This window comes from Nerophis ophidion, linkage group LG04 (genome assembly GCF_033978795.1).
Source record: "Nerophis ophidion isolate RoL-2023_Sa linkage group LG04, RoL_Noph_v1.0, whole genome shotgun sequence".
NCBI lineage: Eukaryota > Metazoa > Chordata > Actinopteri > Syngnathiformes > Syngnathidae > Nerophis > Nerophis ophidion.
Window position 1 is genome coordinate 17,584,742 of NC_084614.1, and position 55,068 is coordinate 17,639,809.

Below are 55,068 nucleotides of genomic sequence, written 5' to 3' on the forward strand. Positions count from 1 at the left end.
AATACAATGATTTGCAAATCATTTTCAACTCATAATCAGTTGAATGCACTACAAAGACAAGATATTTGATATTCAAACTCAAACTTTGGTTTTATTTTGCAAATAATAATTAACTTAGAATTTCATGGCTGCAACACGTGCCAAAGTAGTTGGGAAAGGGCATGTTCACCACTGTGTTACATCACCTTTTCTTTTAACAACACTCAATAAACGTTTGGGAACTGAGGAAACTGATTGTGGAAGCTTTGAAAGTGGAATTCTTTCCCATTCTTTTTTTATGTAGAGCTTCAGTCGTTCAACAGTCTGGGGTCTCCCCTGTCGTATTTTACGCTTCATAATGCGCAACACAATTTCGATGGGGGACAGGTCTGGACAGCAGGCGGGCCAGGAAAGTACCCGCACTCTTTTTTTTACGGAGCTACGCTGTTGTAACACGTGCTGAATGTGGCTTGGCATTGTCTTACTGAAATAAGCAGGGGCGTCCATGAAAAAGACGGCGCTTAGATGGCAGCATATGTTGTTCCAAAACCTGTATGTACCTTTCAGCATTAATGGTGCCTTCACAGATGTGTAAGTTACCCATGCCTTGGGCACTAATGCACCCCCATACCATCACAGATGCTGGCTTTTGAACTTTGCGTCGATAACAGTCTGGATTGTTCGCTTCCCCTTTGGTACGGATTACACGATGTCGAATATTTCCAAAAACAATTTGAAATGTGGACTCGTCAGACCAAAGAACACTTTTCCACTTTGCATCAGTCTATCTTAGATGATCTCGGGCCCAGAGAAGCCGGCAGTGTTTCTGGATGTTGTTGATAAATGGCTTTCGCTTTGCACAGTAGAGCTTTAACTTGCACTTACAGATGTAGTGACAAACTGTATTTAGTGACAGTGGATTTCTGAAGTGTTCCTGAGCCCATGTGGTGATATCCTTTAGAGATTCATGTCGATTTTTGATACAGTGCCGTCTGAAGGATCGAAGGTCACGGTCATTCAATGTTGGTTTCCGGCCATGCCGCTTACGTGGAGTGATTTCTCCAGATTCTCTGAACCTTTTGATGATATTATGGACAGTAGATGTTGAAATCCTTAAATTTCTTGCAATTGTACTTTGAGAAACGTTGTTTTTAAACTGTTTGACTATTTGCTCACGCAGTTGTGGACAAAGGGGTGTACCTCGCCTCATCCTTTCTTGTGAAAGACTGAGCATTTTTTGGGAAGCTGTTTTTATACCGAATCATGGCACCCACCTGTTCCCAATTAGCCTGCACACCTGTGGGATTTTCCAAATAAGTGTTTGATGAGCATTCCTCAACTTTATCAGTATTTATTGCCACCTTTCCCAACTTCTTTGTCACGTGTTGCTGGCATCAAATTCTAAAGTTATTGATTTGCACAAAAAAAATGTTAATCAGTTTGAACATCAAATGTTGTCTTTCTAGCATATTCAACTGAATATGTGTTGAAAAGCATTTGCAAATCATTGTATTCCGTTTATATTTACATCTAACACAATTTCCCAACTCATATGGAAACTGGGTTTGTATAAGCAGGCCCATAATTAAGCCATGCTCTCATGTGCACTCGATTGCAGCGGCCGTGCAGAAATTGTCTTTTTTTACAGTTCCAGGACCTTTGTTAGCTACACTTAAACGATTAATCAAAGCAACAGGTCATCAATCAAAGCTATTTTCCCCTAAATCAAATAAATCAATTCATCGCCGCAGCCTGAGTCAGACAACTCGCCTTCGGAATGGTGATGGCGTCAAAGTCCAACGGGCGCACTTTGACCTTCTGGAAGAGGAAGTAGAACTCGGGGCTCCCGGGAGGCGAGTGTCCACCGAAAGTCAGCGTGTCGCCGTCTGAGAGCTCCCATTGGATGCCGGGCTGGAGGCGGACCTCGTTGACCCAGGTGCCTAGGAAAAGCAGAAATGTGGACGGCAGAGCCAGCGTGAAGGACATGTCAGTTGGTGTTTCACTTCTTTTTACACTTGCATAAAAGTTAAAGCTCAAACTTACCCTGTACCTCTTATAAAGAAACAAGTTTTTATGTCTACGTTATTTTTAGAAATGCCTCGATTCTGACCTTAGGATTAGATCAGTGGGGAATGATATTTGCATACAAAAATTGTACTCCGGTCAAAGATTCCTGTGGTGTTGCTACCTTATTTGTCATTATCCCAAGCTGATTTCAAGGTGTAGCAGCAGCAGCTGAACTGAATGTGACAGTCTGTCATAATTATGTTGGTCCGCTGGAACAAAAAAATACTAGAATAATCTTCAGTCCTCATGGACTGACCTAATTAGGAACCGGTACCCAAAAAATGCCAGTATTCAGTATACACCCCTAATCTCTCACTATTATGTTAGATCCACTACGGACTGGACTTTCGCAATATTATGCTAGACCCACTCAATGTCCATTGCACCGGTCTCCCCTAGAGGGAGGGTGTCAGGGGCGGCATAGCTCGGTTGGTAGAGTGGCCGTGCCAGCAACTTGAGGGTTCCAGGTTCAATCCCCGCTTCCGCCATCCCAGTCACTGCCGTTGTGTCCTTGGGCAAAGACACTTTACCCACCTGCTCCCAGTGCCACCCAAACTGGTTTAAATGTAACTTAGATATTGGGTTTCACTATGTAAAGTGCCTTGAGTCACTAGAGAATAGCGCTATATAAATATAATTCACTTCACCTCACATCTGCGGTCCTCTCCGAAGTTTCTCATAGTCATTCACATCGACATCCCACTGGGTTGTGAGTTTTTCCTTGCCCTTATGTGGGCTCTGAACTGAGGATGTCGTGGTGGTTTGTGCAGCCCTTTGAGACACTTGTGATTTAGGGCTATATAAATAAACATTGATTGATTGATTGATAATCTTACATATTATTTTCAATAGAGGAAAATTAAACATGTTTCACACAGAGAAAGAGAATAAAGAACTATACAAAATATTGTCAATTTTGTTAAATAATTATTAACCCTCACCATAAATAAAAATATGTACAGTTAATACAGGCGATTGTTTTTTTTGTTTAGTTATCGTGTAACCACATTATTTTGTAAAAAAAAAAAATTTATTTAGCATTTAATACCACAAATGTCTTCTGATTTAAAATAATACGAGCTAATTTTACATTTCATAGGATAAACTTTATAAAAAAGGGGGTGTTTTTAAGTGTACTTCAGTTACTTGCTATAAAACATTCTATAATCTATTGTCAAAGTTTTGGATCGGGACTCAAGATCGGATCGGGTTCTGAGGCAAAAAATGTCGATCTGGACATCCTTAGTTGTTTACGTCCGACAGGAAAACTTCAAATGTGACAAATCGCAGGTCAACAAGTGTTTCCAAATGAAGAAATTGGGGAAAAATAAAAGGTTGGTAGCAATTTAGCGCCATCGTGTTTGAAGAGCGACGTGTCTCACCGTGAGTGCTCCTGTCCTTGATGTGGACCCTCCATCCCTCCTCCTGAGCCGCGGCCTCGCCCCCGCATGCCTCTCGCTCGGCATGCAGCTCGGCGTGGATGCGGGACACCGTCGAGGAGTCCAGCGTGACATCGCACAGCTCGGCCGCTCGGCCCAGGCGAAACACGGAGGGGCCGAGCGCTGGCCGGAAGGTGTAGAGGTCCCGCGCAGAGTCCTCCGCCGAAGAAGAACCGATGCGGAGCAGCTGGAAGCAAGGGTGCACCCCCGAGAGCATGACTGACAGAACTTTAAGCCCCGCCCCCTCCCCCCCAGGCCCCCCCTACGCTACAGCAGGCTGTGATGCATTCAGGGAGTCGCTCTGGTCGTGGGAAATCATTTCGTGGAAAATAATTTCGTGGAAGGCATCTGCTATAGAGGGCGTCGTCAACCTCGCTGGACAGGACCCTGGAGGTCAGGGGTGCGTGGTGCACAGGCACTGGCCAACAGGTGTTCGCATTAGCGTTTGAGAGAGCGAAGACATAAATCAAAAACGACTCCAGCAGGGGATTTGGGAGTAAACAGGCTTCCTCTTAAAAACAGCAGTTTTTCCTTAATAATTCATCGTGTTTGTTCCTTTTGGGTCTCATCTGGAAGTAAAAACAAGAAAAACATCCATTACACTCACATATAAGTGTTCATAATAATACTAGTTCTGCTGGGCGATAAAGCGATATAAATATACATCGCGATAGAGACGGGATCGATATTACCAAAAAATGTGTTCAATAAAACGACTGATATGAAAACAGAAGTTGCGAAGCAAGGTTGGTTGCATGAACAAAAGCACTCGCTCTTTGGTAACCGAGCAGCAAAAGGAAGTGATCACTGAACAGTGGGAGGGACAAGCAAGCAGCCAATCAGGTAACAGTATTAACGATCAGTTTGGTTGTGCCATCTTGTCATCTGGCAGTTGATTCTTTGCAAGGGAGGGAGATGAGAAAGTAAAAATGAAGGAATTGAGGCTAAAACAGGAAAAGTCACTTTGAAAATATGCTAAGGGTGTGACGGTACTTGTATTTGTATTGAACCGTTTCGGTACGGGGGTTTCGGTTCGGTTTGGAGGTGTACCGAACGAGTTTCCACACGGACATATTAAGTAGTGTACCGCACGTTGTGTAAACAATGCACACCGAGGCACAACACACGGCATGCTAGCAGCGACCGCGGGCTAAGATAGACTGACCATACCTCCTCTTTTCACCGGATATGTCCTCTTTTGCCGGGCTGTCCGGGTGGAGTTTCTTAGATGCCTGAAATGTCCGGCATTTTAAGTTAGGGTTGCGTGTATTTTCAATGTACGTTCAGGGTTAAGAGGGGGTTAAAAACAAAACAAATTGTGCACGCAGCAGCGTTCATGAGAGAGGGGGAGAGACAGACAGAGCGAGAGAGTTATGATAAACGTGCCAGGCTCTGCTTTTTACCCATAGATTTATCAATTTTATTTTTTATTATCTATAGCAGGGGTGTCAAAAGTGTGCTCCGGAAGCCATTTGCTGACCACAGTTAATGTTTTAATGGCCCACGGCACATTCTAAAAATACTATTAAAATAAACAAAAACATAAACACAAGTGAAATAAAAAAGTTTAAAGGCTAAATGTAATTTAAAAAAAGTTGCAACGTTGATTAATAAAACAAAGCGTTTTTTTTTCTTTCAAACTGTCATTGCTCAAAACATAATATTGAATCAACATCAATGTTATTATGAATTATTGACCTATCCAAGGTTCCGATTACTTCACATCAAATATTCCACTAAGGAAAATATTTTTGGTGGAACATTTAGCAAATTTGGTAAATAAAAAAACAAAAAATTTACATTTTGTTATTTTTTTACTGTACCGAAAATGAACCGAACCGTGACCTCTGAACTGAGGTACGTACCGAACTGAAATTTTTGTGTACCGTTACACCCCTACAAAATGCAGATTTTATTTTTATTTTTTTAATGGACCGTAGTCAGACCAAAGTCTGTAAATAATGCCAGGCGCTCGTCTCTGCCAAGACCGGCAATACCACACCACCTCAGCCGTGCTCACCCTTTAGGGCCCAGCTGTGCTCCCTTTGGAGCAAAGCTGTTCTTCCCTGGACCTAAACCTGCAGAAAATATTTTTTCTCAGGTTTCTCTGTTTACATTTTCACACTATTTTGTTTGACTTTATTGGGCATTTCTTACATATTCCTTAGTTTGAAGGCTATTGTTAAGAGTTCTAAGTGATTTTCGAAATTTGGTGTACACTGATTTAATGTGTGCAGGGTTTCCCACACATTCATTTATTTGTGGCGGCCCGCCACGAAAGAATTACGGCCGCCACAAATAAAAAATAAAAATTATTTTTATTTTTTTATTATTTTTTTGGGCTTTTGACTCGCTCGACCGCTCATAAAAGCAATGGGACTCTGTCTGTGAATGGAGCTTGTAGTTACATATTATATAAATATGTAAATATTATATAAATGTGTATATAAATATGTACATAAAGTGTTGTAATTATATTCCAACTCCGCGTTCTTCTTGGTCATCGCCGCCGTTGCTGCCTCTCCCCCCCACCCCGCCCGACCACACCACCACAAATAGATGCCTGACCTGTGGGAAACACTGTGTGTTCCATGATTATGCTGATATTTCCTTTCTTTTCGGCCTTGACTGTTGAGGAAGGCTACATTTTAAATATTTGTATCAAGTGGTCATCAAAAGTATCAATAATTATCAACGTTGACTGCACAATACGAAGGGCCTCGGGATCTTTCTGTATGGAGTTTGCATGTTCTCCCCGTGACTGCGTGGGTTCCCTACGGGTACCTCCCACCTCCAAAGACATACACCTGGGGATAGGTTGAATGGCAATAGGGCTGGGCGATATATCGACATACTCGATATATTGCGGGTTTGTCTCTGTGCGATATAGAAAATGACTATATCGTGATATTCGAGTATACGTTCTCACGCAGTTGCTTTTAGCTGCGGGTATTACATTACAGGCTTTTATCACTCTTTCTTGTCTCTCCTTCTCAAAGAGATTTAAACAAGCGCACCTTCTTACATACGTCACATACTGTCGCGTCATACGACCTCGCTGAGCTGAGAGGTACCAGCATAGGTAACACTAGCTGTAATGCGAGTGGTAATACGAGAGAGAGAAGGTGCAAATCTGGTAAACAATGAAGGAAGAACTCCCAAGAAAAACAGCACAAGGTCCATCGTCTGGCGGTGGTTTGGCTTCAAGCGGTAAGATGTCGAACAGACAAGCGTAGTATGTCAAGCGTTGCTACAAAAAGTAGCATTACTGCTAATTTGTAGCATCATTTGAAAAGTCACCTGCTAGTGAATGAAGAGTGGATACTCTAGATGTCAACATCTCCATTCAATGCCACACCAACAAAATGCCGAGGCAACAATTTCCACATCAACACCGTATGGAAAAAAAATTGTCAACAAATAAAGGAGATAACGTCTGCAGGAACCTACCACATAGTGATTCGATTTACTATTATGCAGCTCATTTTTATGTGACAGTAATTGAAATATCTTGTGTGACATCATGCACTAAAGTGCACTTTATTTGTTTTTAACTGTTTTAGTGGCGCTCTGTACAAAAAGTGCACTTTGATTTAGTGTTGTTTTGATATGTCAACTTAGTGACATCATGCACAAAAGTGCACCCATAGCTTGTTTAAAATGTCTCTGACAATCTTGCACTTTCTGTTTTGGAAATGACATGAATGTGTGTGCCACTGCTTAATAACTGTTTTATAAATATAGTTTTGGTCAATTGACTTAGTTGTGGTTTCCTTCTCTGCATGAAAGTTTAAAATGATTTCCCAGAATTATCCTAGTAAATGTCTCTAAAATCATCGGAATCCGTTCCAATGCAATGGCGTTTTTTTTTTCTAGTCGGTCAGACGTGCCCCGAAAAAAAACAAAAAAAACTGGCCCAAAAATTTAAGACCATTGAGTACCGAATTTAAGACCATTTTAGGAATTTTTAATAAATTTAATACTTTTTAAGGCCTTAAGTTTATATATATGAATTTAAGACTTTTTAAAACTTTTTAAGGATCCGCGGATACCCTGATCGTGGATGTTCTCTACTAAATCCTTTCAGCAAAAATATGGCAATATCGTGAAATGATGAAGTATGACACATAGAATGGACCTGCTATCCCTGTTTAAATAAGAACATCTCATTTCAGTAGGCCTTTAAGCGCTGTGAGTCACTAAAGAAAAGCGCTATATAAATATAATTCACTTCAATTCGCCAAAATGAGTTTCCTCCGCCGGGGCTCTCCCATAGAGATAGGGTGAGAAGCTGAAAGTAAAGCCGTTGCTCCTCCACATCGACAGGAGCCAGAAGAGTCTGCGGGCCATAGAACGTTTTCCATTCAGAGTCCAGTGTTCCAGAGTACTGGAATACTACCTCAGTAGAAGCATTTAAGTTCAACTTTAAAACTCATTTGTATACTCTAGCCTTTAAATAGACCCCCTTTTTAGACCAGTTGATGTGCCGCTTCTTCTCTTTTTCTCCTATGTCCCTCCCTCACTTGTGGAGGGGGTCTGGTCCGGTGGCCATGGCTGAATAACTGGCTGTCGAGAGTCGGCACCCAGGATGGACCGCTCGCCTGTGTATCGGTTGGGGACATCTCTGGGCTGCTGATCCGCCTCCTCTTGGGATCGTTTCCTACTGGTTCCACTTTGGACGAGACTCTCGCTACTATATTGGATCCACTTTGGACTGGATTCTTACGGTTATGTTAGATCCACTATGGATTGGACTTTCACAATATCATGTTAGATCCGCTCAACATCCATTGCTTTCGGTCCCCTGGGGATACCTCTCCAAGGTTTCTCATAGTCATCATTGTCGACGTCCCACTGGGGTGACTTTTTCCTTGCCCTTATGTGGGCTCTACAGAGGATGTCGTTGTGGTTTGTGCAGCCCTTTGAGACACTTGGACTTAGGGCTGTATAAATAAACATTGATTGATTGATTAATTGAAGAGATGGTTCGGGCATCTGGTCAGGATGCCACCCAAACGCCTCCCTAGGGAGATGTTTAGGGCACGTCCGACCGGTACGAGGCCACGTGGAAGATCCAGGACATGTTGGGAAGGCGTGGCCTGTGAACGCCTCGGGATCCCCCGGGAAAAGCTGGACGAAGTGGCTGGGGAGAGGAACATCTGGGCTTCCCTGCTTAGGCCGCTGCCCCCGCGACCTGACCTCGGAAAAGCGGAAGAAAATGGATGGATGGCATTAATTTGCCAAAAAATTGTGTTTATTAAAATGATAAGAGCTGGACGAAGTGGCTGGGGAGAGGGAAGCCTGGGCTTCGCTGCTTAGGCTGCTGCCCCCGCGACCCGACCTCGGATAAGCGGAAGAAAAAAGATGTATGGCATTAAATTGCAAAAAATTGTGTTTATTAAAATGATAAGAGCTGGACGAAGTGGCTGGGGAGAGGAACATCTGGGATTCGCTGCTTAGGCCGCTGCCCCTGCGACCTGACCTCGGAAAAGCGGAAGAAAATGGATGGATGGCATTAATTTGCCAAAAAATTGTGTTTATTAAAATGATAAGAGCTGGACGAAGTGGCTGGGGAGAGGGAAGTCTGGGCTTCGCTGCTTAGGCTGCTGCCCCCGCGACCCGACCTCGGATAAGCGGAAGAAAAAAGATGGATGGTATTAAATTGCAAAAAATTGTGTTTATTAAAATTATAAGCTTCTCACGCAAGACATTATATTTAAAAAAAAAAGATATGATGTGTTTAAAAGGTGATAAAAATGTAAATATCACAGTTGACGCGTTAAGCTGTCACTTTTAAGGGCCAGCATGCCGAGCACCGACAAGCTGCAATAAAGGACACTAAAGCTTCCGGAAACGCAAGAAGTAGGTTACATTTGTTGGAATACTACTTAATCACTTGGTAAACTTTGACCATTTATACTTTTCCGAGTGTTTTGACCGGATGGACGTAAATAAAGTCAGCCCTCGCCTAGCTAGCAGCCCGAACACGACAACAAGCTAGCAGGACGTCGCCTCCTCGCGGGACACACTAGCCTCCAAATAAAAACGACACTTACGGCAACGGAAGCATTTTGACCTGGCTTCTGTCCTCCACGACGATTGTCGAGCTTCGGGGGAAGTTTTGTTTTTGTTGTTGTTTAATCGAGTCCCTTCCGTCGGTGTTTGGACAAAAGTCCTTGGCTTTCTTTTTCCTCCCGGGAGGAAGTGCTTTGAAATTTGGCGCGTCCGGCCACCAGCTTCCTTGCGCTATCAGTGACGTAGTTTCCGGCTCCTCCCCGATTGGCTGGCGGTCAGAGCGCTTTTAGTAAGAATACGCCCCCTCAAGACCTACTTATTACACAGATAGTACATTTACGAGATCATTAAAGTATTTTTGCCTTTAATTTATTAATCATGATTAAATCACATAGATATATATTACATTAAAGGCCTACTGAAACCCACTACTACCCACCACGCAGTTTGATAGTTTAAATATCAATGATGAAATATTAACATTGCAACACATGCCAATACGGCCTTTTTAGTTTACTAAATTGCAATTTTAAATTTCCTGCGAAGTGTCGAGTTGAAAACGTAACGGGATGATGACGCGTGCGTTTGACGTCTCAGGTTGTAGCGGACATTATTTTCCAGCCCGATCCAAGCTATAAGTAGTCTGCTTTAATCGCATAAATTACACAGTATTTTGGACATCCGTGTTGCTGAATCTTTTGCAATTTGTTCAATTAATAATGGAAAAGTCACAGTAGAAAGATGGAGTTGGGAAGCTTTAGCCACACAAACACACGGTGATTCTTTGTTTAAAATTACCGAAGGTGAAGCTTTACTATGGATCAGAGCGGTCAAGCAAACATGGAACCCGACTACATGTCAACCGGCAGTTTTATGTGAGAAAATTGTGGTAATACGTCGCCTTTTACCGGAGACATCAGCGGAACTTCCGTCCTGCTGCAGCTTCGTGACTTCCCTCAGAGACACTGGGTCACCACACCCCTCCGACTTTCAGGTACTATTTAATCTCACTAAAACACTAGCAACACAATAGGCAGATAAGGGATTTCCCAGAATTATCCTAGTAAATGTGTCTAATAACATCTGAATCGCTCCCACTGCAATTGCCTTTTTTTAATTTATAGTCCTTCACTCTAAATTTCCACATCCACGAATCTTTCATCCTCGCTAAAATTAATGGGGAAGTCATCGCTTTCTTGGTCCGAATCCCTCTTGCTGCTGGTGGCCATGATTATAAACAATGTTCAGATGTGAGGAGCTCTACAACCCGTGACGTCACGCGCACATCGTCTGCTACTTCCGGTACAGGCAAAGCTTTTTTATTAGCGACCAAAAGTTGCGAGCTTTATCGTCAATGTTCTCTACTAAATCCTTTCAGCAGAAATATGGCAATATCACGAAATGATCAAGTATGACACATAGAATGGACCTGCTATCCCCGTTTAAATAAGAAAATCTCATTTCAGTAGGCCTTTAAATCACATAGATATAAATTACATTGATATTTTTTGTAAATTTATGCATTTTTCGGGTTAAAAATGCTTTTAATTTAGGCCAAAAATAATAGTGTGCTTTAAAAATGGAAGCCATGCACAAGGTGGCAAGGGACGACATATTATCTTACCGTGAATTGATTAACGTGGAGCCCAACTTAAACAAGTTGAAAAACTTATTCGGGTGTTACCATTTAGTGGTCTATTGTGCGTAAGATGTACTGTACTGTGCAATTTGCCGATAAAAGTTTCAATCAATCAATCAAAAAGACAGTATTCATAAATAAATAATTAATCATTATTAAATAATAGTGAATAGTGATGTATGATAGACTGTATTCATGTTATTCACGTGAATAATGCTGTATGATACTGTAGTTATGTTATTCACATGTGAATAATGCTGTATAATAGACTGTATTTATGTTATTCACTAATTAATAACTGTATACTACATTGTATTTATTCTATTCACACGTAAATAATGCTGTATGACAGACTGTATTTATATTATTCACATGTGACTGATTGCTGTATAATAGAATGTATTTATGTTATTCACATGTGAAAAATGCTGTATAACAGACTGTATTTATATTATTCACATGTGAATAATACTGTATAATAGACTGTATTTATATTATTCACATGTGAATAATGCTGTATAATAGACTGTATTTGTATTATTCACATGTGACTAATTGCTGTACAATAGACTATATGTTATTCACATGTGAATAATCCTGTATAACAGACTGTGTTTATATTATTCACATGTGAATAATGCTGTATGATAGACTGTATTTATGTTATTCACATGTGAATAATGCTGTATAATAGACTGTATTCATATTATTCACATGTGAATAATGCTGTATAATAATGCTGTTTATTGTGAGCAAACTGTGGTGCTGAATTTCCCCCAGGGATCAATAAAGTACTTTCTATTTTATTCTAGTCTATTCTATTCTATTATTAAATACGATATACATAAATATGTATTTATTATTTATAATTAATTATTGTTCTGTATTAATATTTATTCATAAATACAGTTGTCTCTCGCAACATGGTGCATTGCTTAATTTTTTAAGGTACATTTTATGTATTTATTAATTAATATTATTTCAGATGAAATATAAATATTTATAAATAAATTCCATCCATCCATTTTCTACCGCTTATTCCCTTTCGGGGTTGCGGGGGGCGCTGGCGCCTATCTCAGCTACAATCGGGCGGAAGGCGGGGTACACCCTGGACAAGTCGCCACCTCATCGCAGTTATAAATAAATTATAATTTAAAAATGTTCTATCAAAAATTATATCAAATATTATTGCTTTTTAAAAAATAACACATTATTAAACTAGAGCATTTATCATGAATTAATCTATTTATAAATACAGACTCTTTTTCAAAAAAATGTAAGCATATTTTAAATATTTCTGGCCTAACTTAAGCATATTAAATTGACTAAAAAATATCTGAATCACAGTAGTATTTTCCACTAGACGAGACCAAACCAATTAGAGCACATTGTTCAGTATCGTGGCCCTTGATTGGCTCAGCCTCAACAGCATTACTCAATGGAATTAAACAAGTGTAAAAGTGACTATGTGGGTGTTGTTTCTCGTCTGATGGGCTCTCATGTTAAAAAAAATAATAATAATAATAATTTAGGAGGCCATGAACAGGTTGTTAATGTCTATAAAAATATTCGATTTACAGTCAAACAAAAAAAGAAAATTTACTACAATGAAAATAAATAAAAACAATTCAAGGTTGATGTAAACCAAAAATACTTTTTTTGATTAACAAACGTTTTTTTGCATATCATCACTAATTTGTGAACAATTTAATATATAAATTATGTAAAACAAATAAAAATAGAAAATAATAAAAAATATATTTTTATTATAACATTTGTATAATATTAAATAAAAATATCAATCTAACGTTTGAATTGATCCAGTACTGATACTACAATTGGTATTTATAATATTTGGACTGATCTGCCTTCCCCTTCTCCGGATTTCTTTCAATTAGGAGTCGGGACATTCTAATTTGTCCCTTTTTGACTTTTTAAACCAGTCAGTCCCTCAATCAAGAATCCTCGTCTTTGTTAAACCAGTTATAAAATAGTTTCATAATCAGTAATCCAAACTTCAATTTGTATAACAGTGACTGCAAAAACTAGGACGTCACTCTTTAGTGCATTGAAAAGGTGAGAAAGAACACACCTGTTGTATTCTGCTGAAAATCCATTTAATTGGAGTGAATCATTAGCATAAATACAGAAAAAGAGAAGCAATAAAAAGCTTCGCAGGATGCAAAAAGTCGTATTCGGTATCTAAATATTATTAACAGTGAGTCATCCCTGGAGCTGACGTTAAGTTTGTGACTGTACAGCAAAGCGCTAACATCAGGGAGTATATTTTACGAAACATCTATGGAAGTGATTTGTCACAGCATGCACACAAAGCGGTGATCAGCGTTATTTTTCAACAAATGAAAATCACTTTATGAATGTTGCGCACTCACTAACTAGGAAGGTGTTTAATGGAGCGTGAAATAAGCTGCCTTCTTTTTTTTTTTTAAGTCCCGAATCAACTCCCTTAAAGGGGAACATTATCACAATTTCTGAAGGGTTAAAACCAATAAAAATCAGTTCCCAGTGGCTTATTTTATTTTTCGAAGTTTTCCGCAAAATTTTACCCATCACGCAATATCCCGAAAAACGGCTTCAAAGTGCCTGATTTACACCATCGCTACATCCACCCGTCTATTGTCCTGTGACCTCACTGCGTGAAACCACGAGAAACAAACATGGCGGATAGTACAGAAAGGTATAGCATAGTAGCTCGGATTCAGACTGGGATTTAAGCGGGGCAAGCGATTCAACAGATTACGCATGTATTAAAACGGATGGTTGGAGTGTGGAGGCAGGTATCGAAAACGAAATGAAAGAAGAAACAGAAGCTATTGAGCCATATCACGACAGACAGCGGCACGGGAGGAAGCGCGGACGAATTCGGCGATCGCCTTCTAACCAACGATTGGTATGTGTTTGTTTGGCATTAAATGTGGGTGGAGGGAAAGGCTGTATGCAAATGTAGCTACAAATGAGACATAACGATGCAATATGTACATACAGCTAGCCTAAATTGCATGTTAGCATCGATTAGCTTGCAGTCATGCCGTGACCAAATATGTCTGATTAGCACACTCCACATAAGTCAATAACATCAACAAAACTCACCTTTGTGATTTCGTTGACTGTTATTCTGTGCCATGTCTGTCGAAGCATAACTGTCGTCGGTACAGTGTGCGGAACAAACGAAGGACTTTCGCATCTTTTGACCACTGGTGCAACTTGAAACCGTCTCTGTTCGTGTTGTTACACCCTCCGACAACACACCAGCGAGGCATGATGTCTCCAAGGTACCGGAAAACAGTCGAAAAAACGGAAAATAACAGAGCTGATTTGACTTGGTGTGTGTGATGTGTTTGAGAAAATGGCGGGTCGCTTCACAACGTGACGTCACGGGTGAAAGGTCATCGCTCGACAGGCGAACAATTGAAAGGCGTTTAAATCGCCAAATTCACCCTTTTAGAGTTCGGAAATCGGTTAAAAAACATGTGGTCTTTTTTCTGCAACATCAAGGTACAATGGGGCAAAAACGTATTTAGTCAGCCACCGATTGTGCAAGTTCTCCCACTTAAAATGATGACAGAGGTCTGTAATTTTCATCATAGGTACACTTCAACTGTGAGAGACAGAATGTGAAAAAAAACTCCAGGAATTCACATTGTAGGATTTTAATGAATTTATTTGTAAATTATGTTGAAAAATAAGTATTTGGTCAACCATTCTAAGCTCTCACTGATGGAAAGAGGTTTTGGCTCAAAATCGCACGATACATGGCCCCATTCATTCTTTCCTTAACACGGATCAATCGTCCTGTCCCCTTAGCAGAAAAACAGCCCCTAAGCATGATGTTTCCACCCCCATGCTTCACAGTAGGTGTGGTGTTCTTGGGATGCAACTCAGTATTCTTCTTCCTCCAAACATTAATAGTTTAGTTTACACCAAGAAGTTATATTTTGGTTTCATCTGACCACATGACATTCTCCCCATCTGCTGCTGTATCATCCATGTATCCATTTTGGTATAAACTCAACTTGTCGTGTTTGGAGGAAGAAGAATACTGAGTTGCATCCCAAGAACACCACACCTACTGTGAAGCATGGGGGTGGAAACATCATGCTTTGGGGCTGTTTTTCTGCTAAGGGGACCGAACGATTGATCCGTGTTAAGGAAAGAATGAATGGGGCCATGTATCGTGAGATTCTGAGGCAAAACCTCCTTCCATCAGTGAGAGCTTTGAATGGTTGACCAAATACTTATTTTCCACCATAATTTCCAAATAAATTATTTAAAATTCCTACAATGTGAATTCCTGGATTTTTTTCTCACATTCGGTCTCTCACAGTTGAAGTGTACCTATGATGAAAATTACAGACCTCTGTCATTATTTTAAGTGGGAGAACTTGCACAATCGGTGGCTGACTAAATACTTTTTGCCCCACTGTAAGTATTGACGCTTACATAGGTCTGGTGATAATGTTCCCCTTTAATCACATTGGATTGCATTTGACTCCAATACTTCGATTGTGTCTTTTTTTTTTTACGTTTCAATGCTGTCAGTTAAAGTAAACACATCCAGCGGTGCATCTTCTATATAATCTTTCAAAAAAACGTGAAAAGGGCATTGCAGCCATGCATATTTAGTATAGTACAGACATGCCCTGACCAATATGGCGGCAACTTTGGCGTTAAAAAACGAAGGCGGCTTGAGTGTTTACAGCTTTATTAATACTAAACCTACCAAAATTACTAAGATTTATAATACTTGCATTCAGTATGTGCACTCAATAGTTAGTAAATACTACCAAAACACACATTTCTCTGAGCTTAGCATTATAAGACGCTATGCTAAGTCCTGTTATTTTTAAAATGGTGATTTTTGAAGGACTTTACAGCTGCAATCGGGTTCCTAGTTATCCCTTTTAAGTGGAATATAATACGCAAGTGTTTATTTTTATTTACGTAATAAAACATGCAGATTAGATAGATGTAAATAAAATAGTCAGAAAAACGTCATGTTTTAAAAAAAACATTTCTGCCTCAAACCCAGCGTTTTTATAATGGATATTGCTTATATTAGTCAAGCTCGAGCGGTGTGGTTTTATATTTAAATAAGAAACATGCCATACGAAAAAATATGCTGAGTCGTGTTTTATGTACATTAGCTGCTACTTATTTGCATGGGAGTTGAAAATGTTGTGCTTTTCCCCCTCCAGCGACCTGACACATGTATTTGTGTTATCACTAATTAGATCACTCACGCACACACACACACACACACACACACACACACACACACACACACACACACACACACACACACACACACACACACACACACACACACACAGGCTGTCATGGGCTGGCGGGTGTGTATGGGATTCCCTGATGGCTGCAAAGCGCTGCAATTAGTGGATTTATGATGTGGATTATTCACTTAGTCTTTGGGTGTCATTCACTTTTCTGCCCACAGGACTGTGGAGAGTAATAAATCCACTTGACGCTTGTTCCATTCACGTTTTGTGGCCTTATAACAGTTTGCTACCCGACAGGACAGGGCGTTGTTTGTGTTTGGCTGTGGGTGCTTGCTTGGATCGTCTCCATGGGCAACGATCAGGGTCCTGTCGCTATGCACATCGTTTATACCAGTGGTTCCCAAATATTTTCTCTTACGCCCCACCTAAGAGACTGAATTTTTTCCACGCACCCCTAAAGTTCATGTTTACTTTTTTAATCAGTATGTGTCAGGAAAGTTCTTTACTAATAGCAAAAATGCTATTATGTCATTGCCGCTCACACCCTTTTCTGCCCTCCAGGGGACAGAATTTTCTCACGCCACCCCCCCTAAAGTGAGTATGTATGTGTCAAAACTTAAGTTTTCGCTCCCGTGCTTCAAGAGTTAAACTAAAAAGATCTAAAACTTTTACATATTCCTGGCAAATATTGCTCCCAAACCTGTGTTGGTGAGCATTTCTTCTTTGCCAAGAATCCGTCCCACCTTACAGGCATGGCACATCGAGATGCTGATCAAACAGTGTGATTATTGCACAGAGAATTTGGCAGTACATCCAACCGGCCTCATAGCCACACCAGCCCAGGACCTCCACACCTTGCAGGTGCACCTCCATGATCGTCTGAGACCAGCTGCCCGGACAGCTGCTGCAACAATTGGTCTGAAGCTCATCTGCATGCCCGTCGATGTGTATCGGGTAAAATGTTTCGATTTTTAGGTTAAGCACGTGAAAAATTGGAGCAAAAACAAAAGTGTTGTGTTTATATTTTTGTCCATTATAAGTAAGTTATTACGCTATTGCGTTTAAAGTCCACCCCTCTCATCGTTCAAGAAGCACTGCATTTTTGGGGCTGCTTCAACAAAGTCCCAGGGGAGAACTTTTCATATAATCTAGTTTTTTGGCTCACATGCAGTCCTTTCCTAGTCTAAACAATCTGTGGTTATGTTAAAACGCATGCATTGCCCGCGTTGTTGTAGTTGTGCTCTATGTGCAAATGCTCGTTGAAAAGCTTCTTCTTGTTGACACTGATGTCCGGCTCCATGATTGTTCTTGTTTTGGATGCGTGTGACCGACCTGACAACCTTTCAGGTGCTCTGAGCCACTTCCTCTTTCCGACTAGCTTCTTCTCCATCCTCAGCCGCTCCCGCTGTTTCTGCGGACCCGGCTCCACCCACCGGAGGAGTCTCGGGCGAAGCCACGGCGAATGAGTGATTGCCAGAGGCAGCAGGGCTGGCAATCGTTGCCGAATCGGGGGTTCGAGCGGCGCTCAGCGTGGCCAGGGTGGCCTCCTGGCTGTCACGGTGACCCGGGGAATAAGCGCTGAGGAGGGGCTTGTGGGAGGCGCAGGTGACGGCGTCCGTGTCGCTGTCCAGAGGGAGGCCGGAGGAAGTGAACTCGACCCCAGAGTCGCTCATCTCCAGGAAGTTAACCTCTGAGGTGAGAGCCTGGTAGCGGCCCGGTTTGGACACCTCCAAGCCCTGCAGGAAGTAACGACGAATGTCATACAAAGCAAGTTTATTTATTTTTACTTGTACAGTTGTGCTCATAAGTTTACAAACCCCGTTTCCATACGAGTTGGGAAATTGTGTTGGATGTAAATATAAATGGAATACAATGATTTGCAAATCCTTTTCAACCCATATTCAGTTGAATATGCTAGAAAGACAACATATTTGATGTTAAAAATGAAAACAACATTTTTATTGCAAATGATAATTAACTTTAGAATTTGATGCCAGCAACACGTGACAAAGAAGTTGGGAAAGGTGGCAATAAATACTGATAAAGTTGAGGAATGCTCATCAAACACTTATTTGGAACATCCCACAGGTGTGAAGGCTAATTGGGAACCGGTGGGTGCCATGATTGGGTATAAAAGCAGCTTCCATGAAATGCTAAGTAATTCACAAACAAGGATGGGGGGAGGGTCATCAATTTGTAAGCAAATTGTCGAACAGTTTTAGAACAACATTTCTCAACAAGCTATTGCAAGGAATTTAGGGATTTTACCATCTACGGTCCGTAAAATCATCAAAAGGTTCAGAGAATCTGGAGAAATCACTGCACGTAAGCGATGATATTACCGACTTTTGATCCCTCGGGCGGTACTGCATCAAAAACCGACATCAGTGTGTAAAGGATATCACCACATGGGCTCAGGAACACTTCATAAAACCACTGTCAGTAACTACAGTTGGTCGCTACATCTGTAAGTGCAAGTTAAAAGTCTACTATGCTAAGCGAAAGCCATTTATCAACAACACCCAAGAACGCCGCCGGCTTTGCTGTGCCCGAGCTAATCTAAGATGGACTGATGCAAAATTGAAAAGTGTTCTGTGGTCTGAAGAGTCAACATTTCAAATTATAATTGGAAACTGTGGACGTGGTGTCTTCCGGAACAAAGAGGAAAATAACCATCCAGATTGTTATAGGCGCAAAGTTCAAAAGCCAGCATCTGTGATGGTATGGGGGTGCATTAGTGCCCAAGGCATAGGTAACTTACACATCTGTGAAGGCACCATTAATGCTGAATGGTCCATACAGGTTTTGGAGCAACACACGCTGTTATCCATCAACGTTATCATGGACGCCTCTGCTTATTTCAGCAAAACAATGCCAAGCCACTTGTTACAACAGCGTGGCTTCGTAGTAAAAGAGTGCGGGTACTTTCCTGGCCCGCCTGCAGTCCAGACATGTCTCCCATCAAAAATGTGTGGCGCATTATGAAGCGTAAAATACGACAGCGGAGACCCCGGACTGTTGAACGACTGAAGCTCTACATAAAAAAAGAATGGGAAAGAATTCCACTTTCAAAGCTTCAACAATTAGTTTCCTCAGTTCCAAAACGTTTATTGAGTGTTGTTAAAAGAAAAGGTGATGAAACACAGTGGTGAACATGCCCTTTCCCAACTACTTTGACACGTGTTGCAGCCATGAAACTTTAAGTTATAAATATTTGCAGAAAAAAAATAAAGTTTATGAGTTTGAACATCAAATATCTTGTCTTTATAGTGCATTCAATTGAATATGGGTTGAAAATGATTTGCAAATCATTGTATTCCGTTTATATTTACATCTAACATAATTTCCCAACTCATATGGAAACGGGGTTTGTACATACCCTGGGAGAATTTATGATTTCTGGGCCATTCTTCAGAGAATATGAATGATAACACAAAAACCTTTCTTCCACTCATGCTTAATGGTTGTTTGAAGCTATTTATTGGCAAACCACTGTGTTTACTGTTTTTAAATCAAAATGACAAAAGAAAGTACCCAAATGACCCTGATCAAAAGTTTACATACCCCAGTGACTGTTACTGGATACAATTTCAATACGCTGCTGCCTTGGAGACTTAGTATATGTTAACTTAAGTTAAAGTACCAGTGATTGTCACACTCACACTAAGTGTGGTGAAATGTGTCCTCTGCATTTGACCCATCCCCTTGTTCACCCTCCGTGAGGTGAGGGGAGCAGTGAGCAGCAGCGGTGCCACGCCTGGGAATCATTTTTGGTGATGTAACCCCCAACTCCAACCTTTGATGCTGAGTGCCAAGCAGGGAGGTAATGGGTCCCATTTTTATAGTCTTTGGTATGACTCAAAACCTACCGAGGGCGGACACTCTAACCACTAGGCCACTGAGATGGACAAATGGAACACACCATAATGTTGGAAAAACACTTCATTTAATTTGTGTTTAATTTTAGTGTTTGTTATATTAAAGTAAACATTTCTGTTAAACATGACACATTATTCCTGTTACTAGGCTATATAAAGAATGTATATGTGTTGCAATCAGTCTAATTCCACTTCCTGTATAATTCCATTTCAACATGCAGCGGGGGTGGAGCCAATTCCGATTTAACTATTCAAAAGAATTAAATTGAAGTTTCAGATTCCGAATTTTGCACAAGCCTGATGATAAATATAATCCCTCACAGGATTTTTTCTAGTGGAAATGGGGGCAAAAAATAGGAGGTTATGAGGGATGAGGTCAGTGAAAAAAACAACATAATAATTAATTTATGAAGACACTTTATGGAGGAACATGCAGTATTTATAGACTCATCCTCAGCTTGCTGGCGGCTCGTTAAACATGCAACGCAACATGAACGCCGCCCTCGTCGCTTTGCGCGCTGACCTTAATGACGACCTCGGTGGCATCTGACGGGTTGTCGCACGCCGACTGCACGGCCGACTCCTCAGTGAACTTGGTGTACGCCTCCTGCACCACCTGCATGCACACACACCGCGTCAGAGCACGCCGCGGTACCAACATGAAAACAACGGCAGGGAAGCTTTTGAAGGGGGCGGGACTTGGGAGGTTGAGCAAAGCTGAAAGTGGGAAGTAGGAGGGGCCTGAGCGAGACAGCACGTAGACGGGCTGCCTTTGGGGATACAATAACGCTGGGTTCTCCAGCTCCGCCTCCACCCGTCCATACACGCATACACACACGCATATGGGTTAGGACATGAAACACAAAACTCCACTGCCACATAGAGTGAAAAATACTGTACATGACCAAAATGAGTACAGCCATTGCACATCGAAAATACCTTCGAAAGTACATACTTTAGAGTAGTCAGTGTGCAGCTTGTGTAAGTTAAATTACCAATGATTGTCACACACACACTAGGTGTGGTGAAATTTGTCCCCTGCATTTGACCCATCCCCTTGTTCACCCCCTGGGAGGTGAGGGGAGCAGTGAGCAGCAGCGGTGCTGCGCCCGGGAATCATTTTTGGTGATTTAACCAAAGACATGCACCTGGGGATAGGTTGATTGGCAACACTAAATTGGCCCTAGTGTGTGAATGTGAGTCTGAATGTTGTCTGTCTATCTGTGTTGGCGCTGCGATGAGGTGGCGACTTGTCCAGGGTGTACCCCGCCTTCCGCCCGATTGTAGCTGAGATAGGCGCCAGCGCCCCCCGTGACCCCAAAAGGGAATAAGCGGTAGAAAATGGATGGATGGAACCTCCAATTCCAACCCTTGATGCTGAGGGCCAAGCAGGGAGGTAATGGGTCCCATTTTTATAGTCTTTGGTATGACTCAGCCAGGGTTTGAACTCACAACCTACCCATCTCAGGGCGAACACTCTAACCCATAGGTGTCAAACTCTGGCCTGCGGGTCAAATTTGGCCCGCCGTGTAATTTAATTTGGCCCTTGAGGCAATATCAAATTAACATTACAGCTGGCCCGCCGTTATTACGCAGCAGCGGTGCCGCTGTAACACCGCAATTTCTCACACTTGCCAATCCTCCCGAAGTTCAGTGCCCCTCCCGATTTCAGTGCCCCTCCCGATTTCCACCCGGACAACAATATTGAGGGCGTGCCTTAAAGGCACTGCCTTTAGCATTCTCTATAACCTGTCGTCACGTCCGCGTTTCCTCCATACAAACAGCGTGCAGGCCCACTTGCATAATATATGCGGCTATTACACACACAAATGAATGCAAGGCATACTTGGTCAACAGCCATACAGGTCACACTGAGGCTAGCCGTATAAACAACTTTAACACTGTTACAAATATGTGCCACACTGTGAACTCACACCAAACAAGAATGACAAACACATTTCGGGAGAACATCTGCGCTGTAACATAACATCAACATAACAGAACAAATACCCAGAATCCCTTGCAGCACTAACTCTTTCGGGACGCTACAATATATTTTGATATTTACCTCAGAAGGCTGCAAATAGAAAAGAGGCATTGAATTTGTATTTAAATTTTATTTGATATGCCATTGATATTTTTTAATTATTATTATTATTATTTGAAACTTAATTTTGCATACATCACTATAAAGTTACTGTATATAAGCCTTGCTTGTTCAATGCAAAACTTGTTTGGGTCCCTATTAAAAGGTTAATTTGTTCAACCTTGGCCCGCGGCTTTGTTCAGTTTTAAATTTTGTATTTGAGTTTGCCGCCTTCCGCCCGATTGTAGCTGAGATAGGCGCCAGCGCCCCCCGCGACCCCGAAAGGGAATAAGCGGTAGAAAATGGATGGGATGGATGGAGTTTGACACCCCTGCTCTAACCACTAGGCTACTGAGTAGGTTAACGATTAACTCCGCACTGAGAATTAGGCTGTGCACAGTTATTATTGTCGACATAGCTGTACATGGCAAGATAGTTTTGTCCTGCCTGAAGTCAAACATGGTAGCGTGCACGAGTGCTGCCAGCCCTGTGGAGCTGTGGTTCACTAGGCCTTTCATTTGGTTTTCTGGGCAAGATGTGAAGTGAAGTAATTTATATTTATAAAGCGCTTTACATAGTGCAACCCAATATCTAAGTTACATTTAAACCAGTGTGGGTGGCACTGGGAGCAGGTGGGTAAAGTGTCTTGCCCAAGGACACAACGGCAGTGACTAGGATGGCGGAGGCGGGAATCGAACCCGGAACCCTGAAGTTGCTGGCACGGCCACTCTACCAACCGAGCAATGCCGCCCCAATACTAGATACGTGTGTCTTCTCCGTAGTCGAGCGCGGTTGTGGTTCTACTGCATGAGCTGCACGAGTGCTGGTGCATCTGCATGGAAACAGGAATTCTAGCAGGTGTCGTGTTTAATAAGACACAACGGAATTAAACGGAATCCTCGTAGGAAAACATTGAAGTAGCTGCACATCAAACACACTTGGTTACCAAATCATTGCGACCTAAATTGTCATTGGTGATCAAACTAGCAACTTTTTCTAAGCCCTGGAGTTTACAGTTACGGTGGCACAATTAGTCCCGAACGGGCTAACACCACGACTAACTTGTTACACGTCCGATTCGCCCAGCGACTCTCTGTTGGAGTATCAGCGCCGGGGTCCAGTGCACCACGGTTTTGTATAGTCGCTCGGTCCTTCGGCGGAGTGCTTCGGAAGCTATCGGGCCGCTCTTCTCCCCCGGCGCTGGGAGAGCGAGCAGGCGGGCAAGCGTTGGAGGGAGGGAGGGAGTAAGAGCGCGTGCGGGTCGAGTGGAAAAGCAGCAAAACGTTTCTCTGCTTGCATCAGGCAGGTGACGTCAATGTTCGGCCCTCCAGAGCCACACACCACACCGCGATTGGTAGATTCCTTCAGCTCCGCACACAACGCTGTCAAGCGCCGTTCATATAAAACTTGCGGGCCGCACTATTAAGGTGAAGGCCGCAAAATAACATCTCGCGGGCCGCAATTGGTGGCCCTCTAGGCGCAGTCAAGGCGTTGAGGGGATCTGGTTTGGTGGCTGCAGGATTTGGTCTCTCAGATGATGTGGTTCTGATGGCTTCATCTGGCCAGGATCTTCAGCTCTACCTGGATCGGTTCGCAGCCGAGTGCGAAGCGACTGGGGTGAGAACCAGCACCTCCAAGTCAGGGGCGTCACTAGACCTAATACTGTACTGGGGCACACCTGGGGCACAAATAATTCATTTGAGCTTGCAAAGCGCGCAAACAAAAACATTTTTAGCACTTATTTATCATAAAAAATACATAAATAGTGCGTTAAACTATGAAATCATATCAGATGATGTTGTATGGATCTTTGATTAACCACCTGAAATTAACTAATGCATTTGACCTACTTGTGCACTTTTTTACTCCAGACTTCTAAACTGCTACTGGTAAAAGCAAAAAGGAAGAGCAATGAATCTTTTTGAAATATATATTTTAGTAATCATCTGCAAATTTAACATCTACAAAAGTAAAACAAAAAATAAAGCACCTCTACATCTCTGGGTTTTTTTATATTATTTAATTTCCATTTATGGCAATGTGGCTAATCCTATTTCAGATACACAAAACTATCAAATATACACAAAACAATAAAGCCACAGTAGTAGAATAAATGAACAACTGTTGTGTGTCTGTTCAGGGAATCATTTTCTGAGAAGTAAACTGTAACGTCTCGTGTTCATTTTTGCAAAGGGGTCAATCACTCTGGACAGACATGGAAATATTACAGTAACTGTTATACAGTTGACTAGTGGTTCTCAACTGCTGGGTCGTGACATAAAAGTGGATTGTGTGTCATTTTCAGTGAGTCGCAGTCAGATGTGTGCATGAAAAAAAAAGTTTAGGGAGAAAAAAATCAAATTGTGGCAACAAAACCAGATTATTTTAGCCTTTTTTCTAGTGACCATTAGTGAGTATTTTAGCAAAAGGCAAACCGACTAACAAGTTGGAGGAGGACTCAGGACAGACATGGAAATATATTTTAAAAAAATCTAAATGGGGCAACAAAACCCGATATTTTCAGCCATCTTTCTGAAAACAAATACAGAAATGTTACTATTTTTACTGGAAACAAAACCAGATGCTTTAGCTGTAGCCATTTTTCTGGTGACAAAACGATTATTTTAGTCAAAGTCACACCGATTAACAAGACAAGTCTACTGTGCTATTTTTCTGTGAAATAAACTTGAATGATTTAAAAATTGGCTCACGACTTGATGAAATGGAAAAATGTTTTTCTTCCTGAAGATAATCCATTTGAGAAGAACTCGACTCATACACGCTTACTCCAAATCATTATTGATGCAGAACCAGCAGACAATAACACAACATTATGTTTAATGTTGATTGGAAATTCCCCCAACAGCTCGTACAGCAAATGAATATGTTTGTCTTGATACAAGGAATAAAGTTAGCTCACTTAGCATCAACTTAAGACAATGATGTTGCCTAGCTAGCTAGGACTTCACTTACATCTCTCATTCTTGCTGCTTCTTTTCTGCTGCGGGTGAATAACTTTCTGATATCCATCTAGGAGTTACAGTTTGAGTCAAATCAAAATCAAAATAATGTAATTAACAAATTGTTGATGGCCAACGTTACCTACCTCACACAGTGATTCGCATCGCCTCTCTCTCTCTCTCTCTCTCAACCGAAGTCGCGATCCACACGTGAATAAATTACCATATTAAGTAGCCATGTGCTCATTGTTTCGTGGACTGAATACAGTAGCAATCAATTACCATACTAAGTAGTATGTGCACTGTTGTCTATGTTATGTAGACTTAAAACTCTGAAGCGTTTTTTTTTAATGGTGAAATTTTTACTGGGGCACTGCAGATCAACAGTGGGGCACGTGCCCCAGTGAAATATGTCTGGCGACGCCCCTGCTCCAAGTCAGAGTCCATGGTTCTCGCCAGGAAAAGGGTGGAGTGCCATCTCCGGGTTGGGGAGGAGACCCTGCCCCAAGTGGAGGAGTTCAGGTTCCTAGGAGTCTTGTTCACGAGTGAGGGAAGAGTGGATGGTGAGATCGACAGGCGGATCGGTGCGGCTTCTTCAGTAATGCGGACGCTGTATCGATCTGTTGTGGTGAAGAAGGAGCTGAGCCGGAAGGCAAAGCTCTCAATTTACCGGTTGATCTACGTTCCCATCCTCACCTATTGTCATGAGCTTTGGGTTATGACCGAAAGGACAAGATCACGGGTACAAGCGGCCGAAATGAGTTTTCTCCGCCGGGTGGCGAGGCTCTCCCTTAGAGATAGGGTGAGAAGCTCTGTCATCCGGGGAGGAGCTCAAAGTAAAGCCGTTGCTCCTCCACACCGAGAGGAGTCCGATGAGGTGGTTCGGGCATCTGGTCAGAATGCCACCCGAACGCCTCCCTAGGGAGGTGTTTAAGGCACGTCCAACCGGTAGGAGGCCACGGGGAAGACCCAGGACATGTTGGGAAGACTATGTCTCCCGGCTGGCCTGGGAACGCCTCGGGATCCCCCGGGAAGAGCTGGACGAAGTGGCAGAGGAAAGTTTGGAGGGGTTCCCTGCTTAGGCTCCTGCCCCCACGACCCGACCTCGGATAAGCGGAAGAAGATGGATGGATGGATGGATTGAAGGATGGATGGATGGGCCGCAATTAGTGTGTCTGAAACCCCTGCTTAAGATTGACCAAAGTCATAGAAATGCTCTCTGAAGTACGAGCTCAATTTTGTCAGATACTGTAATGACTGTATGTGGCTTTAGATGACAAATTGGATAACAACAACATGGAAGTCAGACCAACAAACACACACACACACACACATAACATCTAGTTTGCAGCAACAATGAGCAGCTTTTAATCAGCTAAATGCACAAAAACACAAGCCCGAGGTCGTCGCACAATGTGCACTTGTGCGCGTACTCACTGAGCCAACTGCAGCTGTCATAGGGATTAAAGACTTTTCGTCAAATTAGTCCGTCGATCAACTTCTCCCTGTTCATTAACATCGATCGCAGTTTCTGCGCAGAATACTGCAGCATGCATTAAGGTGGTCTGAGGGGACACGACAAAATAAACACAAGGGGCCACCGACCACGACAGGAAGTTGATCGGGAAGCTTATTTGCGACAAAAGTGCTTTTATTTTTAACGGAGAGCATAATTAAAAAGCCACAACACATGTTTAGTTTCTTATGATCAGATTTCAACAGTCACCTGGGGGCGGCGGGGGTATTCCAAGTAGGAAGTTAAAAAAAACTCGAGAGTGTAAACCTGATGTCTGAGTTGATTTACCCTAAAATGGGTTCGGGTTTAGTTCAATCAATCCTGGGTATGTTGACTCAATGCGTTTGGATTATGCAATTCACCATGGCAACCGGGGAAAGAAAAGGTCCTCTTTCTTTACCCAGCAGGAGCTGGTGTCACACCGCGGTGAGGGATGTCTTGTCTTGGTTTCTTTTTTTCTTGTGAATTGCATGTTTTACTTTGAAAAGTAACTCTCCTCTCATTTAAGATCATTTGCTTTTCCTTTTGTGTCATCAGTCTGAAGTCATCCATGACCCCCGATTGTTTCCACCTGTTTCCCATTATACCCTCATGTGTCTTATAAGCCCACGCCTCCCTTTGATCTGTGCCAGATTGTCTCGAGTATTCATGCCCCTCTAGCATCCCATCCATGCCTTTGCCTCGCCTCACGTTTATATACCTTGATCTTGAATTCCTTCGTTGTTATTTTAAGTTTGATTTTCCCCTCCTTGTGTTTGTTAGTTTTATAGCCGAAGTGGTGAGCAGTCAGTTTTTTCTTTCTTTCCTCAAATTTTTGGGTGACAATTTTTGTTAACATTTATTAGATTAGAGCAGGGGTCACCAACCTTTTTGAAACCAAGAGCTACTTCTTGGGTACTGATTAATGCGAAGGGCTACCAGTTTGATACACAATTAAATAAATTGCAAGAAATAGGCAATTTGCTCAATTTACCTTTAACTCTATGTTATTATTGATAGTTAATGATATTTATCTTTGTGGAAACACTGATCATTTTAATGATTTCTCACAAATACATTATTTGATGACATGTTTTAAATAGGTTAAAATCCAATCTGCACTTTGTTAGAATATATAACAAATTGGACCAAGCTATATTTCTAACAAAGACAAATCATTATTTCTTCTAGATTTTCCAGAGCAAAAATTTTAAAGGAAATTCAAAAGACTTTGAAATAAGATTTAAATTTTATTCTACAGATTTTCTAGATTTGCCAGAATATTTTTTTTGAATTTTAATCATAATAAGTCTGAAGAAATATCTCACAAATATTCTTCGTCGAAAAAACAGAAGCTAAAATGAAGAATTTAATTAAATTAAACAAATTCAATTAATATGTTTTATTTTTTATTGACCACCATATTTTTTTCATTACAGTCTTATATAATGATAATATACTGGTAACCACAGCCTCAAAATCCTCTCACAACATGAATCTTCAGGAATTAATTCTGTTTCAACATCTACTGGTCACCAAGCAACAGACACGTGATGAGTGACAGTTTGATTCATGTTGATCAGAAAGGAGGAGAAATTCACGAATTGGGAGTTTGTTCAATAAAACCAGCCAGCTTGCAGGTTAAGTTCACAGTTTAAGTTGCCATGGCAACTAACTTGGAATTTGACTCACCTTTCTAAAACTTTCTTCATTTCAGGGTTTACATACTCAGAGTTTTTGTATTAACCTTTTTGGAATACCTCCCCAAGCAGTCTTAGACGCATAAACAGTTGAAACCTGCAAGGCAGAAACTATCTGCTACACCTAAATAAACAACAATGTCTGAATTTAAGAAACCAAATGTATATTCAAAAGGAAGACAAAAAGAACCTATTCAATGCCACAACACAATTGTCTCACCAAGAAGACGCTCCGTTTGAGGCTCCTTAAAAAGTCAAAGACACAGGCGACAATGTTATTTCAATCTTAAACTAAGGTTTATAACTAAAATAAAAACCCTCACATGAGCATTAAACCTGGAAAATAACTGGAAAGTAACAACAGGGCGTATGCATCCTGAAATAGGAAGGCGCCATCGCTTGCATCCCATTGATTGGTTAAATAGAACGTCCAATATTCCGAAAGCATTTTAATTTTGCAAAAAGCATGTTTACTTTTGACTAAGGTTGTGCCGACCCGATATTGGTCCAATATCGGCTTGCATCTAAAGTCTCCGATATCAGCTCCGATACAAGCACTGGGTGTGGTGAAATTATTCTCTGCATTCGACCCATCACCCTTGATCACCCCTTGGGAGGTGAGGGGAGCAGTGAAAAGCAGCGGTGGCAACGCCCGGGAATCATTTTTGGTGATTTAATCCCCAATTCCAACCCTTGATGCTGAGTGCCAATCAGGGAGGTAATAGGCCATTTTTATAGTCTTTGGTATCAATCAATCAATGTTTTTTTACATAGCCACAATTGTCTCAAAGGGCTGCACAAGCCACAACGACATCCGCGGTACAGAGCCTACAAAAGGGCAAGGAAAAACTCACCCCAGTGGGACGTCGATGTGAATGACTACGAGAATCCTTGGAGAGGACCCCGCCCCTCCAGGGGAGACCAAAAACAATGGATGTCGAGTGGGTCTAATATGATATTGTGAAAGTCCAGTCCATAATGGATCAAATATAATAGTGAGAGTCCAGTCCATAGTGGATCTAACATAATAGTGTGAGAGTCCAGTCCATAGTAGATCTAACATAATAGTGTGGAAGTCCAGTCCATAGTTGATCTAACATAATAGTGTGAGTCCAGTCCATAGTGGATCTAACATAATAGTGTGGGAGTCCAGTCCATAGTGGATCTAACATAATAGTGTGGAAGTCCAGTCCATAGTTGATCTAACATAATAGTGTGAGTCCAGTCCATAGTGGATCTAACATAATAGTGAGAGTCCAGTCCATAGTGGATCTAACATATATGGTAAGTCCAGTCCATAGTGGATCTAACATAATAGTGAGAGTCCAGTCCATAGTGGATCTAACATAATAGTGAGAGTCCAGTCCATAGTGGATATGACATAATAGTGTGAGAGTCTAGTCCATAGTGGATATGACATAATAGTGTGAGAGTCCAGTCCATAGTGGATCTAACATAATAGTGAGAGTCCAGTCCATAGTGGATCTAACATAATAGTGTGAGAGGCCAGTCCATAGTGGATCTAACAAAATAGTGTGGAAGTCCAGTCCATAGTGGATCTAACATAATAGTGTGAGTCCAGTCCATAGTGGATCAAACATAATAGTGAGAGTCCAGTCCATAGTGGATCTAACATATATGGTAAGTCCAGTCCATAGTGGATCTAACATAATAGTGAGAGTCCAGTCCATAGTGGATCTAACATAATAGTGTGAGAGTCCAGTCCATCGTGGTTGTAACATAATATTGAGAGTCCAGTCCATAGTGGATCTAACATAATAGTGTGAGAGTCTAGTCCATAGTGGATATAACATAATAGTGTGAGAGTCCAGTCCATAGTGGATCTAACATAATAGTGAGAGTCCAGTCCATAGTGGATCTAACATAATAGTGTGAGAGTCCAGTCCATAGTGGATCTAACATAATAGTGTGAGAGTCCAGTCCATAGTGGATCTAACATAATAGTGTGAGAGTCCAGTCCATAGTGGATCCAACATAATAGTGTGAGAGTCCAGTCCATAGTGGATTTAAAATAATAGAGTGAGTCCAGTCCATAGTGAATCTAACATAATAGTGTGGGAGTCCAGTCCATAGTGGATCTAACATAATAGTGAGAGTCCAGTCCATAGTGGATCTAACATAATAGTGTGAGAGTCTAGTCCATAGTGGATATGACATAATAGTGTGAGAGTCCAGTCCATAGTGGATCTAACATAATAGTGAGAGTCCAGTCCATAGTGGATCTAACATCATAGTGTGAGAGTCCAGTCCACAGTGGATCTAACATAGTAGTGTGAGAGTCCAGTCCATAGTGGATCCAACATAATAGTGTGAGTCCAGTCCATAGTGGATCTACTGTAACATAATAGTGAGATATGACTCGGCCAGGGTTTGAACTCACGACCTACCGATCTCAGGGGCGTTACAAGCTGCCCCCTTTGGGTCTACAGGAGGAGTGTAAAAAAAAGAATCATCACTTTTATGACAAAAGAAGACTTTAGAAGTGAAAGTATCAAAACCTTGGGCCGGAGGGAGGCGTGTTACCTGTCTGAAGGTCTCGCCATCCCTTTTGCTGGCCTGCTGGGCGAGCAGCATCAGCTTCTTGTTCTTCTTGTTCCTCTTGTGGACTTTGTAGAGGCAGGACAGCAGGCAGAGCAGCAGCATGGCGGCGATCAGGCTCAGCATGGACATGACGGCCACCGTCAGCGGCGGGAGCTGGGAGGCTGAAACACAATCCGAACGCAGCCAGCGCGTACGATAAAGTCAGGCACTTACAAAGCCGATAACCGGGTGATTCAGTAAATAAGGTATGTCCTAAAGGTCTCAATTGGGGCACTTACGCTTATTATTTTGAGTGCGCAGTAAATGCAGAGCACTCTAAGTACAAACCCCGTTTCCATATGGGTTGGAAAATTGTGTTAGATGTAAATATAAACGGAATACAATGATTTGCAAATCATTTTCAACACATATTCAGTTGAATATGCTACAAAGACAACATATTTGATGTTCAAACTGATAAATTTTTTCGTGTGCAAATAATCATTAACTTTAGAATTCGATGGCAGCGACACGTGACAAAGAAGTTGGGAGAGGTGGCAATAAATACTGATAAAGTTGAGGAATACTCATCAAACACTTATTTGGAACATCCCACAGCTAATTGGGAACAGGTGGATGCCATGATTGGGTATAAAAACAGCTTCCATGAAATGCTAAGTAATTCACAAACAAGGATGGGGCGAGGGTCACCACTTTGTAAGCAAATTGTCGAACAGTTTTAGAACAACATTTCTCAACGAGCTATTGCAAGGAATTTAGGGATTTTACCATCTACGGTCCGTAAAATCATCAAAAGGTTCAGAGAATCTGGAGAAATCACTGCACGTAAGTGATGATATTACGGACCTTTGATCCCTCAGGCGGTACTGCATCAAAAACCGACATCAGTGTGTAAAGGATATCACCACATGGCCGCAGGAACACTTCATAAAATCACTGTCAGTAACTACAGTTGGTCGCTACATCTGTAAGTGCAAGTTAAAACTCTGCTATGCAAAGCAAAACCCATTTATCAACAACACCAAGGAACGTCGCTGGCTTCACTGGGCCCGAGCTCATCTAAGATGGACCGATGCAAAGTGGAAAAGTGTTCTGTGGTCTGACATGTCCACATTTCAAATTATGTTTGGAAACTGTGGACGTGGTGTCCTCCGGAACAAAGAGGAAAATAACCATCCGGATTGTTATAGGCGCAAAGTTCAAAAGCCAGCAGCAAGCTGGCATATTGTACGTTAATCGCTATCTAGAAAAAAAATATATATAGCGCTAAGCACTGGCTGACAACTATAATGTCAATCACTAGCATGACAACTAGGGCGTTCGATGCTACAAGACAACTAGAGCGTTAATCGCTAGTTGGCAACTACAAGGCTAATTGCTGGCTGACAACTAACGCGCTGATTGCTAGCTGTAACTAGAGCACTGTTCGCTAGGTGACAACTCACACGCTAATCACCAGCTGACAACGAGAGCAGTAATCGCTTGCTGACAATTAACGCACTAATTTCTGGCTGGCAACTGCCGCATTATTAACAGTGAGCTGAGGACAACTAGCGCACTAATCGAAAGCTGGCAACTAGTACGTTAATCGCTAGCTAGAAAAAATATACATATAGCGCTAATCACTGGCTGACAACTATAATGCTAATCACTAGCTGACAACTAGGGCATTCAGTGCTAGAAGACAATTAGAGCGATAATCGCTAGTTGGCGACTACAAGGTTAATTGCTGGCTGACAACTAACGCGCTGATTGCTAGCTGTAACTAGAGCACTGTTCGCTAGGTGACAACTCACACGGCAATAACTAGCTGACAACGAGAGCGGTAATTGCTTGCTGACAATTAACGCACTAATTACTGGCTGACAACTTCCGCATTATTATCCGCAAGCTGGCAACTAGTACATTAATCCCTAGCTAGAAAAAATATATATAGCGCTAAACACTGGCTGACAACTATAATGTCAATCACTATCATGACAAGTAGAGCGTTCAATGCTAGAAGACAACTCGAGCATTCATCGCTGGTTGGCAACTACAATGCTAATTGCTAGCTGACAACGTGGGCATTAATTGCTAGTAGACAACTAAAACGCCAACTAGCGTGCTAATCGTGAGCTGTAAAAAAACAGGGCTGATTAGCTAGCTGACATCTAATGCGTAAATTGCTAGCTGAATACTAGCACGCCAATCTCTAGCTGACAACTAGGGTGTTCAATGCTAGAAGACAAGTAGAGCGCTAATCGCTAATTAGCAACTGCAATGCTAATTGCTAGCTGACAACTAACGCGCTGATTACTAGCTGTAATTACAGCACTGATTGCAAGGTGACAACACATTAATTGATAGCTGGCAACTAGAGCACTGACTGGGAGCTGACAACTTGGGCATTAATTGCTAGTAGACAACTAAAACGCTAATGGTGAGCTGACAACTAAAGAGCTAATCGTGAGCTTTCAAAACAGGGCAATCGCTAGCTGACAACTAATGCGCAAATTGCCAGCTGACTACTAGCACGCCAATCTCTAGCGGACAAATAGGGCGTTATTTGTTAGCCTGTCTTAAATGCTAACATGAACATAATAATAGTACCAAATAATTGTTTTAGATGTTTAAGATGGAAAGTGTAGCTGCCATTGTGATGTGCACTCATGTTTTCGAATAACTGTAAGTCCTCAACTATACTAAGTCTTTCAATGGTTAGGATCTGCACTTTTGGATGATTTACCAGCTACTAAGGTAATCTAATTAGTAACTAGAGTAATCTAATTAGTTACTATGGTCATCTAATTAGTTACTATGGTAATCTACGTCACAGCAGCTCAGACGAGGCCCCAAGCAGAGTGGGCGGAAAGCGTTTGCACAGACAACGGAAGGATATTTTCACAACAAAGTTCTAAAGCTTAGCGATATTTACAATATATCAGATTCTAGAAGGGTTTATGTTGTACCCTTTGCATTCATATTTTACTGTTTGTTACATTTTTGTTGCGTTTCACTTGATTGTAAAATATGTCAATCAAAAGGAGGTGTGACATTCATATTTTGTCAATATTCAGTATTTTATCCCTCATAGAAAAATGTAATATTCCATTACGTTTTTTAAGGCGGTCTGTCATAACGTTTTTTAGCATTCAATCAGACATTGTGAGGTTTTGTATTAGTATTCCTAAAAATAAATAACCGGCCCCAGACACATTTTTCTCTCTAAATGTGGCTCCCGAGTCAAAATAATTGCCCGGGCCTGTTTTAGAATGTAAAATACTGTATTTTTCGGACTATAAGTCGCAGTTTTTTTCATACTTTGGCCGGGGGTGCGACATATACTCCGGAGTGACCTATGTGTGAAATTATTAACATTACCGTAAAATATCAAATAATATTATTTATCTCATTCGCGAAAGAGACGAAGAAAATGTCAGCAATCGTCACATACACGTCAACAATCGTCACATACAAGTCAACCAATAAGAATTCGGCGGGTGAGGGTCATGACAGAAGTGCAGTGTGGGTCATGGAATGCTAACTGCTATATGCTAAATGTTACTGCTGTAGCCATACTTGCCAACCCTCCTGGATTTTCCGGGAGACTCTCAAAATTCAGCGCCTCTCCCGAAAACCTCCCGGAAGAAATTTTCTCCTGAAAATCTCTCGAAATTCAGCCGGAGCTGGAGGCCACGCCCTCTCCAGCTCCATGCGGACATGAGTGGGGACAGCCTGTTTTCACGTCCCCTTTCCCACTATACAAACAGCTTGCCTGCCCAATCACGTTACGACGTCTACGGATTTTAATAAAAAACTGCACACACGAGGAGACAAAGCAGAAGAACGAGGAACTTACAGCCATGGCGACGCCGTCTGTAATAAAGTGATCTATGTTGGCTATAGCGTTATGGCCGGGGTTGCTTTTTGATTGGCCAGTACGCAAATGGCAGAACAAAGGTTACTCAAATAGTGAAAGGTAAGTGTTGCTGTTGTTTTTTTTAGTAACTAGCAAGCACAGTACAGTTAGTAGAACAACTGTGTTTTTGTTACTGTGTATTTGATAGGTGCCGTCTGAAATTAAACTATTTATTTTATTTATATATATATATATATATATATTTTATTTATTTTATTTATATATACAATAAAATAAATTTTATTTATATATACAATAAAATAAATATATATAGCTAGAATTCACTGAAAGTCAAGTATTTCATATATATATATATACAGTATATATGAAATACTCGAGTTGGTGAATTGGCTATAAATAAACTCCTCCCCTCTTAACCACGCCCCAGAGCCCCAACCACGCCCCCAACCACACCTCCGCCCCACCTCCGACCACGCCCCCCAGCCCCCACCCCCCGAAATCGGAGGTCTCAAGGTTGGCAAGTTTGGATGTAACTATTAAAATGGATAATTTCATCGTTGGCGGTAACTTATAAAAACTGAGAAGGGCTGATCAAAAATGGCACCGAAAAGGAAATCATGTACTGCAGATTACAAGCTGGACGTGGTGAAATATGCAGCACAAAACGACAAGAGGAAGCGGCGCATACCTTTGGAGTTGGCAGAGTTGTTTAGAAGCGACATCGAGGAAGAAGATTTCATGGGATTTATCGATTAGGAGTGACAGATTGTTTGGCAAACTTATAGCGTGTTCTATATGTTATAGTTATTTGAATGACACTTACCATAAAATGTTAGGTTAACATACCAGGCACCTTCTCAGTTGGTTATTTATGCCTCATATAACGCACACTTATTTAGCCTGTTCACTATTCTTTATTTATTTTAAATTGCCTTTCAAATGTCTATTCTTGGTGTTGGATTTTATCAAATAAATTTCCCCCAAAAATGCGACTTATACTCCAGTGCGACTCATATATGTTTTTTTCCTTCTTTATTATGCATTTTCGGCAAGCGCGACGTATACTCCGGAGCGACTTATAATTGGAAAAATACGGTAGTTGACTGTTGTTGTTATTTATAATGTTGTTTTGATATACTGGGAGGCTAAAGAACACAGCACTTCATTTTTGAATGTGTAGTTGGCAGCTGATATTGATACTTGAAACATTTCAATAAAGTAGTGAATTATTCAGCACATGATAGATAGATAGATAGATAGATAGATAGATAGTACTTTATTGATTCCTTCAGGAGAGTTCCTTCAGGAAAATTAAAATGAGTTCACATGTTTATTGTGGTATCGAATAAGCATAGAAAACTGTGGAAATGTATTGGTATCGACGACTGTAACTCTGGTAAGGTGACAAGCCTATGCTGGTATCATTAAATCAATCATCCAAATAGTGATGCAATGGAGCAGTGTTTCAGTTCTTACCGACCACGTCGACGTAGATGTGAGCCACAGGGAACCCGGCCAGGTCAGTGACTTTAAAGACGCCCGCGTCAGACACACGCACCTTCTTCAAGACCAGCGCAGAGCCCTCGGCATTCAAGCGCCCCTCCAGCTGGGGGTCCTGAGCGGTCACCAGAACGCCCTGCTCCAGGACCAGCCGGCCCTGTTGGGCTGCTTTGGGCCTGTAGACCACGTTTACGTGGGAATGCGGCAAGTAAAGCTTCATGACCACGTCGTCTCCATTCGAAGGGCGCAGGAAGTCCTGGTGCTCTGCGGTCAAATGAGAAGGTGTAAAAACCGAGTAAAAACACCGCCCTCCCGGCGGGACCGCTTCCTTACCTCGCACGTGGAGGCAGTTCCTCCTCCGGACTTTGCCCTCAAAGTCCAGCACGGTGAAACTCCCCTCGTCCGCCTTCTTGACCGAGTGCAGCGCCAAGCTTTTCTCCGACACGCTCAGACGCCCGGCGTAAGCGTCGGCCAGCACTGGGGGGTACAGGAGCACGGCCGGCGGCTCCGTAGCGTGTAGCGGGTCTGAATAATTGATGTGCAGGACGGGACCGGGCCTGAGCAAGGCCGGGGAAAGACAGCATCAACGGGAGGTGAAGCGACGAAGTTTGCGGAACGTTTGAACATAACTTCCACTAATTGTAACAACTTCCTGTTGTGTCATGCTGATCATGGTCCTCTCAGGGTGTCACCATGAATTGATTAACGTGGACCTCGACTTAAACAAGTTGAAAAACTTATTCGGGTGTTACCATTTAATGGTCAATTGTACGGAATATGTACTGAACTGTGCAATCTACTAATAAAAGTTTCAATCAATCAATCAAAAACAGTCACCGTACTGTATGGTACGCTACCTCAAGTTTAAAGTCATGGTTCAGTTCATTTTGGGCTACTAAAGGAAAAATATGCAAAATACAAACCTGACTTTTAAAAAGTAAGTAATTATCCAATAAATCCAATCTTGTGTAATTACAATTGATCGTAGTATAACAATTTTTATTCTTGTTAAATGACAATAGTTCCTTGTGAAATTCCAACTATTTTTTCCGTAATAATACTATTTTTCTGCGATGAGGTGGCGACTTGTCCAGGGTGTACACCGCCTTCCGCCCGAATACAGCTGAGATAGGGTCCAGCAACCCCCCGCGATCCCAAAAGGAAAAAGCGGTAGTAAATGGATGGATGGATAAAACAATTTCTGACTGATGTATTATTTTAACAATTTCTTGTAAAATTCAGATATTTTTCTAATAATATTTAATTACTTCTTGTAAAAAAAATATTTTAAGATTGCAATTTATTTAATGTAAGGTTAACTGGCAACACTAAATTGGCCCTAGTGTGTGAATGTGAGTGTGAATGTTGTCTGTCTATCTGTATTGGCCCTGCGATGAGGTGGCGACTTGTCCAGGGTGTACCCTGCCTTCCGCCCAATTGTAGCTGAGATAGGCGCCAGCGCCCCCCGCGACCCCGAAAGGGAATAAGCGGTAGAAAATGGATGGGTGGGATGGAAGTTTAAGACTTGTACATTACATTAAACTCAATTATTTTTTGTTTTTATTTTGTTGACCTATTTTTACGCTCATAGTATTGGACATTTGTTCTCACAAAATAATCCCCTCAATTCCCTCCCAAAAAATTAATTAACTGGCTGGAATATAAAGACAATATAACATGCATCCATAAACCTGGATGCATATGCAAAAGTGCAAAATATTTATCTGTACAGTAATCTATTTATTTATAGGTGCACCTTATTGCTTGTTTATCCTGCACTACCATGAGCTAATGCAACAAAATTTCCTTCGTATCTGTACTGTAAAGTTCAAATTTGAATGAGAATAAAAAGGAAGTCTAAGTCTAATATTAAGATGTATGTTTTAATAAATGTTTTTGTAAGTGTGAGATTTTGTTTTATATTTAGACGTCTTTCTTTTAAAATTGCCGTGTTTACTCATTTCAAAGAAGTTCTTGGGGAAGAACATTTTTTTTTTCTTGTAAAATTGAGACATCTATCTTGGAAGATTCTAACTTCAAGGTTTTTTAAATTGTGACTTTTTCTTAAGTAAAAAATGAGAAAAAAAGTTGGAATCAAAAAAAAAAAAAAAACTCTAGAGTCACAATTTTTATAGAAATAAAGATGTACCTCTGCAAGAGTTTCTTTAAAATTAGAAAATACAGCAATTTTACGAGAAAGAAGTCGGAATAATACAAAGAAAATAAATACCGTAAATTATAATACAATTATAATATACTTTTTTCTTACACTTTGAACCTTAATTTATGTTTTTTTTCTCCAACAACAGCCATACTAAAAATAAAAAAATATATATTAAAAACGTCTAAATGTCCTACAAGAAACATACAAGTTTAGTCGTTTCGTCTATTTTAGTCATATTTACAAAAGATAAACACGGTAGGCTATAGGCTGCCAGGAGCTACAGTAGCAGCTACACCACAGCTAAGCATACAATTGCACACAAGATGTAATATGTATAAGTAATATTTATCCTTAAATAAACAATATTAGAGTCTAAAACAGCATATTTGTTAATATAAACAAGTATCAAATATTATGGCTACATAGTACTCACACATACAAAGTTTCCCAGGCAGACGTGTATTAAAAACTATCCAGTAAAAAATTGTTCAATCTTTTACAGCATGAACTTAACCATTAATTATTGTGACTAATGAGTGTCGCCAAAAACTTCTACTGCACTTTTTGTAATTTTGCTTATCGTTCAAACCATTATTTATAAGAGACAAGAACACACGTCTTTATTTTTCTAGGATTTTAAAAATGATAAAAAAACGCTTGAAAGATGCGGCTAATGGGAGTCACCGTTGTACATCAAGCCCTCTAAAACAACTTCAAAACCATTCATCAATGTTTTATATTTAATATATTATATTTAATATATGGGTTTTTCTCTGATAACAGCCATACTAAAAATTTAAATAAATATTTTAAAAAAGCAAGCAAATACACCTAGAGCAGGGGTGTCGAACTCAAATACAGAGTGGGCCAAAATGTAAAACTGAACAAAGCCTTGGCCAAAGTTGAACAAATTAAATGCTAAGTAATGGTAAATAGGTTATGCTTGTAGCACTTTTCTACCTTCAAGGTACTCAAAGCGCTTTGAAACTATTTCCTAGGGGTGTAACGGTACACAAAAATTTTGGTTTGGTACGTATTTAGGTTCAGATGTCACGGTTCGGTTCATTTTCGGTACAGTAAGAAAACAACAAAATATAAATTTTTTGGTTATGTATTTACCAAATTTGCAAAATCTTCCACCAAAAATATTTTTCTTAGTGGAATATTTGATGTGAAGTAATCGGAACCTTGGATAGGTCAATAATTCATAATAACATTGATTTTGATTCAATATTATGTTTTGAGCAATGACAGTTTGAAAGAAAAAAAAACATCTTTGTTTTATTAGTCAACGTTACAACTTTTTGTCAATTACATTTAGCCTTTAAACTTTTTTAGGTTTTTGTTTATTTTAATAGTGTTTTTAGAATGTGCCGTGGGCCTTTAAAACATTAGCTGTGGGCCGCAAATGGACTCCGGGGCACACTTTTGACACCCCTACTATAGCTAATAAAAAATTAAATCTGATAAATTTATGGGTAAAAAGCAGAGCCTGGCAAAGCATGCGCGTTTATCATAACTCTCTCGCTCTCTCTGTCTCTGCCCCTCCCTCACGAATGTTGCAGCGCACATAATTTGTTTGGTGTTTAACCCCTTCTTAACCCTGAACGTACATTGAAAATACACGCAACCCTAACTTAAAAGGCCGGACACTTGAGGCATTTAAGAAACTCCACCCGGACAGCCCGGCAAAAGAGGACATATCCGGTGAAAAAGGGAGGTATGGTCAGTCTATCGACCACTAAATGGTAACACCCGAATACGTTTTTCAACTTGTTTAAGTCGGGGTCCACATAAATCAATTCATGGTGCCTCGGTGTGCATTGTTTACACAACGTGCGGTGCGCTACTAAATATGTCCGTGTGGAACTCGTTCGGTACACCTCCGAACCGAACCGGTTCAATACAAATACTCGTACCGTTACATCCCTACTATTTCCACATTCACACACTGATGGCGGGAGCTGCCAAGCAAGGCCCTAACCAGGACCTATCAGGAGCAAGGGTGAGGTTTCTCGCTCAAGGACAAAACGGACGTGACAAGGTTGGTAGAAGGTGGGGATTGAACCAGGAACTCTCAGGTTGCTGGCACAGCCACTCTCCCAACCGCGCCACGCCGTCCCCAAATTAACATTTTAATAGGGATCCAAACATGTTCTGCATTGAATATTGAACAAGCAAAGCTTATATAACTTTATAGTGACACGCAAAAATCGAGTTTCAAATAATAATAATAATAATAATTAAAAAATATCAATGGCATAAGCCCTACCCTCTACTAGGCGATTTATTCTCGCATGACGTACCTGAACTCCAACCTGATTGGACCTTGGACCTGGTTCAAGTGGATGTAGTACGTGTCTCCGTATTTGACCACCTGCTCCACGGCGCAGTCTAAACAAGGGCAGACAAAAAAACACCACATGAACCTTGTAGAGCGGCGGTAGGTGTGCGTCTTTACCTCTGACGATGAGGACAAGGCGCTTTAGCGGATGGCTGCTTTTGCTGACCACGTAGACGCCCTCGTCCTCCTCCTGGACGTCCTCCAACACCAGGTGGCCAAAAGAATTGAGACGCCCTCGTTGGTCCGCCACTACGCCCGAACGAAGAAGAACCACCTGGGAAGACCTATTGGTCCTGGGTGTGAACACCACCTCGCCGACGTCGCCGGGCGGGATGTCGATGTGAATATCTTCGCCGAAGAAGGCCGTCCTGTGTTCTTCTCTGACTAGACGGAGAACACAAGACAGTTATTGGTGTTTACGTCATTAAAAAAGTGCACTGAGATAACGTGGGCACTTCAAGTTTACCTTTCAGCGACGCTGATGCAACTGCGAATGAAAGAAAGAACAGAGGAGATCAAATTAACATCAACCTTTTTGGACGCCCTAGGGCCGACAAAACCCAAAACAAGTGAAGTTGACACGTTGTGTAAATCGTAAATAAAACCAAAATACAATGATTTGCAAATCCTTTTCAAACTATATTCAATTGAATAGACTGCAAAGACAAGATATTAAACGTTCAAACTGGAAAACTGTATTTTTTGCAAATATTAGCTCATTTGGAATTTGATGCCTGCAACATGTTTCAAAAAAGCTCGCACAAGAGGCAAAAAGGACTGAGAAAGTTGAGGAATGCTCATCAAACACTTATTTGGAACATCTCACAGGTGAAAAAGTTATTTGGGAACAGTTGTGGGCCATGATTGGGTATAAAAGCAGCTTCCATGAAACAAGGATAGGGCGAGGGTCACAACTATGTGAACAAATGCGTGAGCAAGTTGTTTAAGAACAACATTTTTCAACCAGCTCTAGCCAGGCATTTAGGGATTTCGCCATCTACGTTCCTTAACATAATCATGAGGTTAAGAGAATCTTGAGAAATCATTGTACACAAACAGCAAGGCTTAAAACCAACATTGAATGGCGGTACTGCATCAAAAACCAACATCAGTGTGTATAGGATATCACCACATGGGCTCAGGAACACTTCAGAAAACCACTGTCAGTAACTACAGTTTGTCGCTACATTTCTAAGTGCAAATTAGAACTGTATTATGCAAAGCAAAAGCCAGTTATCAACAACACCCGGAAACGGCGCCGGCTTCGCTGGGCCCGAGCTCTTCTAAGATGGACTGATGCAAAGTGGAAAAGTGTTTTGTTGTCTGAGGAGTCCACATTTCAAATTGTTTTTGGAAACTGTGGACTTCGTGCCTGTAGTCCTGACCTGTCTCCCATTGAAAATGTGTGGCGCCTTATGAAGCCTAAAATACCACAACGCAGATCGGACTGTTGATGCTGTACATCAAGCAAGAATGGGAAATAATTCCACAAAAAATGGTCTCCTCAGTTCCCAAACCATTTACTGAGTGTTTTTAAAAAGAAAGGCCATGCAACACAGTGGTAAAAATGGCCCTGTGCCAACTTTTTTGCTATGTGTTGCTGCCATTAAATTTAAGTTAATGATTATTTGCACAAAAAAAATTACGTTCCTCAGTTCGAACAATAAATATCTTGTCTTTGCAGTCCATCCAATTGAATATAAGGATTTGCAAATCATTGTATTCTGTTTGAGTGTGAATGTTGAACTGTTTTTGGAAATATTCGACATTGTGTCATCCGGACAAAACGGAAAGCGAACCATCCAGACTGTTATCGACGCAAAGTTCAAAAGCCAGCATCTGTGATGGTATGGGGGTGCATTAATGCGCAAGGCATGGGTAACTTACACATCTGTGAAGGCACCATTAATGCTGAAAGGTACATACAGGTTTTGGAACAACATATGCTGCCATCTAAGCGCCGTCTTTTTCATGGACGCCCCTGCTTATTTCAGCAAGACAATGCCAAGCCACATTCAGCACGTGTTACTACAGCGTGGCTTCGTATTATTGCATACATCAGCAGACTAATTAGGAGCCTTTGTTTGTTTACTTACTACTAAAACACAAGTTGTCTTGTATGTTCACTATTTTATTAAAGGGCAAAATTGTTCTTTGATTGCAATAATAAACATATGTTTAATGCACCCTAAGATTTGTAGTTAAAATATTCTCCAATTTTCACCTGGACTACAATACTGAGGGTGTCCAGAGATGGCAAAGTCTTTAGCCTCCTCTACAACATGTCGCCGCGCCCGCTTTTACATTTCGCGATCTGCGTGTCGACTGGTCATTTTATGTTCAACCTCTGTTAACACACGAAAGCGTCTGCAACGCATACTTAGTCAACAGCCATTAAGGTTACACTGAGGGTTGTAATATAAACAACTTTAACACTCTTACTAATATGCGCCACACTGTGAACCCACACCCAACAAGAATGCCAAACACATTTTGGGAGAACCTCGGCACTGTAACACAACATAGACACAAAAGAACAAATACCCAGAATTCCATGCATCCCTACTCTTCCGGGCTACATTTGCACCAAACCCCACACCCCTCAACCGACGCACGGAGGGGGTGGGGGGATTTGGTGCTAGCGGGGTGTATAATGTAGCCCAGAAGAGTGGGATGCATGGGATTCCAGGTATTTGTTCTTTTGTGTTTATGTTCTCCCAAAATGTGTTTGTCATTCTTGTTTGGTGTGGGTTCACAGTGTGGCACATATTAGTAAGAGTGTTAAAGTTGTTTACTTCACGACCCTCAGTGTAACCTGTATGGCTGTTGAACAAGTATGCCTTGCAATCGTTTGCGTGTGACAGCAGATGCCTCGTACGACATGTGACTGGGCCGGCAAGCTGATTGGACGTGTTGTAGAGGGCGTCAAAGTCAGCACATTCATAGGTTGCCCTTATTATTGTTAATCGAGGGAAGTTCTGCAAACTTTCGCGAGAATGGTTGATCTGACATTCGGTAGTCTCTCGGAATTTTTGGGAGGGTTGGCAAGTGTGATACTGTCAAGCGGCATTCATAAAAAACTTGCAGGCCCCACTATCATTAAATTTTCATATTAAGGTGTGAGCCGCGTGTCAGACCCCTGATATATACATAGCACAAAGTAAAAAAAAACTCTGTATGCAGTGTTATTTCATTTTAAATTTCAAAAGAGTTTTGTGGCTCCCATTGTTTTCTTTATTTTGTGTAAGGGGTCAAAATAGCTCTTTGAGTGGTAAAGGTTGCCGACCCCTGCGCTAGAGAATGAAGAGTGCTTGAAACTCTGCATGTCAACATCTCCGACCGGTGCCATACCCACAAAATGCCGAAGCAACCATTTCCGAATCAACACCGTATGAAAAAATTTGTCATCTCCAGAACGTCCGCTGGAACCTACCACCTAGCGAAGGACATTAACCATTTGATTTTATATTATGCAGCTCATTTTATTTGACAGTTATTGTGAATTATGTGAATTATATTTATATAGCGCTTTTCTCTAGTGACTCAAAGCGCTTTACATAGTGAAACCCAATATATAAGTTACATTTAAACCAGTGTGGGTGGCACTGGGAGCACGTGGGTAAAGTGTCTTGCCCAAGGACACAACGGCAGTGACTAGGATGGCGTAAACGGGAATTGAACCTGCAACCCTCAAGTTGCTGGCACGGCCACTCTACTAACCGAGCTATACCGCCCCATTATTGAAATATCTTGTGTGACATCATCCAAAAAAGTGCACTTTATTTGTTTTTAACTATTGTAGTGGCGTTCTGTACAAAAAGTGCACATTTATTTAGTGTTGTTTTGATATGTCATCTTAGTGACATCATGCACTAAAGTGTACTCATAGCTTGTTTTAAAATGTCTGACAATACTGCACTTTCTGTTTTGAAATGACATGTTTGTGCCACTGCTTAATAACTGTTTAATAAATACAGTTTTGGTAAATACACTTAGTTGTGATTTCCCTCTCTGCATGAAAGTTTAAAATGAGTATATATTAATGCAGTATAAAGAAGAATGTTTTAATGTAGACACATAGAATCCTCATACTGGTGTGATCATATGCATTAAGTGTTCATTCAAGGCTAAGGCAAAATATCGAGATATCAAGAAAAGGCCATATCGCCCAGCCCTACTTTGAAAGTCAAAAAATAGAAATTTATTGCTGACTTATGACACTTTTATGAGCGAAGTACTTTTGGACCCGAACATTAAGGGTGTACGGTAAATCTTAAGCTTGCACATGGGTTACATGTGTCGCCATGTTGGCACTGCTAACAGTATTCCTGCTGAGTCAGCACACAAAAAAAGGCAGAGTAAGTGCTCAGTGATGAGCTCCGCGTGGAATCTCCACTGACCATCTCCCAGGCGAGCCGTCACATTTGTGCTTACCCGTGCAGAGCATGTTGCCCAGCAACACGCACGCCATCCCTCTCATCATCTTTGTCAGTCTGGAAGAAAAAGAGAAAACACACAAAAATAAAAGGAAGGTTATTGTGTTTTGTGTCAGTCTTTGAGATATACTCAAAAGGGAGGAATGTTTTTTGCAGCAGGTTCCTTTCACGTACAGGATCTTGGACTTGCCTTTTTGCGGCAGCAGGCCCTTTTACAAAGGAATGGCACTCCTGTCACATATAAAGGTTCTTTGACTTGCCTTTTTGCAGGACAGTAGACCTCCGCCCATTCACAAAGTCCACTCTGCTTTAAATGTATGCAATTCTTCGTTAATGGTGCTATCTGCAGAAGCAAAAAAGAGTCCTGCAGAGGGTGCTGTTTCACATTACTCAACATTTCCCAGCAGGAAGACGCCTTGACAAGACACAAAGTTGTGTAATGCCGTGCTGTGCACTGTACCACAGACGTCTGTAAATGTTATTTAATGTTTGTTTGATTGATTGATTGAAACTTTTATTAGTAGATTGCACAGTTCAGCACATATTCCATACAATTGACCTCTAAATGGTAACACCCAAATGAGTTTTTCAACTTTTTTAGGTCCACGTTAATCAATTCATGGTGTAATTCAAATGTGTAACACTGAATTTAATAACTGAGATAGGCATATTATAATATTTAGTATCAAAAACAAGCTTTTTTACGGCGTTTTCTTATGGCCGTTGTCAGAATCATTTTAACTAAGTTATCACAAAAACGAGAAGACCAAAAGCTGTCTTTGAACCTACCAAGAAGAAGGCTTGTAAAACTCCACTGTGTAGATGGGAAGCAACATGAAGGGGTTTCTGTTTCTTTCATGTATTGTAATCAACAGAAAGATATTGTCTGACCCAAGAACTACAGAAGCGAAGAGGAAGCAGGACCAGGCTCCCTTCCAGGCACCGCTTTTTTTACTTTTTTTACGACGTCTTTTTTGAACCGACCTTTTCTTTTGAACCGTTTCCTAATCAAAGACGATGGTTGTTTACGGCCCCGTCCCTTTGGAAGCAGCTGTTGCCATTAGGTCAGGGAAGGTCCAAATAAAAGAAGGAGGCATGCAATTTTTTGGCAGAGCGTGCTGAGACACCGTACAAGGGTACAGTGTCAAGGCGTCTCTCCTCAAATTGAGCCAAATTGAATTCTGTCCCTGTTTAATTATTTGCTTCTTGTCTTGTTTAATATACGTCACTAGTGTTTGAACCAAGATTAAATTCTGGACACATATGTACAAATACAACATTTTGCATTCAATTTGAATATCAAAAAATTGTACGGACGCTTGTGATGCAAAGGTAAGATTCACCAGAACTTGACACAAGAACTCCTTTGTGTAAACAAAATGTGACAGCTATAAATTGAGCTTATCTTATTAAATATAGAAATTGCTAGTATTGTTGTAAATCTTTGTTTTTTTTAAACAAAATAAAGTGGCTAGTGCACAATAACTACATAACAACAAAAACTACGAGTGGCTTCCGTTTAAATCGTTTGGGTTTTGCCCTCAAAACCTACCTGTATGCACAAACTTATTCCCTGACTTTGTAAACAATAAGAAAAACGACCTCCCCAAAAATATTTTGTAATGGTAACGACAAAAAGAAAACTCTCGTTTATATACTGATACTGTATTAGGTATCAAAAGTATCGGCACGTGGATCAATCACCCCTACTTTACATTCAAGCTTTGTGGGTATCTCCTTGTGTCGTCCTGCTCGGTGTGTGTGAGTAGCATGCTTGGTCGTTCTTTTTATGAATTTTATGAATTTATTATGAATTAATAAAAGACCCAAACTTCATGCATGTTTTTTGTGACCAACAAGTATGTGCTCCAATCACTCTATCACCCAAAAATAAGAGTTGTAGAAAGTATTGGAAACTTAACACAGTCATGACATTATGTTCTTTACAAGTGTATGTAAACTTTTGATCGCGACTGTAGGTTAAATGACATGGAAGACCACGTCAAGTGATGCATCAGGGCACGTTAAATAACGAAAAAGACCACGTTAAATACAGTGGAAGTCCACATTGAATGACGTGGCAGAAGACATTCAAAAACGTGGTAGAAGTACAGAGCAACAATAAACCTTAAAGGCACTACCTTTACGGCTTTTCACACACACAAGTGAATGCAAGGCACTCTTGGTCAACAGCCATATAGGTCACAGTGAGGGTGGCCGTATAAACAACTTTAACACTGTTACAATTATGCGCCACACTGTGATACTCACTCCAAACAAGAAAGATAAACACATTTCGGGAGAACATCCACACCGTAACACAAAATAAACACTACAGAACAAATACCCAGAACCCCTTGCGGCACTAACTGTGCGGGGACGCTACAATATACACCAACCCCCCCCCCAACCTCAACTTCCTCATGCTCTCTCAGGGAGAACATGTCCCAAATTCCAAGCTGCGGTTTTGAGGCATGTTAAAAAAAAATGCAATTTGTGACTTCAATAATAAATACGGCAGTGTCATGTTGGCATTTTTTTTCCCCGTAACTTGAGTTGATGTATGGCCCTATGATGAGGTGGTGACTTGTCCAGGGTGTACGCCGCCTTCCGCCCGAACGCAGCCGAGACAGACTCCGGCACCCCCGCCCCCCAAAAGGGACAAGCGCTAGAAAATGGGAAAATGGGGAGTTGTTTTTTTTTTAGAAAATCTTGTCACATTGTTTAATGCATCCAGCGGGGCCCATCCATCCATCCATCCATCCATCCATTTCCTACCGCTTGTCCCATTTGGGGTTGCGGGGGGTGCCCGAGCAGATCTCGGCCGTATCTGGGCGGAAGGGGGGGTACACCCTGGATTAGTCGCCACCTCATCGCAGGGCCCATCCAACAAAAATAGGCATAATAATGTGTTAATTCCACGACCGTATATATCGGTATCGGTTGATATCGGTATTGGTCACTAAGAGTTGGACGATATTGAAATATCGGCAAAAAAACCATTATTTTACATCTCTACCCATGACATTTAAAGGCCTATTGAAATGAGATTTTCCTATTTAAACGGGGATAGCAGGTCCATTCTATGTGTCATACTTGATCATTTTGCGATATTGCCATATTTTTGCTGAAAGGATTTAGTAGAGAACATCCACGATAAAGTTGGCAACTTTTGGTCGCTGATAAAAAAGCCTTGCCTTTACCGGAAGTAGCAGACGATGTGCGCGTGACGTCATGGGTTGTAGGGCTCCTCACATTTGAACATTGTTTATAATCATAGCCTCCAGCAGCAGGATCTATTCGGATCGAGAAAGCGACAATTTACCCATTAATTTGAGGGAGGATGAAAGATTCATGGATGAGGAAAGTTAGAGTGAGGCACTACCAAAAAAAGCGACGGCTCCGGGCGGCGGCAGTGGTACCATTTCAGATGTAATTAGACACATTTACTAGGATAATTCTGGAAAATCCTTTATCTGCTTGTTGTTTTAATACTGTTTTAGTGAGGTTCTAAGGTCATACCTGAAAGTCCGATGGCTGCGGTGAACGCCAGTGTCTCTCGGAGAAGCCAATGGAGGAGCCAAGATCACAGATGCCTTTTTGACAGCTACAGGAGGAGGTCCCATAATCCACTGAAGTCTCCGTTAAGAGCTGACTTAATATCACAATTTTCCCATCCAAAAACTTGCTGGTTGATGCAGAGAAACATGTTCGCTTGACCACTCTGTGTTAAAGTTTTACAACAAACAAAGAAACACCGGCTGTGTTTCGGTGCTAAAGGCAGCTGCAATCCACCGCTTTCCACCAACAGCATTCTTATTTATAGTCTCCATTATTAATTGAACAAATTGCAAAAGATTCAGCAACACAGATGTCCAAATTACTGTGTAATTATGCGATGAAAAGAGACAACTTTTAGCCGTGTGTGGTGTTGGGCTAATATGTCCGCTACAACCCGAGACGTCACGCGCACGTGTCATCATTCCGCGACGTTTTCAACAAGAAATTCCGCTGGAAATTTAAAATTGTAAATTAGTAAACTAAAAAGGCCGTATTGGCATGTGTTGCAATGTTAATATTTCATCATTGATATATAAACTATCAGACTGTGTGGTCGGTAGTAGTGGGTTTCAGTAGGCCTTTAAATATTAAAAAAGACCACATTGAATAACGTGGCGGGCCACTTAAAATGATGTGGCGGGCAAGATGTGGCTCTCGGGCCTTGAGTTTGCCACCTGTGCCCGAGAGGATTTCTGATGATCTTTTGGCTGTACACGTCACGAATGCTCGCAGCTCATTTTGCAAATCCAGAAGTTGAAGGATGGGTACGTACCAAAAACCACGACTAACCTACTCAGTGGCCTCGTGGTTAGACCAGGGGTCACCAACCTTTTTGAAACCAAGAGCTACTTCTTGGGTACTGATTAATGCGAAGGGCTACCAGTTTGATACACACTTAAATAAATTGCCAGAAATAGCCAATTTGCTCAATTTACCTTTTAATATATATATATATATATATATATATATATACACACTGTATATATACTCTGTATGTCTGTCTGTATATATATATATATATATATATATATATATATATATATATATATATATATATATATATATATATATATATATATATATATATATATAAAAAATGGGTATTTCTACCTGTCGTTCTGTCGTACATTTTTTTTCCTTTTACGGAAGGTTTTTTTTAGAGAATAAATGATGAAAAAAACACTTAAATGAACGGTTTAAAAGAGGAGAAAACACGAAAAAAAAGAAAATTTAATTTTGAAACAAAGTTTATCTTCAATTTCGACTCTTTAAAATTCAAAATTCAACCAAAAAAAATGAAGAGAAAATTTGAAGCTTTTTGAAAAAATTTAAAAAATTATTTATGGAACATCATTAGTAATTTTTCTTGATTAACATTAATTTTAGAATTATGATGACATGTTTTAAATAAGTTAAAATCCAATCTGCACTTTGTTAGAATATATAACAAATTGGACCAAGCTATATTTCTAACAAAGACAAATCATTATTTCTTCTAGATTTTCCAGAACAAAAATTTTAAAAGAAATTCAAAAGACTTTGAAATAAGATTTTAAATTTGATTCCACAGATTTTCTAGATTTGCCAGAATAATTTTTTTGAATTTTAATCATAAGTTTGAAGAAATATTTCACAAATATTCTTGGTCAAAAAAACAGACGCTAAAATGAAGAATTAAATTAAAATGTATTTATTATTCTTTACAATAAAAAAAAAAAAACTTGAACATTGATTTAAATTGTCAGGTAAGAAGAGGAAGGAATTTAAAAGGTAAAAAGGTATATGTGTTTAAAAATCCTAAAATCATTTTTAAGGTTGTATTTTTTCTCTAAATTTGTCTTTCTGAAAGGTATAAGAAGCAAAGTAAAAAAGTAAATGAATTTATTTAAACAAGTGAAAATCAAGTTTTTTTGGATTTCTAAATTCTATTTGAGTTTGTCTCTTTTAGAATTAAAAATGTCGAGCAAAGCGAGACCAGCTTGCTAGTAAATAAATAAAATTTAAAAAATAGAGGCAGCTCACTGGTAAGTTCTGCTATTTGAGCTATTTTTAGAACAGGCCATGCAGCGGGCTACTCATCTGGTCCTTACGGGTGACCTGGTGCCCACGGGCACCGCATTGGTGACCCCTGGGTTAGATTGTCCGTGCTGAGATCGGTAGGTCGTGAGTTCAAAAGTCATACCAAAGACTATAAAAATGGGACCCATTACCTCCCTGCTTGGCACTCAGCATTGAGGCTTGGAATTGGGGGTTAAATCACCAAAAATGATTCCGGGCGTGGCACCGCTGCTGCTCACTGCTCCCCTCACCTCCCAGGGGGTGATCAAGGGTGATGGGTCGAATGCAGAGAATAATTTCGCCACACCTAGTGTGTCCGCCCTGAGATCGGTAGGTCGTGAGTACAAACCCCGGCCGAGTCATACCAAAGACTATAAAAATGGGACCCATTACCTCCCTGCTTTGCACTCAGCATTAGGGCTTGGAATTGGGGGTTAAACCGCCAAAAATGATTCCCGGGCGCGGCATTGCTGCTGCACACTGCTCCCCTCACCTCCCAGGGGGTGATCGAGGGTGATGGGTCAAATGCATAGAATAATTTCGCCACACCTAGTGTGTCCGCCCTGGGATCGGTAGCTCGTGAGTTCAAACCCCGGCCAAGTCATACCAAAGACTATAAAAATTGGACCCATTACCTCCCTGCTTGGCACTCAGCATTAAGGCTTGGAATTGGGGGTTAAATCACCAAAAATGATTACTGGGCGTGGTACCGCTGCTGCCCACTGCTCCCCTCACCTCCTAGGCGGTGATCAAGGGTGATGGGTCAAATGCAGAGAATAATTTCGCCACACCTAGTGTGTCCGCCCTGAGATCGGTAGGTCGTGAGTTCAAACCGAGTCATACCAAAGACTACAAAAATGGGACCTATTACCTCCATGCTCGGCACTCAGCATTAAGGCTTGGAATTGGGGGTTAAATCACCAAAAAGTATTCCCGGGCGCGGCACCGCTGGTGCCCACTGCTCCCCTCACCCATCAGGGGGTGATCAAGGGTGATGGGTCAAATGCAGAGAATAATTTCGCCACACCTAGTGTGTCCGCCCTGAGATCGGTAGGTCGTGAGTTCAAACCCCGGCCGAGTCATTCCAAAGACTATAAAAATGGGACCCATTACCTCCCTGCTTGGCACTCAGCATTAAGGCTTGGAATTGGGGGTTAAATCACCAAAAATGATTCCCGGGCGCGGCACCGCTGCTGCCCACTGCTCCCCTCACCTCCCAGGGGGTGATCAAGGGTGATGGGTCAAATGCAGAGGATAATTTCGCCACTTAGCTCCAATTAGCAAGCCTGTGCTGACAGACAACAAGCGCGCGGCAGCGGCGATGCAGATCCCATCCCGTCAGCCAGCCGCCTGCGCTTTTGTCCCACCCACTCAGCGAGGAGGAGGCGATGTAGAGTCTCCGTCATTCTTACACTTTTTGTCCACGGCTTTCTGTATCATCCGTCTCTTGCAAACACGACACCAGTCAAAATGGTGTTGCAGGGTGCCGGGTTGGGAGGGGGCGTGTGTACTTACCCCCCTCCCCAACCTCCATGCAGCTGATGGTGCAGACCTTCAGGGTGTGTCGGGACCACCAACATGCATGCCGCCTGGCCCACTTCCTTTTAGAGGAAAATGGGGGCGGAGGAGAAGTCCCCATGGTGATGGAGGGGGAAAAAAAAGAAAAGAATGGAGGCTGATGGGAGAGCGTCCCCCCCGCCATTCCACACTCCCAACTTCCGACACAGTGAATGTGTCACTGCCACACCTGGCAGCCCGGGTCCCCCATTGACACTTTGGGATGTTGGAAGGCAACCAGCACTTTGCTGGATCAGAACTCCACACAGGCTGGACAAAGGCATGCAAGCATCAGGACATTCAGGATGAATGGGTGGAAGGAGGGAAGGTCTCTCTGTGTGTGTGTGAAATAATGAGCGGTAAATTAGCCTCCATGTCGTGGAGGTGATTTTAAGCCCATCAATTCTGCTCCTGTGCTCACACGCCCTAAATAAGATCCTAAATAAGCAGACCCGTTTTGGACCCAATCCTGTCAAGCAATGAAAATGGTTGCAGTGGTGCTAGAAGCTTACCTTCGTCAAATGAGGACGCAGAGAAGTGTTGTTGTTTTTTTTCGTGGTAAACCACCTTTTGTCTCCTTTTCAACAGCACAGCTCGGAGGACAGCAGGAGCGAGGTTTCCCGTGGTGCTGCTTTGTGCATCTACTGGGCTCGGAGACGCTCGGCAATTATCGGCTGCGTTCGGCGGCTTGTGGCGACTGTTTGGGTACACACACATTTGATGGTCACTTCTACTTTTATTACTGTTAATTAGAACTTTAGTAATTAAGATACAATACATATATGTTTCGTACTAAAATAATATTAATTCATGTTAAAAATGGGTGATGTTACTTGTCTTAAATTTGTTAACGGGCATTTCTTATTTAAATACAAAAAATAAGCACGTTTGTCGTGCTTAATACATATGTACTTTGAATTGAAGCAAATAAGATATACTAACTCAAAATAATATAAATAGTGACATTTACTTTCATAATTACTAGCATATTCAGTAGTGTAAAAGCCGGCTAGCAATATTTTCCTGGCTCGTTTTTTTAACGAACGAGCTCATTCGGTAAGTATAAGAAACAGTTTGCTAATATTCGACACCAGCATAAAGGGCTACACTTGCCAAAAAGATTTTTAAAAATACTTTTTACTGCCAAAAATTAAGCTTGAGGTAATAAGATTGCTCATTCGCTGTTTTTTACCTGAAACGCCATTTTGTGGATCGAGCCAAATGACAACCTTGGTATCGATACCAGTGCGATACCATCGACATTGTGTCAGTTCTCCTTATTTTCAGAAACCTCCAAAGCGGGGGTCCCCAACCTTTTTGAAACCAAGAGCTACTTCTTGGGTACTGATTAATGCGAAGGGCTACCAGTTTGATACACACTTGAGAAAATTGCCAGAAATAGCCAATTTGCTCAATTTACCTTTAATAAATAAATATATATATGTAAAAAAAAATGGGTATTTCTCTCTGTCATTCCGTCGTACATTTTTTTTTCCTTTTACGTTTTTTTTTTTTATAGAGAATTAATGATGAAAAAACACTTAATTGAACAGTTTGAAAGAGGAGAAAACTGGAGAAAAAAAAATGAAAATTACATTTTTAAACAAGTGAAGACAAAGTCTTTAAAATATTTGCTGGGATTTTCAAATTCTATTAGAGTTTTGTCTCTCTTAGAATTAAAAATGTCGAGCAAAGAGAGACTAGCTAGCTAGTAAATAAATACAATTTAAAAAATAGAGGCAGCTCACTGGTAAGTGCTGTTATTTGAGCTATTTTTAGAACAGGCCAGGGGGCGACTCATCTGGTCCTTGCGGTCTACCTGGTGCCCGCGGGCACCGCGTTCGTGACCCCCGCTCTAAAGAATGAAGATTAACTTTTTAGGTGTACACAAATTCAGTTTGTTAAAATACAGTGCGTAAAATTTCAGTAATAACAAATTAATTGCAAACACACACACTTTCGGTAAATTAAGATTGAAGCAATAGAGCCTGTCTCAGAACTAGCCAATGAGGGGTCAGAGTTTCAGTTAGGTAAAACGGAATCCATCCTATTTGGGTCCCATATCAAACTTAAGAAGGTCAGTGACTTCACTATAAAAGTGGGTGACATTGTTATCACCAGGAAGGATGAGTTCACATACCTAGGTTCCATTCTAGAGGCTAATCTTTCCTGTGATAAAATGGCAACCAAGGTGATCAAAAAGGTCAACCAAAGAACGAGATTCTTCTACAGTCAACAAAAGCACCTTGAGGATTCTAGCGGGAACTCTCATTCAACCCTTTTTCGATTACGCTTGCACTTCCTGGTACCCCAGCACCTCCAAAACCTTCAAATCTAGACTCCAAACATCCCAGAATAAGCTAGTCCGGTTACTTTTAGACCTCCACCCCAGATCACACCTCAATCCAATCCACTTCTCCAAAGTGGGCTGGCTCAGGGTGGAGGACAGAGTAAAACAACTTGCACTGAGCCTAGTCTATAAAATCCGCTACACCTCCTTGATACCGAAGT

At 41.2% G+C, this 55,068-nt stretch overlaps 2 protein-coding genes across 2 annotated transcripts in view; both read right to left on the bottom strand.

Moving 5' to 3' along the window:
- tcf19l (transcription factor 19 (SC1), like) overlaps positions 1–9,748 on the bottom strand; it is a 16,624-nt gene extending 6,876 nt beyond the window's left edge. The window contains exons 1-3 of the mRNA XM_061897262.1: positions 9,542–9,748; positions 3,429–4,054; positions 1,750–1,919 (exon numbers count right to left, since the gene is read on the bottom strand). Of these exons, the coding sequence (XP_061753246.1) occupies positions 1,750–1,919; positions 3,429–3,702 (444 nt within the window). The 5' untranslated portion in view covers positions 3,703–4,054; positions 9,542–9,748. The remainder of the gene's footprint in view (positions 1–1,749; positions 1,920–3,428; positions 4,055–9,541) is intronic.
- Positions 9,749–17,391: 7,643 nt separating this feature from the next.
- Positions 17,392–53,415, bottom strand: LOC133552154 (uncharacterized). Its single transcript, XM_061899510.1, has 12 exons — positions 53,391–53,415; positions 53,070–53,134; positions 45,380–45,438; positions 41,412–41,432; positions 41,063–41,325; positions 40,908–40,995; positions 36,771–36,994; positions 36,414–36,701; positions 31,058–31,236; positions 30,922–30,957; positions 20,796–20,888; positions 17,392–18,130 (listed from the first exon to the last, which is right to left on the bottom strand). Exons 1-12 carry the CDS (start codon positions 53,413–53,415, stop codon positions 17,738–17,740), a joined length of 1,734 nt encoding a protein of 577 aa, XP_061755494.1. The 3' UTR covers positions 17,392–17,737.
- Between the last annotated feature and the right edge of the window lie 1,653 nt (positions 53,416–55,068).

Bases quoted from the DNA above. Each gene is read 5' to 3' on its own strand.
- LOC133552154 (XM_061899510.1), bottom strand. From the start codon at position 53,415: ATGCCCGTTAACAAATTTAAGACAA. The intron at 41,326-41,411 runs GTAAACTTGAAG...CCGTCTAGTCAG, and splicing joins TGCATCAGCGTCGCTGAAAG to AGAAGAACACAGGACGGCCT. The intron at 30,958-31,057 runs GTAACACGCCTC...CTCCTCCTGTAG, and splicing joins ATGGCGAGACCTTCAGACAG to ACCCAAAGGGGGCAGCTTGT.